Source organism: Schistocerca piceifrons, chromosome 10, assembly GCF_021461385.2.
Source record: "Schistocerca piceifrons isolate TAMUIC-IGC-003096 chromosome 10, iqSchPice1.1, whole genome shotgun sequence".
Classification (NCBI taxonomy): Eukaryota; Metazoa; Arthropoda; class Insecta; order Orthoptera; family Acrididae; genus Schistocerca; species Schistocerca piceifrons.
In genome coordinates this window covers 54,317,999-54,390,087 of record NC_060147.1, presented here as the reverse complement: position 1 = coordinate 54,390,087, position 72,089 = coordinate 54,317,999, and positions in this window count along the sequence as shown.

Below are 72,089 nucleotides of genomic sequence, written 5' to 3'. Positions count from 1 at the left end.
CTTCTATTCTTCTATATTATCATGATCAGAGTAATGGTGTAGTACTTCTAGACGCTTTCTTGGTTCGCAATACATTGTTAAACAACTTGCTAAGTTCAGTATATATCTGTTTTTAAATCCGGAAAATAAAATTCTCTCTACAAAAATATTCTTTTGAAGTACTTGAAAAATATTAGTTGTTGTGACTCATGTTAAGTTACAAAAGTATCAACATTCTAGCGAACCAGTCAGTAAAGTGAAGAGAAACAAGAAAATTTGGCGATTCAGTTAAGTGGGATATTTATATGGACTGCAGTGTATTTCTATAAATTCTTTCGACTTTCACGATAAATGTTCCATGTATTGCGTTCTTCTATCGATCATTGTTTTCGTGTTTTTTTTTATATTAAAACCAGGGAGTGCACTTTGGACACTATACAAGAAAACCAGGCGCACATATGATGACGGCTATCGGGGTACGTCATTGCACAACATTTATCAACTAATAAAAACCCGTACTTCATTGATACCAACACCATCTTTGTACCAAAACCAGAAACTACTCCTTAGCTCGCGCTCTTAGCCCGGAATTCCTTGAGCCACAACATAACAGACCCGATCACTTGCGCAGAATGTGAGCGATTTCTACTGTGTTACGTATCCTGCAGTAATTTTTTGGATGTCGGTTAGTTAGTCACTCAGTTAGTTACACGTGCCATAGATCATTTGAATGATATTTTTATCGAAACGATGTCGACAGAGTCTGTTCACAGAATACGAATGCATGATTGTGTTAACGTCAATAAACAAATTATGGTAGTTATCAGTCTTACTTCTGCAACTACACTTAAGTGCAAGTTTTTTTAAAACCTATCAGTATAAATTAAAAATTCGTCCATGGAATAGAAGCAGTTGTCAAAGAGAAATGGTTTTACGGTAGATTTAAATCTTGGTTTGGTGCGTGTCAAACATTTTATGGTATTGGTCAAGCCATCAAAAACTTCCGTTGCCACTGACAACTTAACAGTGAGTATTAGGGGTCTTCCTTTTTCCTCTATGGTTGTAGGTATACGTAACACTACTCTTATTTATGTTTTTTAGAGGAAATTGTTTCATTAGCGGATAGTCGTACTGTGATGGTGCAGTTAAAATGCCCAACTTCTTGAATAGGTACCTACAAGACGACCGCGCGTCAATGCAATATATTATTCTTACTTCTCCCTTTTGTGCAATCAGTACTTTCTTCGTAAGTGGTGAGTTACCCCAGAAAATTACTGCGTAAGACATTGCTGACTGTAAATATGCAAAATATTTCAGGACATTGATTCGTTTGTCTCCATGACTAGCAATTATACGAAAAGCAGAAGCAGCTGAACTTAGTTGTTTGCGAGGCTCAGTAAAACGCTTCTTTCAGTTTAAGTTTTCATCGATATGTTCACCCAAATATTAAGAGCATTCTGCGCTATTTACTGACTAGTGTTCATATAGTACATCAGTTGTTGGCACGACTTTATTTATAATGTAGAATTAAATATAGCGTATTTTCTCAAAATTTATGGATTTTCCATTTTCAGAGAACCATTGAATAATACTTTTTAAAACAATTATTCTTCTTTAGGGCCAGCAGTATAATGTATCTCAGATAATGACATGATTATTACAAAGATGAACCTGAATAGCTGCTTATAATAACTAATCTTAATTCACGACAGACTGTTTCGGCTTTATTGCCATTTTCAAATACGACTAGTTTCAGCTGACATCCATATTACGTCGTTAGCGAACTGTCTTGTAACTGCCACTGTTTTGATAAGGTAATAAATGACATAATACCTTAATTGTTGTTTGACAGTAGTTTCACAGTTCAGCTCTTACGGCGTACTTTACAATGGTGATAAATTTCGAAACCATCTGGCGTGAATAAATATAAGTTGCTATAAGCTGCTATTCTGGTTCCTTTTTTCCATGTCATATCTGACATGTATTATCCTGCAGGACCTAAAGAAGAAAAAGTGTTGACGACATCCTTTTCAGACATCATTACCAATCTTTCCTGTGGATTTCTCTCTGACGTAATTTATTGTAACACTAGTATCATCTGTAAAAAGTACCAATTCATCTTGTTAAATGTTTAGTGGAAGGCCATTTACTTATATAGGGAAAAAGAGTGGACGAAAATTGAGACCTGTGCGACTCACAGTCACCAAACTTTCGTTCCCTTCAAACATCATTCGAATTATTCCCTACAATGTTTTCCATTCTGTTTGTTTAATATGATTCAGTCCAGTTGCGTGCAAGACTATCAGTTCCATAAGGCTTCAATTATTCTCTAACATCATCTGCATAGTCAAACGCCTTTGAAAGGTCACAAGAAAGATAGTGTCGGAAGTTCCATGCGGCTTTTCGCCGATGATGCTGTAGTATACAGAGAAGTTGCAGCAGTAGAAAATTGCAGCGAAATGCAGGAAGATCTGCAGCGGTTAGGCACTTTGTGCAGGGAGTGGCAACTGAACCTTAACACAGACAAATGTAATGTATTGCGAATACATAGAAAGAATGATCCTTTATTGTATGATTATATGATAGCGGAACAAACACTGGTAGCAGTTACTTCTGTAAAATATCTGGGGGTGTGCGTACGGAACGATTTGAAGTGGAATGATCATATAAAATTAATTGTTGGTAAGGCGGGTACCAGGTTGAGATTCATTGGGAGAGAAAATGTAGTCCATCAACAAAGGAGGTGGCTTACAAAACACTCGTTCGACCTATACTTGAGTATTGCTCATCAGTGTGGGATCCGTACCAGATCGGGTTGACGGAGGAGATAGAGAAGATCCAAAGAAGAGCGGCGCGTTTCGTCACAGGATTATTTGGTAAGCGTGATAGTCTTACGGAGATCCAGAATGAGATTTTCACTCTGCAGCGGAGTGTGCGCTGATATGAAACTTCCTGGCAGATTAAAACTGTGTGCCCGACCGAGACTCGAACTCGGGCCCGAGTCGAGTCTCGGTCGGGCACACAGTTTTAATCTGCCAGGAAGTTTCATGTTACGGAGATGTTTAGCAAACTCAAGTGGCAGACTCTGCAAGACAGGCGCTCTGCATCGTGGTGTAGCTTGCTGTCCAGGTTTCGAGAGTGTGCGTTTCTGGATGTATGGAATATATTGCTTCCCACTACTTATATCTCCCGAGGAGATCACGAATGTAAAATTAGAGAGATTCGAGCGCGCACGGAGGCTTTCCGGCAGTCGTTCTTCCCGGGAACCATACGCGACAAGAAAGGGAGGTAATGACAGTGGCACGTAAAGTGCCCTCCGCCACACACCGTTGGGTGGCTTGAGGAGTATAAATGTAGATGTAGAAACACCAGCTCGCGGTATAATGTTATTTAAGGTTTCAAATGTTTGGTGGGTGTGTAAATAGCATCCTCAGTTGATTAACACTTCTGGAATCCAAACTGCGATATGATTAGTAAACTGTTTCTACTTGAATGTGAGACTACTCTTGAGCGCATTAATTTTTCGAATATTTTGGGAAAAGATGGCATATGGACGATGATTATTTAGGTCTTTCTTTGCGCTTTTCTTATGTGTGGAGGAACAGTCGCAGCGCGCAGACGCGCCCCGGAAACATGCTGCCTTCTACTGGCCGAGCGACCGAGCCGAACAAACAGAGGCATTTCTGGGCGGCGGAGCATTCAACAAGTAGCGCCGCGGCGGCGGGCGTCACTCCGTTTTTCATTTGGGCGGCTGCGATGAGAGCGGGACGCTGCTCCAGGCGAGCCCCGCTGGACTCCAGCCAATTGGCGACCTCGGCCGTCTGGAATGGGACACAGGGTCGCCGCACATTTCCCTTTAGCAGAGATTAGGGGTCTGGAGAGAGAGAGTGTGTGTGTGTGTGGGGCGGGGGGGGGGGGGGGGTTGGAAATACTGCTGCAACCTGTGGATGCGCTTTGGCTGCGTGTGTTCCTCTTTCGAACAAAGTCGCGCAGTGTGGGACGATAGAGGAGAATTAAGGTGCAGGCTGAAGTTTATCGTTCCATCGGTGTCTCGGTCATTACCACCTGCGAATTAGCACGTATACGAGGATTCGGAAGTAATTTGGCAGTATTCTTGTTGAACTATTAACCACAAGTAAGTTGGCGAACCTACGCTTGATGCATTTGATGCAGGTTTTAGCATAACATGTGTTATTGAAGAGACTGATCTATGTTCCCCTGAAGATACTCACGCTAAGCGTCACCTTATTTAATTCGACTTTATTTCTCGTATGCTATCTTCGTGATCCTTACTCGGACTCTACGTTGGCGCCAATACACTCGTTCTGCAGCGTTAAATGCCGGTTCTCTAAATATGTGCAACAGAGCCTCGTGGAAACAACATCGCCTTCCCTCCAGGGATTCACATTTAAGTTCAAGAAACATCTCCGTAATACTTGTCTGCTGATCATACACTGCGTGGTTAAAAGCATCCGGACACAGCCAAAAACATACGTTTTTCATATTAGGGGCATTGTGCTGCCACCTACTGCCATGTACTCCATATCAGCGATCTCAGTAGTCAGAATGAGATTTTCACTCTGCAGCGGAGTGTGCGCTGATATGAAACTTCCTGGAAGATTAAAACTGTGTGCCCGACCGAGACTCGAACTCGGGGCCGAGTTCGAGTCTCGGTCGGGCATACAGTTTTAATCTTCCAGGAAGTTTCGATCTCAGTAGTCATTACACATCGTGAGAGAGCAGAATAGGGCGCTCCGCGGCACTCACGGCCTTTGAACGTGGTCAGGTGACTGTGTGTCACTTGTGTCGTACATCTGTACGCTAGATTTCCACATTCCTAAATATCCCTAGGTCAACGGTCTTGCCGCAGTGGCAACACCAGTTCCCGTCAGATCACCGAAGTTAAGCGCTGTCGGGCTGGGCTAGCACATGGATGGGTGACCATTGCTCTGCCGAGTGGGGTGCACTCAGCCCTTGTGAGGCAAACTGAGGAGCTACGTGATTGAGAAGTAGCGTCTCCGGTCTGGGAAACTGACTTACGGCCGGGAGAGCGGTGTGTTGACCACATGCCCCTCCATATCCGCATCTAGTGATGCCTGTGGTCTGAGGATGACACGGCGGCCGCTCGGTACCATTGGGCCTTCATAACCTGTTCGGGAGGAGTTTTTTGTTTTTAAATATCCGTTGGTCCACTGTTTCTGATGTAACAGTGAAGTGGAAACGTGAAGGGACACGTACAGCACAAAAGCGTTCAGGCCGACATCGTCTGTTGACTGACAGAGACCGCCGACAGTAGAAGAGGGTCGTAATGTGTAATACGCACATCTGTCTCCTAAGCATCACACAGTAATTCCAAACTGCATCAGGATCCACTGCAAGTACTATGACAGTTAGGTGAGAGGTGAGAAAACGTGGATTTAATGGTCAAGCGGCTGCTCATAAGCCACACATCACGAGTGACGAATCACGATACACAATGTGGCGATCCGATGGCAGAGTGTGGGTACGACGAATGCCCGGTGAATGTCATCTACCAGCGTGTGTAGTGCCAACGGTAAAATTCGGAGGTGTTGGTGCTATGGTGTGGTCATATTTTTCATGTAGAGGCCTTGCACCCATTTTTGTTTTGCGTGGCACTATCACAGCACAGGCCTACTTTGATGTTTTAAGCAACTTATTGCTTCCCCACTGTTGAAGAGCAATTCGGGGATGGCGACTGCATCTTTCGACACGTTCGAACACCTATTCATAATGCACGTCCTGTGGCTGTGTCGTTACACGACAATAACATCCTTGTAATGGACTGGCCTGCACAAAGTCCTGACCTGAATCCTATAGAATACCTTTGGGATGCTTTGGAACGCCGATTTCGTGGCCGGCCTCACCGACCGACATCGATACTTCTCCTCAGTGCAGCACTCCGTGAAGAATGGGCTGCCATTCCCCAAGAAACCTTCGAGCACCTGATTGAACGTATGCAAGCGAAAGTCGAAGCTGTCATCAAGGTTACGGGTGGCCCAACACCGTATTGAGTTCCAACATTAGCGATGGAGGGCGCCACGAACTTTTCAGTCATTTTCAGCCAGGTGTCCGGATACTTTTGACTACATAGTGTACGTACCGGTAACAAATCTAGCAGCCCGTCTCTGAACTCAACAATGGGTCGCACAAGCGTTCTATACGCCACTTCCTTCGTGGATGAGCTACGCTTTCCCAAAAATCTCGAGAAGTCGAATGTTTTCCTTCACTGCTACCAACCTGACGTGCTCAGTCCTTTTCATGTCGCTTTGCAAAGTTTCGCTTGGATATTTAAGAGAATGGACTGTATAAAGCAGCAGACTACTAATGATGTATTCGAACATTACGTGATGCTTTTTCCTAGTCATCCACATTAACTATTTTTTAACATCTAGTGCTAACTGCCATGAATCGAACCAACTAGAGATCTTGTCTAAGTCATCTTGTACACTCCTACAGTCACTCAATTTCGACACCTTTACACCTTGCCGTACACCACAAACATCATCAACAAACGACCGCAGATTGCTGCCCAACCTGTCTGCAGAATCATTTATGTATATATAGAAAATACTACAGGTCCTATCACACTTCTCTGAGACACTCCTGGGGATACCCTTGTCTCTGATGAACACTCGCCGCCGATGACAGCATACCACAACTTAAGAAGTCCTCACATCTGAGGACCTAAACGGATCGCTCGGACCTTCGTCAAGGACCTACAGTGAGGTATCGTGTCAAATGATTTCCGGAAATGTAGGAATATGGATTCTGCCTGTTGCCCTCCATACATGATTTGTTGGGTATCATGTGAGAAAATGGTAAGCTGAGTTTGACACGAGCGATGCTTTCTAAAGCTGTGGCGATTTGTGATCAGAAGCTTTTCCACCTCAAGAAACTTTTATGTTCGAATACCGAATGTGTTCAAGAATTCTTAACAATCCCATGTTAAGGATATTAGTCCGTAATTTTGGGATCCGTTCTTTTACCCTTGTTATATAAAGGAGTCACCTGCGCTTCTTTACTGGGATTCCATCTGGACCTGGTGACGTCACTGTTTTCAACTCTTTCAGTAGCTCTCTACGCCACAGATGCCGATTTCGATGCCCTCAATGGGAGCAAATTTGCCGAGCTGGCCGATTGTTGACATTGTTCCTCACTTCCATTCAGCTAATGTGCCTATGGAGTATCACCTCAGTTGTGTGACTGGATTCATAACTACCTGCTAGAAACGTCACAGTTTGTACTAATCGATGGAAAAGTTATATCTGGTGCTCCTCAAGGAAGTGTTTAGTTCCTCTCCTGTACAACCCTCTTAGATTGTTCGCACATGATGGTGTCATTTTCCCACAAGTAACGTCTTCAGAAGATCAAAACCATTTGTAAAATGATTTGGAGACGATATCTGTATGGTGTGAAAAGTGGCAGTTGACTCTAAACTAATGGTAAGTGTGAGGTCATTCATCTAAGATGTTAAAGGAATCCGTCAAATTTCGGTTACTTGATACATCCAACAAATCTAAAGGCGCCGAAGTGGTGTCAGACAAAGTCTTGCAGCAGGCTGGTAAACAGACCCGAACAGGGTCTCCTGGCATAGTCGATATGACGTCATTTCATTTATGGTAGAATATAGAGCTATGAAACGATGTGCTTATGAGGCAAGTTTGATGAACTTCTTTGGATTTTACCCAATAAGTTTATTTAATAATATCACTGAGGGGACAAAAGTCATTAGATACTTATCGTGTCGGACCTCCTTTATGCCTTGTAGGGACTCAACAATTACCCTGCAGAAATATTGAGCCACGCTGCATCTATAACTGCCCATAATAGAACGAAAGCTTAGCGGGTGCAGGATTTTGTGCACGAACTGATCAATGTTGTTCGATCGGATTCACGTCGGGAGGTCTGGATCGCCCAATGATTCTCTCCAATTGTCCAGAATGTTCTTCAAACCAATCGCGAACAATTGTGGCTCGATACAAAATTTAAAAAAATAAATACAGTAAAAATGGTTCCGATGGCTCTGAGCGCTATGGAACTCAACTGCTGTGGTCATAAGTCCCCTACAACTTAGAACTACTTAAACCTAACTAACCTAAGGACATCACACACATCCATGCCCGAGGCAGGATTCGAACTTGCGACCGTAGCGGTCGTGCGGTTCCAGCGCCTGTAACCGCTCGGCCACTCCGGCCGGCTAAGCAAAACATACAAATTGAGTAGTCCATGCGCAAGATATGCAACATCAAGGACAGTGTGAGCTCAGGAGTGCCGTGGTCCCGTGCTTAGCTTGAGCAGCTGTGGAACGAGAGGTCCTTGGTTCAAGTCTTCCCTCGAGCGAACATTTTAATTTTTTATTTTCGGATAGTTATTATCTGTTCGTCTTTTGGGAGTGATTATCACATCCACAAGAAAACCTAAATCGGGCAAGGTAGAAGAATCTTTTTACCCATTCGCCAAGTGTACAAATTAGGTCGGTCGACAACATATTCCTGTCATGTGACGCACATGCAGTCACCAGTGTCGTATAGAATACATCAGGTGTGTTTTCTGTGGAGGAATCGGTTGACCTATGACCTTGCGATAAAATGTTTTCGTTTCCCATTGGAGAGGCACGTCCTTTCGTCTACAAATCGCACGGTTTTGCGGTGCGGTCGCAAAACACAGACATTAAACTTATTAGAGTGAACAGAGACGTCAATTAACGAACGGACAGATCATAACTTTGCGAAAATAAAGAATGTAAAATTTTCACTAGAGCGAAGACTTGAACCAAGGATCTCTCATTCCGCAGCTGCTCACGCTAACCACGGGACCACGGCGCTCCTGAGTTCACACTATCCTTGATGTTGCCTATCGTGCACATGGACTACTCAGTTTGTATATTTTGCTTATTTTTTTCATAGTTCCATACAACTTCTTCCTGTTTTCTCGATTGATGTGTGTTCAGTTTTTCAAGGCCTATCCACTGTGCCAACTTATAACTAAATCTGAGGGGGCTGCGATGGGGAAGTTCCCTTGTTAGAGGAATAAAGTGCGTTATGTGGACATGGGTCCGAAAACGCTTTATTTCCATGTTAGAGATCATTTTCTACTTGTCTTCGTGAACTTATTAATCACAGGAAACGTACAGAAAGTGAACGTACCAACATCATACGAAATGTTTTCTCACTTGAAATGTTGTGTATACCCTGTTGGTTACAGTATGAAACACATTCCTAAATGAAATGTTCAATGGGCCCTCCGTTAGCAAGAACACATGCATCAACCCGCCGTCGCAGTGAATCCCTGATGCGCTGATGCATCCCTGGAGAATCACATCGTCAACAAAGATTTTGTGTCGACGCTTAGGTCGGCATTGTTGAGGACTGTTTGTTAGGGCCTCCTGTTCTTCCACCCAGGCTCAGCAGAGAAACTTACAGTGCTTTCTTAGACAATACTCTACCGGTTTTGCTAGAACACGTGCATTTACGAATGTGCCGAAACGTATGCTTCGTGCACGGTGGAGTTGCTCCGCGTCTCAGTGATGATGTTCGTAGACTTCTATATAATACGTTTCGTGGCAGATAGATGGGTAGAAGAGGTCCAATTATGTGGCCTCCACGCTCTCCGGACGTAAATCCAGTGGACCTTTATTTGTGAGGACATTTGGGAGGTCTTGTTTACGGAAGCCGGGTACGAGATGAACAGAGTCTTCGTGCCCGTAATGTGAAAGTCTGTGAAACTATGCGCTCTTGGGATGCGGCAGTGCATCAGTGGGCTCATGCATTTATCCTTTTTGATCATTTCATTTAGGAAATAGTTTCATACTGTACTGATACTTTCTATTTCTAGTGCGTTTCCGGTGATTAATGTGATTAAGAAAAGAAGTACAAATTGCGCCCTCACATGGAAATGAAGCGTTTCCGAACGTATAACTATGTAACATACTTTCTTCCTTTACGTGTGGAAAATGTTTTCTGAAAGTTTAGCCGTATCTTTTTGTTACAGCCTTTAGGCCTGACAACTGCCTAAATTTCTCGGTTGTATATGACTCTTAATAACACAGTGCAAAATAAAGAAAGATTAAAATTGCATAGTGTTGGACTCTTCATCGAATACTTGGTTCGCACATAACGAGCGTTATGCTACATTCAAAGTGCAGAAACTAATTTTAATAGCTCATACTTAAAAAATGGTTCAAATGGCTCTGAGCACTATTGGACTAAACAACTGTGGTCATCAGTCCCCTAGAACGTAGAACTACTTAAGCCTAACTAACCTAAGGACATCACACACATCCATGCCCGAGGCAGGATTCGAACCTGCGACCGTAGCAGTCACGCGGTTCCGGACTGAGTGCCTAGAACCGCTAGACCACCGCGGCCGGCAGCTCATACTTAACACACAGGACTATACAGCTTGTCCAAAGCTGAAACTCATCTCCTTTTAATATTCAGACGCATCCGTCACGAGCTGTTAAAGATGTTACATACACGAATGTTTTATTAAGGTGAAGGCAGTCGCCAAAGTGAGATTCATTCAATCAGTTCTAAGTTCTAGAGCATTTTTCGTTAGCACGGGACTAACACAGAGGCTTATTGAAAGTCCATCCTATGCAGTTTCTGCAAATGCAGCAAGAAGAGAGGAAAGTGATTCTGGTTTTTACATAACGTCTGCGACGCACTGTACCATGACTTCCAAAATATGGATATCCATGTAGAAAAAGAAGCAAAAGTACCTGCAGTAACAGAGTAATGCAACACCTTTGATGAAGACATATAAAGGATGAACCACAGAAGACTTTCTAAACGATCAGTATACAGGTTGTCTCTCCTAAGGGTCGTCATGCGAATTTTCTCTGCTGTTTCTGCAGATACTTACATTTTCTGTTTTGCGTTTGGTCAGCCCAGACAAATATTGCTCATCAAGTAACGCCCAGTATCGGTGGACGCGACGGTATGTTTACCGTTGCAAACAGAATGATTTTTAAGGCAGAATTTTACGTGTCCATTCCATAGAGTGGTCCCAGGTTAGTCTAGTGCGATACCCGTTTTATTGGTATGTATCAACAGGGACAGTAAAAGACGAAGAATAATCAGTATACGAGCAGCGGCAGCATGCGCTAGCCTGCGTTGGCTGTTACCGCCAAGAACGCTGCGCTGTTAAGTCGCTACTGGATCGCTGTTTACTCTGCGTGAATTACTGACCTGTTAATACATATCGCTAAAACGAATATCAGGCAGTTGGAGCACTCTGTAGAATAGGCACATAAAATCCCGATTTAACATTAATTTTGTATGTAATCGGAAACAAACAGACGCTTTCTCTTGACGGTGGGAGTCCCATGCGAGAGATGACTAACAGTAATTGGGCTGAGTCCAGCTACACAATGAATAAACGAAATTTCAAACATCCAGAGATAACAACGCTTGGGAGAGACACTTGATGTCAATAACATAAGAAATAGAAGATTACTTGGAAAATTCCAGAAAAATCGGCATCTACTTTTTAAAAGAAGTATGTGAAGAAAGATGAGCAACAGGAAAAGAAGGGAGAGGAAAAGCATATGAAGACGTGAACGTGAAAGTGGAGCAGGTAAGGAATAGCAAGATACAGTGTGAGAAGAGGACGAGGAGGAGATGGAGGGGAGAAGAATATTGAGAAGAACGTGGTGGAAGAAAAAACAGAGAGAAATATGTGGAGGAAGAAGAAAGGACAAGAAGGATGTAAAAGGAACATGACCAGAGGAATGTAGAGGAAGGAAAAATAATTTCAGGACGGAGGAAAATAATGCGGAGGAGGATGGTAAGGAGAAGGAGGATGATAAGGAGGAGAAGAGGGGGAGGAGAAGGACGAGAAAAAAAGAGGAGAACGTGGAGAGGAATGTGGGGGAAGGGTAGCAGCAGGGAGGAAGAGGTGGATGAAAATTTCCTAAATCGTTCAAATGAGTCTAAGCACTATGGGACTCAACATCTGAGGTCATCAGCCCCTAGACGTAGATCTAATAAACCCTACCTAACCTAAGGAATCACACACATCCATGCCCGAGGCAGGATTCGGACCTGCGACCGTAGTAGCCGCGTGGTTCCGGACTGAAGCGCGTAGTACCGCTCGATCACACCTGCCGGCGAAAATTGCCTAAACACTTGTTCATTCATTATGCTCGCAAACACTTCAGTCACATCCTTCTAAAGACGTCCGCACAAATTACTACCCAGAAAATAAGGTGAACTGCTGTTTGATACAGAACGCTGAAATGCCACAAACATCACCTAAAGAACGGAAAGGTTGAGCTGAGTATGTGCAAGCATCCTCTGCAGCACGACCTCTTGCGGCTGGTGTTCCATATCTCCAGGCGCACCGGACGGGCTCAGGCCATACCTTGCTGTTCGACGTTAATTTGACGTCTGACGAACAGCGTTTGCGTCGACTCCGCCGTTGCCAACACGCATTTGCCCTCCGAAGGCCAAACTAATCAGCTAATGGTCGCAATGGAGCTGGCACTGGAACACCGTCACGTTTGTGCCCCTGGGTGCCGCAATGCGGGGAATCCCCAAAGCACCTGATATCAAGGACGCGAGGGAACGAGCCCATTTCTTTCCGCTTTTTTTCTGAATGAAATTGCGGTCAAGTGGCGGCGAAGAATGACAGCGCGCTGGGCCGTCAGACTGACAAAAGCGAGGTACTCAGAGATATGAAAAATAGCAGCGTAGGGCTTTATGATCGATTCCAGCACAGCGAACTCCCTGGAGAGACCTGGAAGGGGCGACGTGCTTCACCTTTTCTTTCTTTCTTTCGTGTGGTGGAGAGGTCATCAGTTGCCTGACTGACTGATGCAGCCCGCCCCTATTTCTGCTCCTGTGCCAACCTCCTCACCACCCAACATCCTCATTACTAGTTAGACACATTCCAGTCTCTGTCTAATCCTACAGCTTTTGCCTTCTACTGTTTCCTCAAGCACTATGGGAACTATTCCTTGATGTTTAAAGACATGTCCTATCGTCCTGACCCTACTTCTTCTCCATGTTTTCCACGTCCCCCTCTCCTCTCTAAGTCTGTGGGGAACCACCTCATTCCTTACCTTATCAGTCCGTCCAATTTTCGACATCTAGCTTTGGCTCTACAAGTCAAACGTTTGACTCTCTTATCTTCCAGTTTTACCACAGTACATCATTCATTCTCATACGATGCTGTGCTCCATACTTAAACCCTAAAAAATTTCTTCCTCAGACTATGTCTAATGTTTGGTACTGTGGCGGCGCGGTTCTTTCCGTCCCTTTTACGACGGACCTGCACCTACCTGTGAACAATGTCTCAGCAAATCATCAGTAGGAAAGTCGAGTGAAACCTACTGTACTTTGACGTGAACCAGGCGGCGATTAGTCATTAATCTACGTTTCGGGAGAAACACGAAATTAAATGTTGGAAATTTTGTTCTCAATTAATATATTCTAAAACTTAGGTGAACAAGTATCACTGCCAAGCCCGTGCTAGTCTTAACACACTCACTCACAATCCCTTTCGCTCACGTTAGCAAGTTTGTGGTGTTGCATTTCCCGAAAACGTAATAGCTATAAAAATAATAATTGTTTTTTGATTGAGAACGCTCGCCAAATATTAAATCCGTCGGTACCAAATGCAGTCACAGTTTCTAGCCACCGACCTGCTGAATACGCCACGCGGAATATATGTCTTTTCTTGTCACAAAATTTACTTAAAAATTCTAAAATTTCTACACTCACATAGGAATAATTATGCCGTCGCTTTCTAACACTACTGATGTATGAAACACTGCTAGATCCGGCAACTTATTATTTCCAGCGGAACTACTACTGCACACGTCCGATCTATTTCATGGCTAGGCTTCGATTCCTCTCTAGAATACTCTAAGTCTTCTCTACCTGCAGAGAAAGGCGCACGAAGAAGCCAGTAGCAAAACAACATTCTCCCGCGTCAGTCCGCGCTTTTCATCAATAACCAATCGCAAAATAGTAAACCTAACGACTGCGCTTTTTACCGACTTAATTATCTAATATGCTGAAGTTTTTCTTATGCATAAAGTTATTTACTATTGTTATTTATACCTGAATTAACTTTCCCTTTACCATAAACTAACTTTACAAATCTATTCTACAAAAATCCCCTTTGTTCATATCCATACTTCTTCGAAATGTTCCCACACTAAATCCTACTACGTAACTCGTTAAACAATTATCTTCATATTAACATTAATCTACACTCACGCATCATTCATACTGCTAAAATACATTTATAATATTTTACATACACAAAAAGAAATAATAACAATTTATGAAAATACTAGAACAGTTTATGAAAAACATTCTATTACTTTAGTGCACTCTACTGGGCACAATCGAAACTAAATCAGTCCCCTATCCAAACTTTCCTCTATCGGCTGATACATAAACTACGTGCGCATCCAGTCTCGCCGTCACCTTCTGTCACTATCCATCTCTGAGACACATCTCCCACTTAACCGCCTCCAAGGCAGGATCGTTATACGGCGCTACGCCTCAGTAATAACCAACGTCATGTGGCCTGGAGGCCTGTTTTTCGCTGCGCTAGTCTGCTTTTTAATGTTCGTCATGTGTTACGTTGCACGAAAGGTAGCAGAATTATTTCACTCCAACTACTACGTGACCCCCAATTTTGATGCTAAATTTATAGCTAATCCCATTTTTCCTACTCGTTACTTTCCTCTTTTCTCGGTTTAAACTCGACTGATAATGTGTGCTCATTACACGGTTTGTTCCATTATTTACTTCCAATGATGACAGAAAAAGTAGTCCATCATGGGATTGATATCCTTTAACCGTGAACTTTAATCCCTCTTCTGGCTGTTTCCTTTATTTCTGTCATTGATTCCTCAATGCACAGTTTAAACCTACGTAGCCCTGTTTGCTGATGACGATACAGTGCTCCTGAAATTGCCGTTGTTACGTGACCTTTGGTGGATAGATAATGACTTGGGCGGAATTTTCATTTGCTCTTTTTTTTTTGTTTTGGTTTTGGGGCGCAAAACTGCTATGGTCATTAGCGCCCGGATTTGCTCTGATGACAGTAGTTTGTTCTAAATGTAGAAAATTTTGAGTTAATGCAGATGAATATGAGAAAAATTCCTGTAATTCTCTGAGACAGTATCGGTTTGTCACAGTCAGGTCGATTTAATATCTAGACGTAACGTTGCAAAGCGATCTGAAGTACCACGGGCGGTAGTAGGGAAGGCAAATAGTCGAGTTACGTTTATTAGAAGACTTCTAGGAAAGCGTAGTACATCTATAGAAGAGAACGCTTACGTAGCACTTCTGTGACCAATTCTTGAGTACTGATCGAGGGTTTGGGATCTCCAGCACGTCGGAGTAAAGAAAGACATCGGAGCAATTCAGAGGCGGGCTGCGAGATTTGTTATCTGTGGGTTCGATCAACACGCGATTATTTGGGGAACGCACCATAAAGGCAGATGGGAATCCCTGGAGAGAAGAAGCCGTCCTTTCGTGATACAATATTGGGAAAGTTTTCATTTGCAACAGACTGCAAAAGGATTCTTCTGCCACCGATGTACATTTCGTAAGGACAAGATAAGAGAAATTAAGGGAGGCAGTATAAACAGTCGCTCCAGTTGCGAGCGGAACAGGAAAGGAAATTACTAGTACTGCAATGTCATCTACCCTCGTTAAACGCGGATGCCGTCTCAGTAGCTTAGGTGCCTGCGATCATCAGTATGTTATCATAGGTTGAATCAGTGGGTTTTTTTTTCCACAATGAGGCAAAATTTTTTTTGAAATCCGTAAATCGTAGACAAAGTGATAGTTCGTATTTATTGTTCTCTTCTATAATTTCGTTGTCAACTTACAAGTCGTCATCTACACTCCTGGAAATGGAAAAAAGAACACATTGACACCGGTGTGTCAGACCCACCATACTTGCTCCGGACACTGCGAGAGGGCTGTACAAGCAATGATCACACGCACGGCACAGCGGACACACCAGGAACCGCGGTGTTGGCCGTCGAATGGCGCTAGCTGCGCAGCATTTGTGCACCGCCGCCGTCAGTGTCAGCCAGTTTGCCGTGGCATACGGAGCTCCATCGCAGTCTTTAACACTGATAGCATGCCGCGACAGCGTGGACGTGAACCGTATGTGCAGTTGACGGACTTTGAGCGAGGGCGTTTAGTGGGCATGCGGGAGGCCGGGTGGACGTACCGCCAAATTGCTCAACACGTGGGGCGTGAGGTCTCCACAGTACATCGATGTTGTCGCCAGTGGTCGGCGGAAGGTGCACGTGCCCGTCGACCTGGGACCGGACCGCAGCGACGCACGGATGCACGCCAAGACCATAGGATCCTACGCAGTGCTGTAGGGGACCGCACCGCCACTTCCCAGCAAATTAGGGACACTGTTGCTACTGGGGTATCGGCGAGGACCATTCGCAACCGTCTCCATGAAGCTGGGCTACGGTCCCGCACACCGTTAGGCCGTCTTCCGCTCACGCCCCAACATCGTGCAGCCCGCCTCCAGTGGTGTCGCGACAGGCGTGAATGGAGGGACGAATCGAGACGTGTCGTCTTCAGCGATGAGAGTCGCTTCTGCCTTGGTGCCAATGATGGTCGTATGCGTGTTTGGCGCCGTGCAGGTGAGCGCCACAATCAGGACTGCATACGACCGAGGCACACAGGGCCAACACCCGGCTTCATGATGTGGGGAGCGATCTCCTACACTGGCCGTACACCACTGGTGATCGTCGAGGGGACACTGAATAGTGCACGGTACATCCAAACCGTCATCGAACCCATCGTTCTACCATTCCTAGACCGGCAAGGGAACTTGCTGTTCCAACAGGACAATGCACGTCCGCATGTATCCCGTGCCACCCAACGTGCTCTAGAAGGTGTAAGTCAACTACCCTGGCCAGCAAGATCTCCGGATCTGTCCCCCATTGAGCATGTTTGGGACTGGATGAAGCGTCGTCTCACGCGGTCTGCACGTCCAGCACGAACGCTGGTCCAACTGAGGCGCCAGGTGGAAATGGCATGGCAAGCCGTTCCACAGGACTACATCCAGCATCTCTACGATCGTCTCCATGGGAGAATAGCAGCCTGCATTGCTGCGAAAGGTGGATATACACTGTACTAGTGCCGACATTGTGCATGCTCTGTTGCCTGTGTCTATGTGCCTGTGGTTCTGTCAGTGTGATCATGTGATGTATCTGACCCCAGGAATGTGTCAATAAAGTTTCCCCTTTCTGGGACAATGAATTCACGGTGTTCTTATTTCAATTTCCAGGAGTGTATGATGCTATGATGTATGCAGTTCGCATCATTATAGCGTAGTGTTTTCTCCTCTGCAGTTGATGATAGACTAGTAAATACCTTGTGTGTTACGTACAAAAAGTTTGTTGGTATATAGCTGTTGTTGTTGCTCTGTTTTGTCAGTCTCCTTCCATATGAAACGGCACAGTACAACACACTTCCAGTTTCGGGGACACGGTTTCTCCAAACACACATGCTGTTAATAAATTTTCGAATATCTCTGTATTATTTTTCCCGTATACTTAATCATTTTATCTTATCACGCACATGCTGTTCGTAAATTTGCGGGTTACCTCTATATTGATTTTCATGTATATTTAATCATTTCATCTTAAATAGTGCGTTGTACAGGATGTTTAACGAAAGTGGCGTTTTCAAAACGAAAAAAGGAGTTCTGTAAAAATACATCGATGGCCATTACAAATGAAACACCAGGAAAGGCAGCCAGTAATAAAAAAAAATCTGAAGAAGAGAAATTTGTTAACATCGAGTATAGATTTAAGTGTCAGGAAGTCGTTTCTGAAAGTATTTGTATGGAGTGTAGCCATGTATGGAAGTGAAACATGGACGATAACCAGTTTGGACAAGAAGAGAATAGAAGCTTTCGAAATGTGGTGCTACAGAAGAATGCTGAAGATAAGGTGGGTAGATCACATAACTAATGAGGAGGTATTGAATAGGATTGGGGAGAAGATAAGTTTGTGGCACAACTTGACTAGAAGAAGGGATCGGTTGGTAGGACATGTTTTGAGGCATCAAGGGATCACAAATTTAGCATTGGAGGGCAGCGTGGAGGGTAAAAATCGTAGAGGGAGACCAAGAGATGAATACACTAAGCAGATTCAGAAGGATGTAGGTTGCAGTAGGTACTGGGAGATGAAGAAGCTTGTACAGGATAGAGTAGCATGGAGAGCTGCATCAAACCAGTATCAGAACTGAAGACCACAACAACAACAACAACAACAACAACAATAAAATTTTACTTATAGTGCATATGAAGTGTAGAACGAAAAATACATGATTAAATTTGTAGGTACAGGCAGCTAAAACACTGCTCTCTAGAACCTAAGGAAGAACAAGATAAAGTAATAAAATGTTATCTACTCGGTGGAAATCAATAAGAGTGCGGGACCATGTTGCCACAGGTCTGTAAGTCGTGCACAAAAAGTTGCACTTCAAAATGACTATAGCGCCAAATGGGGCTGACCCCACAACACAAGGCAGCTAGGATCAGCTGAGCAGTGTAAGGCGCTGCAGTCATGGACTGTGCGGCTGGTCCCGGCGGAGGTTCAAGTCCTCCTTCGGGCATGGGTGTGTGTGTGTTGTCATTAGGATAATTTAGGGACTGATGAACTTAGCAGTTAAGTCCCATAAGATGTCACACACATTTGAACATTTGAACAAGGCAGCTGAATGAACAGGAAAAGACCATCAATTGGTGAGCAATTACGGTACACTGTGAGGTTGTTGTTCATTATTATGTAGCCCGGGCAAATATTTGTACAGAGTGACAATTAATAAACTATATGAAATAAAATCCTCATAACTTCTGAACGGTTTGCGTTAGGACGTTCAAACTAGGGGGGGGGGGGGGGGGGGCATAATGGGAATTAGTATGGTTTGGTTTAGGGACGAAGCCCACTTTCATTTGGATGGGTTCGTCAATAAGCAATATTGGCGCATTTGGGGACGGAGATTACGCATTTCGCGATCGAGAAGTCTCTTCACCGTCAGTGTGGTGTGCAAGTCCAATCACGGAATAATCTGTGCGATATTCCATGACGGCACGGTGACTAACGAACGGTACGTGAAGGTTTCGGAAGATGATTTCGTCCGCATTATCCAAAGTGACCCTGATTTTGACAAGATATGGTTCATGCGAGACGGAGCAGGAGAGTGTTCGATGTTCTGGAGGAGCGCTTCTAGAAACATGCCCTATAAATGGCAAGCAGCTCATCTATCACGCCGGTGTTTTTATGTATTCTAAGGGCAGTCGTAGCCAACGGATAACCTCATAACGTAGGAAAGAGCTGTAAGTTTCTGCTGCGCACCAAATTGCATCGCTCTGAGGTACCCAGAGGCCACTGGCATGGCCCTCGATCGACCGCCATATTCTCCGGATCTGAAGACACGGGAGTCCTTTTATGTGGCTATATTAAAGAGCAGGTGTACAGCAATAGCCCCAAAACCATTGCTGAGCTGAAAACAGCCATTCAGGAGGTCATCGACAGCGTCAATGTTCCGACACTTCAGCTGGTCCTACAGCATTTCGCTATTCGTCTGCGCCACACCATCGGCAATGACGGCAGCCATATCGAAGATGCCATAACCTAAATCCTAATATCTGTTGTGACGTTTAAATGTTGAATAAAGTGTGTTCACGCCTTAGTTTGTAACTAATTTACGTCTTGTTTCATATAGTTCAATAAGTGTCGCCCTGTATGATCTTATACGGGGAAGGACCATCGCAGAGGTCGAAGGAGGTCAAAGGAGGTCAAAGGAATCTGATTTTGCTCACAGCATTGCTTCATGTGCATGTAGAGCGTTTGGAACCACAGACGATGCTGCCCGAAGGAGAGTGCTACAAGCGAAAAGGAACCCATCCATGATGGTTTGCATGTAAGAATGCTCGTCTGCGTTGCGGACAGCGAGAGATCCACTGTGTACTGATGCGAGTGTTTCGACACCCTTTAGTGTAAAAGGTATGCTTCATTCGGTCTGATTTTATCATCATATACTTCTAAATGCTCTACTACCTGTCACATCACCTGTTGATTGATTGATTTGATTGATTTTAACAGGAGAGCTAAAACAGCTTAGGTCTGACCCGCCACTACCCACACCGAAACTAGGTTTATTGTGCTGTATCGCTTCCTGTGTATCTAGTAAGGCCAACCAGTGCCCTTAAATAGTGCAAGGTGTCCCGCTACCATTTTTATGTTGGACACAATTTCTTCAGGTCTAGTTGTCCCGAAGATTCTGTATCTTTTACTCTCCAATGCCATGCATTCAAAGATTAGGCGTGATGCAGTTTTTTCACCCTCATCACAGATTCTACATTTAGGGTCCTCTTCCATTATACCCACTGTGTGTAGGTGCTTTTTGAAGTTCCCGTGGCCGGTCATCAGTCCAGTAATGAGTTTGATCTCTTTCCTGTTCAATCCCAGGATTACAGAGCTTCTTTTAAAACATGTTTTTGTTTATGGACCTCGCTCCAATATCCTACATGCTGTTTCCTAACCCAGTTCCGTAGTTCTAATTTGACCATAGGTTCCGGTCCAATAAATGGAGTTTTTGCCCCCATCCTAGCGAATCTATCGGCTTGTTCATTGCCACAGATCCCTGAGTGGCTAGGGACCGACACTAGGTACACCCTATTTCTTCCCCCTAGCTCCACCAGAACCCTGTGTGACGAAGGAGCTGCCAATGACTTCAGGGCTGTCTTGCTGTTTGAATAGATGTAGATGCTACGTTCATTGTAGCACCTACTCATATTCTCCTCCACACATGCCCTGATTGCAGTAATTTCGGCTTGGAATACAGTTTCCCTAGAGAGATGTTGCTCTCCAGTCTTGGCTGAACTCTGTAAAACCCTGCCCCAACGCCTTGATCTGTTTTCGACCCATCGGTCAACCAAACTATGTCCCCCGTATGGTGTCGAACTGTTTTCTTCCACTGCTCCCTACTTCGAATTATTACGTTGTACGGCTTGTCCAAGCAGGCATTTCCCCAGCCATACCTACATGATACGTGTTACAAACGGGACACAATAGGAAGGACCAGGCCCCTTTGCTTTTTTCTTTTATCACTCGTCTATTACTTCAGAGAAATACACATTTTAAGACAAAATTTAACTACATGAAATATTGCTCTCAGTAAAGGTTAACATAAGCAGTGACAAAACTTAGTTCTCTTAAGGGTTTCTCCTGGCAACAAATTTTAAGGAGGCAATGTAAGGTTTATATCAGTTCAGCTCAAACACGTAGCTAGTGATTGAATCACGACACAGACACTTTAACAATTTCGGCAACAAATAAATAACGTGCATTTGTACTCACAGTAAGCAACTAATCAACAGCCTTGCCATTGAATAAGTAGTAGGCCATTTGGAACGAATTAGCAACACCCAGCAACTAGGGGGGTTAATACCAACAGTCTTTAAATGTCTTGCTCCCCATTAAATAAACAAACTTACAGTAATTAAATGAATAACAGATCAAACATACTACGCTCCACTCAAACTCTTCACTGGAAGCCAAGCCAAAATGAAGTCACACTAAAGCTCATCTCTGTGTTCCCAGACACACATGAGGCAAACTTACACAAGACAAGATTTTGAAGGGAGCACATCAGTAAAACCGGTAGTGGAGCTAACTCGTGCCACTGAAAATTAAGGTACTAGGCCGGGACACAAGGTTGTATACAATGAGGTTGCCTTAGTGCTATACTGCGCTCCAAAATATTAATTCAAATGCCCAATTCAAAATTAAGTACACATAAACCAGCATTAATTAACGAGGAGTGACACCAGGTCGCTCTAAAGCATGACAAAACTTAATTGAAAAGACGAATGCCGGAGGCGGCAGTAACACCAAACACCTTCTCAGAGTTTTAATTAGGAGTCACTTCCCGCTATACAGGTAAACATTTAACCAAGCACAAGGAAGGAACGCCAAAGACAAAATTCAAATAAAACCCTCAAAAGAGTATAAAGGACAGGGAACCCCAACTATTTAAATTTAAAAGAATTAGCTCCCACCAAAGGCAGTGTAAACGCTAAGGCCACAGTTAAAAGGCCACCAAAATTGGTTATAAAAAGTCTTATACATTTGCTGATTTTCTTTAAAAGAAACACAAGGCTGCTGAACTTCTGCTGGACGTCCCGTATGGCTCGTGTAAGATACACCAGGCAGCAACCCAAGCTAGGCGGCCGCAAGGCACGGCGAGCAAAATCAGGAGAACAGACAGGCAGGCAGCCAACACATATCCTCCATGCTGAACCGGCAGACCGCGTACTACCAACTCCACGTATACGTGGTTGCTTCCCACCTCGTACCTCGCGGTGTCTCAGCGAATGCGGAAAACAACAAGGCAAGCAAAGACGAGAAACATCGAAGGATCGATAATGGACATCCAGGACACTGGCACTTGTAATGGTACTTGAATTACGTAACCATTACGGCAGCTCACCTGAACATCTCGATACCAGCAATATTCTACTGTGTTTCTGTAAAGTAGTTAACATACACTCCTGGAAATGGAAAAAAGAACACATTGACACCGGTGTGTCAGACCGGACACTGCGAGAGGGCTGTACAAGCAATGATCACACGCACGGCACAGCGGACACACCAGGAACCGCGGTGTTGGCCGTCGAATGGCGCTAGCTGCGCAGCATTTGTGCACCGCCGCCGTCAGTGTCAGCCAGTTTGCCGTGGCATACGGAGCTCCATCGCAGTCTTTAACACTGGTAGCATGCCGCGACAGCGTGGACGTGAACCGTATGTGCAGTTGACGGACTTTGAGCGAGGGCGTATAGTGGGCATGCGGGAGGCCGGGTGGACGTACCGCCGAATTGCTCAACACGTGAGGCGTGAGGTCTCCACAGTACATCGATGTTGTCACCAGTGGTCGGCGGAAGGTGCACGTGCCCGTCGACCTGGGACCGGACCGCAGCGACGCACGGATGCACGCCAAGACCGTAGGATCCTACGCAGTGCCGTAGGGGACCGCACCGCCACTTCCCAGCAAATTAGGGACACTGTTGCTACTGGGGTATCGTCTCCATGAAGCTGGGCTACGGTCCCGCAAACCGTTAGGCCGTCTTCCGCTCACGCCCCAACATCGTGCAGCCCGCCTCCAGTGGTGTCGCGACAGGCGTGAATGGAGGGACGAATCGAGACGTGTCGTCTTCAGCGATGAGAGTCGCTTCTGCCTTGGTGCCAATGATGGTCGTATGCGTGTTTGGCGCCGTGCAGGTGAGCGCCACAATCAGGACTGCATACGACCGAGGCACACAGAGCCAACACCCGGCATCATGGTGCGGGGAGCGATCTCCTACACTGGCCGTACACCACTGGTGATCGTCGAGGGGACACTGAATAGTGCACGGTACATCCAAACCGTCATCGAACCCATCGTTCTACCATTCCTAGACCGGCAAGGGAACTTGCTGTTCCAACAGGACAATGCACGTCCGCATGTATCCCGTGCCACCCAACGTGCTCTAGAAGGTGTAAGTCAACTACCCTGGCCAGCAAGATCTCCGGATCTGTCCCCCATTGAGCATGTTTGGGACTGGATGAAGCGTCGTCTCACGCGGTCTGCACGTCCAGCACGAACGCTGGTCCAACTGAGGCGCCAGGTGGAAATGGCATGGCAAGCCGTTCCACAGGACTACATCCAGCATCTCTACGATCGTCTCCATGGGAGAATAGCAGCCTGCATTGCTGCGAAAGGTGGATATACACTGTACTAGTACCGACATTGTGCATGCTCTGTTGCCTGTGTCTATGTGCCTGTGGTTCTGTCAGTGTGATCATGTGATGTATCTGACCCCAGGAATGTGTCAATAAAGTTTCCCCTTCCTGGGACAATGAATTCACGGTGTTTTTATTTCAATTTCCAGGAGTGTAAAATGACCTTGTGCCTGTGGGTGTTGCATTTTGCTGTTCGGCGGAAGAGGGCGAAAGAATTACTGTAGCGTACATTACCACATTTATACCGCGAGGCGAAACCCTGCCCACCGTGTTACAAATGGCCGACCGCACTTTGTGGAATTAGAGGCGCTTTATTCTCCAGGGAAAAAATGAATTGTCGTCAGCGCATAGGCGGAAAATTAGGTCGCTGTCGCTGTAGCCGGCTGGCCGAAGGGCGGAGTCGTCCTGCGACGAGCAACGAGACGTTGATTAACGACGGCGCAGCACTGCGAAGCGATGACGGTTTTGTCGCGCGGCCGCTACCGTAGGCAGGCGGCGGCTACCGTAGGCAGGCGGCAGCATTAATTAAGTCCTCGCGGCGTAGACCACCTCTTGTACGGGCGTGACAGCGTGTCGCTGTGCAGCAGAAACTTACAGCTCGTTCCCACGTTATGAGCTCATCCACTGGCCACGATTGCCCTTGGAGTACACACAAACATCGGCATGATAGATGAGCTGCTTGGCATTTGTAGGTCGTGTTTCTAGAAACCGTGTAGCACCACAGCTGGCTCCATCAGAATGGCAGACGATCGAATACTAACTGTGGATCGACGGCAGGCAATACTGGCGGACTTCCTCGATTTTCGATAACATAACGACTGTTTCGATTTCGGTAAGTTCCTGGCAAAAATGTAGGACGATATTTCCTGATAAAACACAGAAATTCATAGACTCTTATCTCACTTATCTGAGACACCGTACGACAAAAAGAACGTAATACACAAAATTCAGGATAAAATATCATCAGGTTTACCTCGAGAAGCAGTATTACGACGTACGTTATATTTCGCTACATAACAGAATTATTACTGCCCTACCTCAGTGTGATTATCATGTTTATGCATGTATGCATGCATGCGGTTGTCAACTGTGTACGTAAGTGCAAAGTAAAATATTGTACCAGTAGCTGCAAATTACACTAATGAATATCTCCAAGATTTTAACGAATGGGATAACACGCTACCTTCGTTTCGAACACACGAGTTACGTGAGAACTGTGGTGGGGAACTCTTGGCCAAAAGTTTGAGCGGAGATAAGACTCCCTTTAGATTGCGAGACAATTCTTAGAAACATATTTCACATTTCTCAGACAGTATACGAGAAAAAGACTTAAAACACAAAATTCAGAAAACAAAATCATCAGCATTACCTTCAGAATCAGTATTAGCGCTATGCTACATTTCGCCACATAATGAAGTTATTGCACTGGTACTTGTGTGGCGATCACGTTTCTGCATAGAATCGTGAACTCTGAGTAAGTGGAACACAGCATAATGTAATGGGAGCTGCAGATTATCTTAAACATCTCATAGATATTAACGAATGGGATAACAAGGAACCTTCATTCACAACACAGAAGTTACCCGAGAACTGTTGTGGGGCATTTCTGATCAAATCTTTGAGCGGTGCGAAAACAAGGCTCTCTTCAGATTACAAGAACGCGAAATGGGATATTAATTACTTGAAAGCAATCAGCGTAATTCCGCGAAAGTGATCCGATGTTAAACACATATATTACACGACCAGCTTCCGCTAGTTATGTAAATGAAGTGTCAAAAAGTCCACCGCTCCAAGGTCTACACATTTTGCGCATAAAATGTTGCATTTGTGTTAAAATTGCGGAATTATTTCCTTCATAGTTAAAAACAAAATAAATATCACATTAAAGCATAAATTGAAACTTTTCAGCTTTTTTTATCTGTGTGCACTCAGCAGTAATAGAATATTGATCGATATGTAAATATATTATACTGCATGCTTTCTAAATAAGACTTTAAAATAAAAAAAATTAAAGAAAAGGTCAAATGTTTGGTGAAATGATTTTTGTAAAAGTAGGAAAAAACAGATTAGAGAAACCTTTGACGTGCTTTTGAATGACCCTCGAAGTTATCTACAACAACTATCTCTAATCTATTTCACTTCCTATTGTTAGACAAAACATTTAGCAAAACATTTGTCTATTTTTTAAATTTTTTGACCATATTGATTTGGTATGTAAGTGCAATGGAAGATCCAACCAAACACCGGTTGCTGTTTCTGAAATAGCTGAAGTCGATTCTGCAGTGGAGCGTGACAATGGCTCCAACCTCGCGTCCACACTGCTGAGTCCTGCTTCAAAGGCAGTCAGTTTCATGACCTTCCTGCCTTTCTGCGCTCGAACAATGAGACGAGCGGTCGTGGCAGCTTTACTAGGAATGAGGTAAAACATGTAAACATACAACACCAGGGATTTCTGGATAATTAGCTCATTATACTGTATCTAGGGGTATCCTCGCGTAAGATTTCTGTACCTTTATTGCTATGCATCTTGTTAGAAAATACTGTAAGCAAACGTTCAAAGGAATGTCAGAATTGTTTTAACGTGGAACAGTGTGGCTATTGTTTGCAATTGTACCGTTTGTTGTTTAAGATGCGTCCCAGTTGGGAATCAGAGTGGAAGAGCACAAATGGAATGCTTGATATGAAACAAATCTTTGATCGTACAAGACGAGCGACAGCAAATGCTCATTCTTTTCTCTGGATTCTTAACATAATTTATCGTTGACTTTGGTCACTGTGCACAACAATAAGGGCATCACGGCTATAACAACTAGCTTGCGTGTGCACGAGTTATATTCATTGTTAGTGAGCCGCGTAAACATAAAATGGAAGGATCGAATGGCATTTATTGGCAGGAATATCCCCTTCGGGGTTGGGCCGCCGTATTGCAAGTCTTTTTAGTTTGACACCACTTCAGCAACTTGCGTGTCAGTGACGATGAAATTATGATGAACACTCAACACCCAGTCCCCTGCCGGGAATCGAACCCGGGTCCCCTTGCGTGCTAGGCGGTGACGCTACCGCTACGCTACGGAAGCGGACCCGTAAACATAAAAAAGTTGCAGGACAGAGTGAAAGGTCTTGGAATGAAAGTCAAGATCGAGATTAATAGATATATATTTGCTTTAATGATTGACGAAAATAGCAATAAAAATAACCAAACAAAGAAGTTCTGTAAAACTCAATAAAAATTACAAAATTACCCTAACCCTGTGGCCAGGTACCATTAGACTGTATGGAGAAAGCGTAAGGTGATCTACTCACCTGCGCAGCTCGCGAAATCAAATTCAGTGATACTACAAAATTACACAAATCGTAACCAAATTGAGCAATGGAAACTACGTGGGAAAGTAATCAAGTAGCGAGGTGCTCAGAATATGGATCGCACTACCTCAGTCGCATTTCTTCCCCAACAGCAAACCGTGCGCCCGTCAGCACCAAACTGCGGAAGTGGGAGCCTGTGACCCTTACGCGCCAACGAAAATTAGATCTCCCTCCACAACTCTGCACTTTCAAAATAAAATCCTATATGGAAGAGACAATTCACTGCCGTTGCCAATGTCACGGACGAGAATATCCCTTGTTTGATGAAAAAACGGTGAAAAACTACAGAAGCTTACCACTCTTGGTGTACAAATAAGAGGTTGGCACTTGGGTGGAGCAGTGTCCCTTAGATAGGTCGGCTTCCTCGCGCCGAGCACGATGGCAGGCCGACTCAATTCCATTGGGTACACCAAAATTTGGATTGAAAGCGACTGACCTCCCCACATTGGAAAGGCTGCATCTCGGCGTCTTATCCTTTGACGTTCGAGTAGGACAGTGCTCAGTTATTCTCTGAGGGTGATGGTTCAAATGGCTCTGAGCACTATGGGACTCAACATCTGAGGTCATCAGTCCCCTAGAACGTAGAACTGCGTAAACCTAACTAACCTAAGTACATCACACACATCAATGCCCGAGGCAAGATTCGAACCTGCGACCGTAGCGATCGTGCGGTTCCAGACTGAAGCGCCTAGAAGAGCTCATCCACCACGGCCGGCGGTGATGGTGGCAGCACAGCGACGAGAAGGACCCAGAAACCAAGCTGGGAGACCACCGCAGTAAGAAAAATACAAAGCTTTCCACTTAATAAATCTCTCCAGTACACTTTAAATAAAATTAACCACGAAATAGTGGCAAAAAGGAATCAGCAATGTTACAGCTGCTTCAAGTTCATTAACATCACGTGCTGTTTAGTGAGACTGATTGACTATTCGAGTTCGGCTGAATCGACACTAAGCGCACTGCAGTTCTTTCCAAAGTTCACCGAATTTATGGAGCTCCATTAAATTACTGCGAAAATCCAAGTTCACAGTGTCAGTTATGGCTGAAATGTTCACACACTGTGCAAGAGGTGTGTGACCTACATTGCCCATAAAAGTCTGAAACTAAAAAACAAAAAAAAAGTAGTCGCTGCTTAAGTTCCAGCTATACAGTAAATCTGAATTACTCACGTATTGGGCCGGCCGCTGTGGCCGAGCGATTCTAGGCGCTACAGTCTGGAACCACGCGACTGCTACGGTCGCAGGTTCCAATCCAGCCTCGGGCGTGGCTGTGTGTGATGTCCTTAGGATAGTTAGGTTTAAGTAGTTCTAAGTTCTAGAGGACTGATGACCTCAGATGTTAAGTCCCATAGTGCTTAGAGCCATTTGAACCAGTTTTGAACTCACATATTGGCCTTCAGTTGAAGACGGGTCTCATACAGCTCCCCACGCCAGTACATCCCGAGCACAGTTTACTGCAGTCAAGTCTGGCTGTCCCTCTATAGTCTTTACACGGTCTTGGCATTCGCACTAGCATTACGAAATTGACTGTTCCTTGAAGCCTCATCCTTTCAAACAGGCCTTCTTGTAATCGAGTTGTACCCTAAAGCAGTCTTCTCGATAATTCGGCTCAGTACCTCTTAATTTTTTTAACTAGCTACCCATCTAATTTTTACCTTTATTCTGCAACATCACATCAGAGAAGCTTGTATTCTCTTCTTGTCTGCATTCTTTATATTTCACATACAAATTCCTTATAATACTACACATAAATACATACTTCCACACTGGTACCAGTTACTTCTGTAAAATATCTGGGAGTATGCGTGCGGAACGATTTGAAGTGGAATGATCATATAAAATTAATTGTTGGTAAGGCGGTTACCAGGTTGAGATTCATTGGGAGAGTGCTTAGAAAATGTAGTCCATCAACAAAGGAGGTGGCTTACAAAACACTCGTTCGACCTATACTTGAGTATTGCTCATCAGTGTGGGATCCGTACCAGATCGGTCTGACGGAGGAGATAGAGAAGATCCAAAGAAGAGCGGCGCGTTTCGTCACAGGGTTATTTGGTAACCGTGATAGCGTTACGGAGATGTTTAATAAACTCAAGTGGCAGACTCTGCAAGAGAGGCGCTCTGCATCGCGGTGTAGCTTGCTCGCCAGGTTTCGAGAGGGTGCGTTTCTGGATGAGGTATCGAATATATTGCTTCCCCCTACTTATACCTCCAGAGGAGATCACGAATGTAAAATTAGAGAGATTAAAGCGCGCTCGGAGGCTTTCAGACAGTCGTTCTTCCCGCGAACCATACGCGACTGGAACAGGAAAGGGAGGTAATGACAGTGGCACGTAAAGTGCCCTCCGCCACACACCGTTGGGTGGCTTGCGGAGTATAAATGTAGATTTAGATGTAGACTTATATTTATATTAGAAGTTAATAATTTTTTTTTCCTTTCTGAAATATTGTTATCCCTATTCCCAGCTTCCGGCTGTGTAAAACAACTTGAACTGTCTGATTACTTTACAAATGAGGTAATGTATTAAATGCACAAAGTTAAGCACATAAGAAACACAGACCCTGAAGAAGCGGTGAAACTGTTTTTCGATAGAAGTCGGGAAGGGCCCTTATACTCGACGACGGGATGAATATAGTCTGGGTGCTTTGCGCGTCATGAGTGCTGCTGTGTCAACACAGTCAGGCAGCTCCTAACTGTAACACTTGTCTTACTGTGTTGACCCCCTAACGTGAGATTACAACCCTTAATGAGCAGACTGTGACTCGTTCAGTAATAACGCGGAAATACTGAAATTGTATTTTTGTTGCTCCTGGAAGCCGTTAAGCAGGCAACCTACAATTGTTAGTGGGTGGGTAGTGGCTTAGTGGTGTATCACTAAACGTCCAACCCGGTGCACGCTGCAAAGCCCTAGTTGCAGGTTGCCTATTTAGCGGCTTCCAGGAGCAGGAAAAATACGCGTTCAGTATTTCGCGTTGTTACTGAACAACTTAAAAATTTAAAATGCTGTTACAGTCTACTCATTAAGAGTTTTAATCTCAGGTTAAAGGCTTAATGCTGCAAGAGAAGTACTACAGTTAGAAACTGTGTTGACGCAGCATAACCCAAGGCGCGCAAAGCATCCGGACTATGTTCATCCGGCGGTTGAGAATGAGACAACTTGGTGACTTCCAACAAAATTTAAAAACGATTTCAAAGTTTCTCCAGAGTCTGTCTCTCTTACTTCCTTAACTTTAAATATTTAACAAGTTAAATCATTCGTAAATTAACAGACGGTTCAACTTATTTTACGCACGACAGTTCGCTTCCTTAGATTCGGCAGTTCGCTCGTAGATTTACTGTTGTGTCTAGACAAGACAGCCTAGACACAATGAGAGGAAGCCGAAAGGCACGCGCTTAAACTCACGCAGGCTGGCGTGAGGTCTGAAACAGGATACGTAATGAATGTTATAAAGAAAAGTACGTAGCTTCTGGAATACTTAACTTTAATCCACATTTGTAGAACATCGCTCTTGATGATACATGCTTCATATAATAAATATCAATTGAATACGGCGCCTTGCTAGGTCGTAGCAAATGTAGCTGAAGGCTATGCTAACTATCATCTCGGCAAATGAGAGGGTAGTTGTCAGTGAACCGTTCCTTGCAAAGTCGGCTGTACAACTGGGGCGAGTGCTAGGAAGTCTCTCTAGACCTGCCGTGTGGTGGCGCTCGGTCTGCTATCACTGACAGTGGCGACACGCGGGTCCGACGTATACTAACGGACCGCGGCCGATTTAAAGGCTACCACCTAGCAAGTGTGGTGTCTGGCGGTGACACCACATTTACAAATCTAGTTCTCTTTGTATTCTCCCTTTCTTAGTCTTTATCTCGTTGTACATAGTCCATTTATTAATGATTTGGCAAATTTACATTATTTTTAACGTAGTGACGAGATGCCTTTCCTGTCACGACAGTAGGAAGAAAGATGTACACGCCGCCTGTGTAACTTCCGTTCACTGAACACCTTCGGGCGACAGCCGTCTAGAACGCTGATGACTGCTTTAGTACGTTTAGAGAGTGTCTCAATAGCGTGTGATTTTATGCCAGATGTCGTGAAAATACGAACGCCAGTGTTGGATAATGGAGGAGAACCGAGCCGAAGTGAGGCAGCTACGCCTCGTACCTGTCCACGAGTCGGCAACAAAAAACTCTCGGTGCTCTCGTGCGTACCGCAGAACAGGATTAGACACATGACTGCCATTCAGCACGAATCAAAGAAAAAGAAAACTGCGTAAGTACCACAGCGATGCTGTCCGTTGTACCACAACAACGGTCGTCAATCCGGTTCGCGGTTTTAATCGACTTACAGCTCAGCTCCCTGTCTCAGATGCTACTGCACTGCGCTTTGAAGTATACGAGCAGATTTTTCATTCCCTCAGCATCATCTAACTTCACTTCACTACACTCAACTGTGTGCTTAACAGGGTAATTAGTCATTTCGAGCCATTGGCTCCTTACCAGAAATTGCTCTGATTAGTGTATGTTCGCACTGTACTACTTACAAAATGGTTCAAATGGCTCTGAGCACTATGGGACTCAACATCTGTGGTCATAAGTCCCCTAGAACTTGTTGTTGTTGTTGTTGTTGTTGTTGTTGTGGCCTTCAGTCCTGAGACTGGTTTGACGCAGCTCTCCATGCTACCCTATCCTGTGCAAGCTTCTTCATCTCCCAGTACCTACTGCAACCTACATCCTTCTGAATCTGCTTAGTGTATTCATCTCTTGGTCTCCCTCTACGATGTTTACCCTCCACGCTGCCCTCCAATGCTAAATTTGTGATCCCTTGATGCCTCATAACATGTCCTACCAATCGATCCCTTCCTCCAGTCAAGTTGTGCCACAAACTTCTCTTCTCCCCAATCCTATTCAATACCTCCTCATTAGTTACGTGATCTACCCACCTTATCTTCAGCATTCTTCTGTAGCACCACATTTCGAAAGCTTCTATTCTCTTCTTGTCCAAACTGGTTATCGTCCATGTTTCACTTCCATACATGGCTACACCCCATACAAATACTTTCAGAAACGACTTCCTGACACTTAAATCTATACTCGATGTTAACAAATTTCTCTTCTTCAGAAACGATTTCCTTGCCATTGCCAGTCTACATTTTATATCCTCTCTACTTCGACCATCATCAGTTATGTTACTCCCTAAATAGCAAAACTCCTTTACTACTTGAAGTGTCTCATTTCCTAATATAATCCCCTCAGCATCACCCGATTTAATTTGACTACATTCCATTATCCTCGTTTTGCTTTTGTTGATGTTCATCTTATATCCTCCTTTCAAGACACTATCCATTCCGTTCAACTGCTCTTCCAAGTCCTTTGCTGTCTCTGACAGAATTACAATGTCATCGGCGAACCTCAAAGTTTTTATTTATTCTCCATGAATTTTAATACCTACTCCGAATTTTTCTTTTGTTTCCTTTACTGCTTGCTCAATATACAGATTGAATAACATCGGGGAGAGGCTACAACCCTGTCTCACTCCTTTCCCAACCACTGCTTCCCTTTCGTGCCCCTCGACTCTTATAACTGCCATCTGGTTTCTGTACAAATTGTAAATAGCCTTTCGCTCCCTGTATTTTACCCCTGCCACCTTCAGAATTTGAAAGAGAGTATTCCAGTTAACGTTGTCAAAAGCTTTCTCTAAGTCTACAAATGCTAGAAATGTAGGTTTGCCTTTTCTTAATCTTTCTTCTAAGATAAGTCCCTAGAACTTAGAACTACTTAAACGTAACTAACCTAAGGACATCACACACATCCATGCCCGAGGCAGGATTCGAACCTGCGACCGTAGCGGTCGCGCGGTTCGGGACTGAGCGCCTAGAACCGCTAGACCACCGCGGCCGGCTACAACTTACATACAAACGATGTGGGAATAACATAATGGGGTGGAGAGATATATGGAAACCCTAAAAATGCATTACCATTGCTCATACGGTGTAAGGAAACAGCTTCCAGAGGTTTCGGTATGGATAAATACAGGTCTTGCATGATTTGCAGGGGACTCTTACGAGGTGTGGCTAGAAAAAAACCGGACTAGTACTGGTGAAACAATAAAACGAATGCAATAAGGCTGAAAGTCGCGTGGCCTGTCACGTGACTCTCGCTCCGCCTACTGCTCGAGTTTCATCTGCCTCCTGCACTCAGTCTGCCCGTGGCGTCTGTTTTAAGTAGTTGACGTTTTGTCTGTGCGTCGGAAAATGTTGAGTGTACAGAAAGAACAGCGTGTTAACATCAAATTTTGTTTCAAACTAGGAAAATCTGCAAGTGAAACGTTTGTAATGTTACAACAAGTGTACGGCGATGATTGTTTATCGCGAACACAAGTGTTTGAGTGGTTTAAACGATTTAAAGATGGCCGCGAAGACACCAGTGATGACACTCGCACTGACAGACGATTGTCAGCAAAAACTGATGCAAACATTGAAAAAATCGGTAAACTTGTTCGACAAGATCGCCGTTTAACAATCAGAGCAGTGTCTGAGTTAACAGGAGTTGACAAGGAAAGTGTTAGGCAGATTCTTCATGAAAGTTTCAACATGAACAAAGTGTGTTCAAAAATGGTTCCAAAGTGTCTCACAATTGAACAGAAGGAACGCCGAAGAATGATTTGTTCTGACATCCTGGAAAACATTGAAAGTGATCCCACCTTCTTACAAAATGTTATTACTTGCGATGAATCGTGGTTTTTTACTTACGAGCCCGAAACTAAACGCCAATCGATGCATTGGAAAACTCCTGGTTCTCCACGACAAAAAAAAGCACGAATGTCAAAATCGAAATTCAAGGCAATGATGATTGTTTTTTTTGACATCAAAGGGATTGTGCACATTGATTGGGTACCAGAGGGACAAACAGTGAATCTGCATTACTTCATTAGCGTCCTGGCTACCCTACGTGAGCGAGTACGGAGGAAACGGAACGATTTGTGGAGAAAAAAGTCATGGTTCCTTCACCAAGACAATGCCCCAGCTCACAGTGCGTTGTCAGTGAAGACGTTTTTGGCAAAACACAACATTCCCATCTTAGATCATCCACCCTACTCACCTGATTTGGCCCCCTGTGACTTTTTTCTTTTCCCTAAAGTCAAGTCAGCTTTGAAAGGAACTAGATTTGAGACTGTTGAAGCAGTAAAAGAAAAAGCGACGGCAGTAATGTATGGACTTACCGACAATGATCTGCAGCATTGCTATGAACAGTGGAAAATTCGTATGGAGCGGTGTAGAGACCGAGGAGGAGAGTACATTGAAGGAGATAACATGAAATTGTAAATAATTGTAAATAAATGTTTCTTCCAGCATCAGTCCGGTTTTTTTCTAGCCACACTTCGTATACCATTCTTCCCACAAAATAGTGGCGATTTAAGGTACGCATACCGCCAGGGCTCAATAGTTATGAGATCTGGCGACTGGTGGCCAGGGGAGGTGCAACGATTTATCCTCGTGCTCACAAGACAGGCCAGCAACACACAAGCTGATTGAACAGGCGTCCCATCCTCTTGGAACAGAGCACCAGCAGTGGGGAGCAAACACGGTACTGTGGTATGCTCCAGATCAGCAAAATGGTAACATAACGTTTGGCATTGACGTTACCTTTCAGAATAACCATGGGCCAAAGGAAAACCGAGATATTGCTCCGCAAATGATCACCGAACCTGAGACATGTTTTACTCCAGGGACGTGAACTCGACCAGATGTTAGAGGCGGTGTGAAAGAAGACAAGTGACCAAATGACTTTCCTCCATTGCACCACAATGTAAGTTTCATGCTTACGGCACTAAGTTTTCCTGTTACGGGTATTTTCATCACTGATGACGTTTGCAATTGCAGCTCGCCATGCAGCTCCCTGTTCATGGAGCTGCATACGTGATATTTTGGAGCTGAATGGTCTGCGAGGCGTGACATTCAATTTTCCAGTAACTTTTGCAACTGTCATCGTCCAGTTTTTCGTCAGAATTTTCTACGACCGTCTGTGACGATAAATCAGCACACACTTTCCTCCGTGTTTTGACTTACTGGATGATGTTTTCCAGTTTTCCCCGTACCGGGTATAAATCTTTGGCACGATGCCTCTAGGAACACCAAACAGTTCTGCTACTTCCATTACAACAGCATAGCCACTCTCCCAAACATTTACAGGGTGACAATCATTGAAATATGAAAATGAAATGGCTCTGAGCACTGAGAACTACTTAAAACTAACTAACCTAAGGACATCACACACACCCACGCCCGAGGCAGGATTCGAATCTGCGACGGTAGCGGTTCCAGACTGTAGCGCCTACAACGGCTCGGCCGGCAACACAGTTTATTCAACATGTAAACGTAACTACAGATATTAGGATTTACGTTATCGTATGTCCGATATGTGTGCCATTATTGCCGATGATGTGGCGCAGACGAATAGCCAAATTCTGCATGACCCGCTGATGAGTCGGAACATCGACGCTGTCGACGACCCCCTGAATGGCTGTTTTCAGCTTAGCGATGGTTTTGGGGTTATTGCTGTACACCTTGTCTTTAATAGAGTCGCATGTGTTCGGAGAAATGGCGGGCAAACGAGGCCCCTGCCAGTGGCCTCTGGGTACCCCAGAGACAGAATGCGGTCCGGAAGTGCTCCTCCACGACATCAGACACTCTCCTGCTTCGATGGGGGTCGAGCGCCGTATTGCACGAACCACATCTTGTCGAAATCGGGATCACTTCGGATAATGGCGATGAAATCATCTTCCAAAACCTTCGCATACCATTCGATAGTCGCCGTACCATCGAGGAATATCGCACCGATTATTCCGTGACTGGACACTGCACACCACACAGTCACCCGTTGAGAGTGAAGAGACTTCTGGATTGCGAAATGCGGCTTCTCAGTCCCCCACATGCGCAAATTTTGCTTATTGACGAACCCATCCAAATGAAAGTGCGCTTCGTCGCTAAACCGCAACGCGCGTGCAATTTGAGCCTGCTAACGCATGCCATTCAGATGTTATGACGATTTTCTTTCATGTAATTCAATAATTGTCACCCTATACGTTGTCGCTGCATTTCACACGACCCAATCCTGTTGTCTCTACGTCACTTATTAGTTTGGTTGCGGAGGCATCCACCATACTAGCACCAACAATTTTCCCACATTCGACTTCACCCAGCTGCGACGTACTTCAGTAGTAAACACACACAACACTATTCGGACCGCGACTGACACTTACAGCGTATTGAGGATATTGCACAGTTGCCGTTTGTGCTCAAACAGAACGTGGCCATCTGCAGGGTTGGCTAGCATCTCCATTTACGTTCAAGCACGGATTTTTCGCTGTGTTTGTTTATTTTTATCCAACTACAATTTATACTGTACACTCTTGCCTGCCTCTTTCTTTCTGGGCGTAGAGCAAGATATATATACGAGGGTAGGATCTTTAATAGTGGCAACTATTTATTTACAGCTCGCACAAAATAGATACGTGCTTCAAAGTTTTACTGACCTTCAAGTAGTCACCAGCATTCTGTATAACCCGTTGCCAGCGATGTGGAAGTCGTAGGATACTCTTAGCAGAGCCAGTTGTGCTGACAGTTCGAGCGGCGCGATCTATTGCCCGACAAATTTGTAGCAGTTCTGAAGCGAATGCCGTGAAGCGTTTCCTTCAGTTTAGAAATCGAGGTGAACTCACGAGGGATTAAGTCAGGGGAGTGCAGTAGGTGGTATAGCACTTAGCAGACCCATAGGTCAAACAAATCGTAACAGATTGCACTGTACGTGCTTCAGGATTGTTCTGCAAAATGATGGTCAGGTCCTGCAGAAAGCGTCATCACTTCTGTCTCAATGCTGTTCATTTGTAGAACACAACCTACGACCAGCTTAGAGACAGAAGTCATGACACTTTCTGCAGGACCTGACCATCATTTTGCAGGACAATCCTGAAGCACGTACAGTGCAAGCTGTTACTGATTTGTTTGACTGATGGGGCTACTAAGTGCTATACCACCAACTGCACTCCCCTGACTTGAGCCCTCGTGAGGTCAACTCGGTTTCTAAACTGAAGGAAACACTTCACGGCATTCGCTTCAGAATTGCTACAAATTCGTCGGGCAATAGACCGCGCTGCTCGAACTTGTTTCAAATGGCTCTCAACACTATGGGACAACTTCTGAGGTCATCAGTCCCCTAGAACTTAGAACTACTTAAACCTAACCAACCTAAGGACATCACTCAGATCCACGCCCGAGGCAGGATTCGAACCTGCGACCGTAGCAGTCGCGCGGTTCCAGACTGTAGCGCCTAGAACCGCTCGGCCTCCCCGGCCGGTTGCTCGAACTCTCAGCACAACTGGCACTGCTACGACTTCCATATCGCTGGCAGCGGGTTATACACAATGCTGGTGACTACTTTGAAGGTTAGTAAAACTTTGAAACGCGTATCTATTTTGTACGAGCTGTAAATTTGCCACTATTAAAGTTCTAAGCATTATATACGAGGGCTATCCACAAAGTACATTACGTTTTGGAATTAAAAATAAATAAAGTATTGGAAATTTTTTTTATTATATACAGATGAAAGCCACACTTAAATACTACTTTTCTACATAGTTGCCATTTAAATTAAGGCACTTATTGTAGCGATGGACGAGCTTCGAAATTCCTTCCGTCGTAAAATTCGGCCGCCTGCACCTTCAACCACGTGGTTACCTCTCCTTGAAGCTGTGCGTCGTCATCAAAACGCTGCATAGCCAGCCACTTCTTCATTGCTGGGAATAAGTGGAAGTCGCTCGGTGCCAGGTCGGGACTGTACGGCGGATGATGAAACAACTCCCACTTAAAAGATTCGAGAACTTCACGAGTGGCATTTGCCGTGTGGGCCCGGGCGTTGTCGTGAATCAGCAAGACCTTTGAGCCCAACTTTCCCCTGCGCTTGTTTTGCATTGCTCTTCTGAGGTTGTGCAGAGTTTGGCAATACCTTTGAGAGTTTATTGTAGTGCCTCTTTCCAAGAAATCCACAAAAATCACACCTTTTCTGTCCCAAAGGACAGTCATTACGTGGTTGTAGAAAAGTAGTATTTAAGTGTGGCTTTCATCTGCATATAATAAAAAAAAATTCCAATACTTTATTTTTAATTCCAAAACGTAATGTACTTTATATATATATATATATATATAGGTAGCTGGTCTTTATTGTGATAACCATCGTCAGTCCACGAATCCAGGCAATATAAGAAGCTGCTGCTTAGTACTTTAAGGTATCTGTACCGTGTACCGCGTTCTCTGTCTGCAGCTGTATACCTCTACAGTTACGATGCCATATATGCAAATTACTCTATCTTAGTCCCGAATTCTGTGGTAACACCTCACGTTCGCAGCACATCCACTGCTCCGGTATCTGGCCACTTTTGCGCAACTCTTCCACTGTCTCTACAGTACCGCAATGTCGCTGCCTCTGTCACCCTCCCGATTCAGGCCGGCCTCCCCCGCAGCTCACCCCCCTCCCCTCCCCCGGCACTCTTCTCCTACAGTTTTCGCCCCGCTCCCCTCGCCCTCCTCTAACCCCCCCCCCCCCCCCTTCCCTCTTCTCGGTTACGGACGAATCGTGCACGTTAGTGGAGCTGGCCCGATGTTCTCAGCGGTAATGTATTCCAGCGTGAGCGCCGCTTCCAGTTCCAGCGACTGTCCAGCAGCTTTGATGTGTCCTCCTCCCGCGCCGGCTACATCCCGCCGTAACGACCGGCTGGCCATCGCGTGTCCGGCTGCGCGCCTAAAGTGGACGAGTCGTTATCGGCCCCACTGTATGGCCGCACAGTGGCTCCCAGAACTGCCTCTTTCTGCAGACGACGCTCTCCCGAAAGAACCATCGGGCGCGCCTCGGTGCTCCCCATCCACTAGACTAGAACAGCATGGCTCTCCTCCCGCAGATTCACACTGTCGCTCCATTGCACACGACCAGATTCTCTCTGCTTCTGTACTCCCAGTACGTATACGAAAATAGGCGCTGCCTCAATTATGTTTTCGCCATTTGACTGGTCCTTTATTTTATTCTTTATACAGTGAAATTTTGCCTTTATTGTCATTGTCAACCCATTCATCATTCTCCTCTCCTAATCAGTAACATTGCATTCATTATTTGTGAAAACCGGAGCAACAATAACTATTTTAATGTTTAACCATGTTTAAAGAATCGATTGTTGCTGGCCGGCCGCGGTGGCTGAGCGGTTCTAGGCGCTTCAATCCGGAACTGCGCGACTGCTACGGTCGTAGTTTCGAATCCTGCCTCGGGCATGGATGTGTGTGATGCCATTAGGTTAGTTAGGTTTAAGTAGTTCTAAGTTCTAGGGGACTGATGACCTCAGATGTTAAGTCCCATAGTGCTCAGAGCCATATGAACCATTTGATTGCTGCTGATTCTCTTCTTTTCCGTGCTTTCTTAATAGAAATACATTTCAATGTAGTCTATACTACTACGCCAGGACAAGTCGTTGATCAATGTTGTTGACCAAAATCTAGGAAAGTGCTTGACTTATTTACTTCATATTTTTACGCGATACTCAAACTTTCGGATGGACATTGCGTAAAGTTTTATTAGTATATGTGGTCTGTATGTATGTAAGTCCAACGTTATTAGCAAAACTCTTGAAAAGTTCTTCACCGGTTTACTTTAAATTTTTACATAAAATAAATGTCGTGTGTCTAGGGCCTCCCGTCGGGTAGACCGTTCGCCAGGTGCAAGTCTTTCGATTTGACGCCACTTCGGCGACTTGCGCGTCGATGGGGATGCAATGATGCTGGTTAGGACAACACAACACCCAGTTCCTCAGTGGAGAAAACCTCTGACCCAGCCGGGAATCGAACCCGGGCCCTTAGGATTGACATTCTGTGACGCTGACGAATTAGCTACCGGGCGGCGGACAATTTTTACATGATACTGTACTAAATCTTCGGACGGTCATAGGCTATATATTTTTTTAAAGTGTATGGTTTATAAATATTCCGGATCACCCAGAAACACAAGTTTTAGGTACATGTTCGTTACACCAAAACAAGAAAAAAATGCCTGGTAAGTACGGGCTCACAATGCATACCTTAAGAGATATCAGCACTCGTTCACTTGGAAGAGCAAGTACTTAAATCTCTTTAGGTATGCATTCTAGAGCCCATGTTTACCAGGCCCTATTTCCTCTTCTTGGTGTAAGGACCATATTCCTAAAGCTTGTTACTGTTATTGGGACACCTTGTTAGTTTCAGTGTATTGCTTTTTGCTACCAATTCTGTTTGCAACATGTTTTGCAGACGCCATCCACTTACAAGGTAAGGGGCCCTAAAATCGTCCCTCTCAGAATTTGCAGTTTCCACAATCGGTAACAAATGTCTAGCTACGGGCAGGTGCATGATCTCTGTCCATTATACCGTTGAGAGAGTTTGTGTGGAGATCGTGTAGCTTGTGTGTATGAAGGAATTAATTTTTTTATGCCGAGTTGCGTTAGTGTAGCGCTCAAATAGCCTGCAATTCCTAGTGTCAGCACTGGTTTGTGTTCTTATCTTGGGCTCTATTTCAGTCGCGAGCTCTAGTTTCTGGCATGTAATCGCTATAATCAATGATTTAGCTTATGGTGCGGTAGCGCGAATATAATAAATCTGGCAATGTTCGTGCAGTTCCTATTTTCGTCCTGGGGACGAAAAAGTAGTACAGGCAACAACAGAAACGAAAAACAGGAAGACAAACATCCCTAGGAAACAATTAGCGACGTAAGTTCGAAATTACTGGTTGGATGTAGTAACTCTTTCTGTGAGCAATGGGGGAAAAGTCACAAACACACCTCAATGATTCACCTTACTTTGATAAGTGCTACTTGCACGACAGGGCAGTGAAATGATATTCCGGTGAGGAACAATATCCTATATTTCAGTAGACAAGGAAAAGATGACAATCACCAATACCGTGTGTTGCTTGATGTTTTCGCAATGGACTAGTTGGAGAAACGGTTCTCGGGCGGAGACGATGGATTTCCAATAATATTTCATCGGTGCAACTGTCCGACATCTTCACCAGATCTGAAGCTGGTCTCAGCAGTGCATTCGTCACACCAGAAGATGTTGGTCATTGTGCAGATGAAATAATGGTGTTAGGGATACAAGTGCAGATATGCTATCATTGGTACCATTATATGTACCGAATTCAACGTGCTAGTTTTTTCCTCTGCATTTAAATGTCTTCCCGCAAACGTGTAAAATAATTTACTGCCTGATGTTTTCTGCATGGCTGTAACTGTCCAGTAAGTGAATTACGCCCGTCAGTGAGGACAAACCATTCAGAATCCATGTGTCCACATTTCAACACCTGACCTGACCTGCTGCCCAGGCAAAAATAAGCATTAATGGGTTGGTTTTACAACTTGTACTTGTAGGTACTACCCGACCTAAAAACATGAAACGTGCAATATCTATAGTTAGTAGTCTACAAATGAAGTAAATATTGACTATGTTGTTCCAGAGACTGTCCTCAGTCATCAATAAAAATATCTGGACTTACACCCCTAACATCTTGTATCGTGGGGAATTTCGCGACATCTGACATTCACCCAAGAAACAGTTTTGAAATCAGTAGGGTTGTCCAAAAGGCAATACATGTACACACCTGCACTGGTGAGTCAGAACATTATCAGCACGTTTCAAAGAAATAACGATCGTGAATTGCTCCCTGGTGCCAAATACCTCCAGTTTTGACCAACTTCTGGAAGGACCACTGCCTGTTCTCGCAGTGAGATGTTTGCACGTCCCTCATACCCTGGATTCAACCTTCCTCGAAGTCCAAAAGCTGGAGACAAGCTTCACATTCATGTCCTCTGGGCATGCTGTATTGTGATCTCCACCTGCCGTCATGTGACCTAAATATGATACAAAATAACAAAATTTGTATTTTAGTGAAGAAAACGAACACGTGTAACGAAAAAGTTAGAGTGTATAATCTGCTTTGAAATGACACTGTACTTACTGATATAGACTACAATGAATGAAGACGCTTTATCATCTTCTGAAATAAAAATCTTAACTGGTCTGTAATATGATACACATGTGCTATTGAAATGTACACTGAAGACAGAAGAAACAGATCGTAAACATAAGGTAGAGACTCCAAACAACGACAGATATGTATAACTTGCACGTTTCTGTACAGGATATTAATAAGATATTTGTATCATGAAACGTATGTCAGAGTAAACAACAAAAATTTCTTTGTTTTTTCTCTTTTTGATTATATAAAGTTAACCAACAATGGGTAGGAACTATTTACAACTGTACTTAATATATTAGCACTAATATAAAAATAACATATACACAAAAGAGAAGTACTGTCTTTTTTTTCCATAAAATTTCAACTGGACCATTACACACAAAACAGTTTCCTTATTTGGTATCTCCCACCCCAGAATCAACGTGAGAAATTTGTAATTCCCTCTTATAAATGAGGGAAATGTCTTCTTTACTAAATTTAAAAATATTTTCCCCTGTCCACAAATTATAGAGACATAATTTTTTCTAGGTCATTTCCCAGAACTTGGTGGAGACATACCTGTGGCTGCATAAATTCCTCTTTCTCCTCGAAATTTAGCTGAAACATAATCTCCTCCACCTACATGTGCTGCATCAGTCATTACGGTAGGGTCTGGTGCGGAATCTCCACAGGGATCGACATCGTCCAGGCTGTCATAGTCTTTGAAGAGGCGACAGAACCAGAATCAGTCTCCCCGGCTTTCTTCTACTAACCACAGTTTCTTTTTTTTTTTTTTTTTTTTTTTCATGCGCAGTTTTCTGGCTCTTCTTCTTTTACCTCTCTGGTGCATTGAGTCAACAAAAGCAAGAAATACCGCACCAAAGCTGCTGCGTTATTGCCAACAGCTGCAAGAAACTTTTACTTCAGTGTGTAGAACTGCATGATCAAAAAAATTACTCTATCGGTTTTAGGCACCTACTGTACCATATTTTTAAACAGAGCTCACCACATTTAAGGATGTAAGCTCACCAGACAAAAAATAAGTCACTCCAGTTCTCATGCACAGATGAATCGTTAAGTCTTTACAGATGCCACAGCAACCGAGTCACGTGCTCAACCATATGCGCAGTGCTGCTACGTGAACATAAGGCAGCAGTGATCAGAGAGGCATTTGTGTTTCAGGACGACATAGGATGTAAACGGGGTCATTATGCGTATGTGACGACGCCAAAAAAAGGGGTAATCGTGTTTGGCCGTGCTCATGACCATACTGTGTGTTTTTTGACGTTTTGTGGTTGACTATTCAACGTGTCTACAATCAGTGGTGTAACACCTGGTCACGGAACACGGCGTCAGAAATGTGTTTGGGAACAGATCCTGATTGAGAGGGACTTGTGAATAAAAATCGCTTCCACATCCGACAGGAATTGCAGAAACTAGTGAATGAAGGTCAATCCAAACTTATTGACAAGAGAACATTACGACGGGAACTGCATGCAATGAACCTTTGAGGTCGGTCAGCCATTGCTCACACAGGCACTTAAACATGGCAACAGCCAAGTTCATCGGGCTAGAATAATATATGGCTGGCATCTTGAACACTCCCCCACCCCACTGCATCTCATGAGGCCTGCAGAATCAGATGACTTGAACCCCATAAGACATCACCATCACCGCAATTTGGTGGAATTGCGCGATGAAATCCTCAGTAAGTGGCTTAACCTGGATGTGATACACCTGCAGAACCCTGTAGACTCACTTTATATCAGAATCCAGGCGGTTATCAAGACCAGGGGCGAAGTGCACAGGATTAAGTGATGCTTGTAATGATTTCTGTAGGGGTGACTAATTTTTTTTAATGGATAGCTTACTCACTGCTTGATAATTATCTTCACATAATAAATGTGACAATAACGAATAATCCAGCAGACAGAGCACGATTTTCTGTGTATGTAAAACACATAAGTGTAGCAAATGTTTTAGAACTGCACACACGTTCATTTTTATTCCAAAAGTGTTGTTCGGCAAAATTATTTTTTTACCTCAAAAGTGGAGTTCATAGTGAAAAAACTAATTATGACAAATTATTTCTAGACGATGGCAGCATAAAAAGGAGTAGGAAAATTTGTGACAGGTATGATTTTCTTATTAATAGGCTGACTACCATTTTTTGGAAAATTTTAGTTTTGTGTGCTTTAGGACTCATTGCTCTATCAGTTCAGTAGGGCTTTGTTAACTCTGAGTCCCAGCAGTATGAAACCACATATGATTTTAAAGTTTTTCACAAAATTAACCTTTGTTGTCATAGTAAGCAACGAATACAAAAATTGGGAAACAGTGAACAATAAATTGTTTTAAGAACATGTTGTCACCTTGGAATCGTTGGAACATACAGTTTTCTACCACCCACCATTTCGTTTGATCCATTTGGAAACACATTCGCCTTTTTCCTAGACGCAGCCCCGCAACTTCAAACAACACACATCAAAAAAGTTTTGCATCACCTCGTTTCCGAGAGTTCTGGAACCTGTACAGAGAACTGGAATAGAGATGAAACTTAATATTACCTCTGCCATTTCCATTGCTCATGAAAACCACCCATTGCATGTTGTATCACCATACAGCGAGATCTTCAGAGGTGGTGGTCCAGATTGCCGTACACACCAGTACCTCTAATACCCAGTAGCACGTCCTCTTGCATTGTTGCATGCCTGTATGCGTCGTGGCGTACTATCCACAAGTTCATCAGGGGACTGTTGGTCCAAATTGTCCTACTCCTCAACGGCGATTCGGCGTAGATCTCTCAGAGTGGTTGGTGGGTCACGTCGTCCATATACAGCCCTTTTCAATCTATCCCAGGCATGTGCGATAAGGTTCATGTCTAGAGAAAATGCAGGCCACTTTAAGTCGAGCGATGTGGTTCTCCTGAAGGTAATCTTTCACAATATGTGCACAATAGGGGAGCAAATTGTTGTGCATCAAGACGAATGCCTAACCAATATGGTTGCACTATCGGTCGGAGAGTGGCATTCACATATCGTAGAGCCGTTACGGCACCTCGGCACCTTCCGTGACCGCCAGCGACGTACTTCGACCCCACAGAATGCCACCTCAAAGCAGCAAGGAACCTGCACATTGCTGCACTCGCTGGACAGTGTGTCTAAGGCGTTCAGCCTGACCGAGTTACCTCCAAACAAGTCTCCGACGATTGTCTGGTTGAAGGCATACGCGACACTCATCGGGAAAGAGAACGTGATGCCAATCCTGAGCGGTCCAGTCGGAGGTTTTTGGGCCCATTTGTACCGCGCTTCATGGTGTCGTGGTTGAAAAGATGTACCTCGCCACGGATGTTGGGAGTGAAGTTGCGCATCATGCAGCCTATTGCGCACGGTTTGAGTCATAACACGACGTCCTGTGGCTGCTCGAAATGCATTATTCAACATGGTGGCGTTGCTGCCAGGGTTCCTCTGAGCCATAATCCGTAGGTAGCGCTCATCCACTGCAGTAGCAGCCCTCGGGTGACCTGAGGAGGCACTTGATCGACAGTTCCTGTCTCTCTGTATCTCCTCCGTGTCCCAACAACATCGCTTTGTTTCACTCTGAGACGCCTGGGCACTTCCCTTGTTGAGGGCCCTTCCTGGCACAAAGTAACAATGCGGACGCGATCGAACCGCGGTATTGAGCGTCTAGGTATGGTTGAACTATAGGCGACACGAATCATGTACCTCCTTCCTGGTGGGATGACTGGAACGGATCGGCTGTCGGACCCCCTCCGTCTAATAAGAGCTGCTCTTGCATGGTTGTTTACACTTGTGGGTGGGTTTAGTGACATCTCTGAAGTGTCAAAAGGACTGTGTCTGTGATAGAATATCCACAGTCAACGCCTATCTTCAAGAGTTCTGGGAACGGGGATGAGACAAAACATTTTTGATGTGTGTACATACTGCCCAAGTGATTTCATTTCGAAACCACTCATAAAATCAGTAATACCTTCAGATATATTTACTTTCGCTGTCAGTGATCTCCTCAGTATGGCCGATATACCCCGCATGTCACAAGCCCCTACAGCCCTCTAGCACAATCTCCACACTGACTGGTACTGTACACATTATAAATGACTGCTACAATGCACTACATTTATAATAGTTCAAGATTTTAAACATGGCTGCAGCAGCAACTGTTAAAATTCTTCACAATAAAGGATGGCAGCCAAAAACAGTTGCAGGATAGAATTTTTTTATTAAAATTCTTGACCAAGGTTTCGGTACATATAAATATACCTTCATCAGAAGTAAACTTCCTGAATAGAAAGACACATTCATTAGGAAAGCCATATCAACGAAAGTGAGAAACAGAAGCTTAAATAACGGTGAAATTGCTAAAGTAATACAGGCACACAATCTTTAGTACTTACTGAAATTACATCATGCACTGGAGAATAATGAAACAATTATGCCAAAAGGCGTCGTCAGTAATTAAAATATCATCTCCATTTGTACAACATGTGTAATGGGCACAGGATCAAAGCGAACAGTTTAACAATGTTACTTCGCCTATGAACTGTTGAGACACGAGTGTGAAGGCACTAAGGTAGATTGTTTCGCCGAGAAAGGGCACTTGCATGTGCCAGACTCGCGCATATTACAATCCATAAATACATACATAAGCGCATCAAAAATTATTAAAGGTTGTGTTAATTCAAACTTTGTCTTAATAAATAAAGCGTATCACGTATAATAGTGCCTCAGTGTACGATTAGGTGCCTGTGTTTTGCAACGGCATTGGTGGTTTCATGCTAAAGACACTTGTATTTCCAAAAACAATAATAACAAAATGGTTGTGTTAGGCAGAAACCACTGGTAATCGGAAGGTTAAGCTGTGTTCCTGGCAAGACACTTTACAGTGCCGTCAGTGTATTTTGACGTTTCAGCCTCGCGACCTGCTATGCATCTTCAGGAGTCGGATCACTCGTGCCTGTTGTGCGGGCTGCAGAACGAGAAGCGATAGGCCTGCAGAGCCGGCAGGTGGGCGGGTGGGTAGAAGACGGAGAAGCCACTGAGCCGTGCCGCGCCCGGCCGGGGAAGAACCGTCGCGGAGACAAATGACTGTCGCCCTGCTGCCGACGCGGACAAATGAAGTCCGCCGCGCCCCGTTTTAAAGGGCCGAGCGGAGGAGAGCCGCGCTGGCTGGCTGCGAGGGATAGGGCTGCCGCTAGGGCCTCTGGTAGGGCTAGGGATCGATGCGTAACGCAGCCGCCGTCGCCGCTGCAGCGCCGCGCCAGGCGGGGCGGGGAAGTCCCGGATAATTGTTGGGCTGGCATTAGCGCGCCGCGCCCTTTGTTTGCGTTCGAGCCGCTGCGCACCCCTCCGCAGCATCTCTGGCTACGCGCGCGTCTGAGCCGCAGTCGTGGAAACCACTTGTTAACCGAGGCGCAGCGGCTGCGTCCGCTGGCGGATTTTCGTCTCACAAATTTTGCCGTCGTTTCATCCGTTCACTTGTCAAATGCATCCGAGATTCGCTGCCCAGCTAAATTCAATAGTTTCACCACTGGCTGACTACTATCGGCTATCGCTTATGTTCAGCTGACACTGAGACAATACAGTATGTGATACAACACATTGCAGTACAGGTAGCGTGACACGACGGTTATCGGTGTGACACTCGTGTTCCCACTGTGATGATGCGATATGCAATACGATACTCGATGCGACTCCCCATACGACAAACAACAAGAGACAACACGAATTCTGACTCAGCTGCAATCATGATCTCTTCTAAAGCGACGTAACTGTGGCTTACAATTATTTTAACTGAATAAGAAAAGGAAACACTGGCTGCACCTGTACAATGCTACAAATATCAGTTTCTCATGAGCTCTACCAGCATAAATTCAAATTCTACAGCGTGTGCCCAGACAATTTCCACTGTTGCGAGCAACAAGTAACAGTTACACTGATAAAGCAGAATGCAAAATTTCTGCTTACCACTTCTTCTACTGAGATGCTACTCATTACAATAAGAGAAGTTGGTGAAACTATGTGAATGACGTTAAAAATGCTACCATGAAAGTTCATTTTTAGTGATATCACTTAGTATGGTACTTTATTCACTGTGGAACATATACAGGGTGTAACAGAAATAAATGCAGATATTTTTATTGGAGACTGAGGTCAGTGTACTGAACAACATTACATCAGTATTTTATTTGCAGACTAATAATTACAGCTATTAAAAGTAGTATGTGAAACTTCCTGGCAGATTAAAACTGTGTGCCCGACCGAGACTCGAACTCGGGACCTTTGCCTTTCGCGGGCAAGTGCTAGTTCTGCAAGGTTCGCAGGAGAGCTTCTGTAAAGTTTGGAAGGTAGGAGACGAGGTACTGGTAGAAGTGAAGCTGTGAGTACCGGGCGTGAGTCGTGCTTCGGTAGCTCAGATGGTAGAGCACTTGCCCGCGAAAGGCAAAGGTCCCGAGTTCGAGTCTCGGTCGGGCACACAGTTTTAATCTGCCAGGAAGTTTCATATCAGCGCACACTCCGCTGCAGAGTGAAAATCTCATTCTGAAAAGTAGTATGTTTTTAGATTGGTTAGTATCTCCAGGTATATGTGACAAGAAAAAGCTGTTAATGCTTATTTTCCCCTACCAGTAAGTCGCGTGTTGAACTGTGGACACCTGGGTGCAAATTGGTTAGTCTATACTGACAGGTGTTCAAAATGGCTCTGAGCACTATGGGACTTAACTTCTGAGGTCACCAGTCCCCTAGAACTTAGAACTATTTAAATCTAACTAACCTAAGGACATCACACACACCCATGCCCGAGGCAGGATTCGAACCTGCGACCGTAGCGGTCGCACGGATGCAGACTGTAGCGCCTAGAATCGCTCGGCCACTCCGGTCGGCACTGACAGGTGTAGTCCACTTAGCAGTGCAGTTACAGCCATGCAGAAAACATCAGACTGTAGATTATGTGACATGTTTGTGGGAAGACTGTTTGACACAGAGGAGAAACAGCCAGCACACTAAAGTGTGTACATATTAGGCTACCACATACAGAAATATCTGCACTTATAACCATTACTACAGCTATGATAGTATTTCTACAGCTGTTCAGTTTCGTAAAGGGGAATACAATTCAGCTTGAGGGATAGGCTATCCAGAAGAAATGTTGCTGGATTTGAAGATGGCTCAGTCACCATCGACAGTGTATCAGTGGATGGTGGACTCTGCATAGAGGTACACAAAAGGAATGGAAGATCACATGATGGAAATAAAAATCCCCGCATGCCCTCCTCAGCTTCATACAGCTGCAAAGGTTTCAAAATATGTTCGTTCTTTTATTTTACTCCAATGTATCACAGTAAGTACGGTCGGTAGCGAAAAGAAAACAGTTTATTATAAAGCTGTGATTTTATACTGTGAGGCGTGGGAATTTTTTTTTCTTTTTTTTTACGAATTGTTTCCTCACATTCTAATGGCAAAGACTGTATAGCGAAACTCGAAACAATGGTCCTTAATTTGTTTACGCAAAAAGCGAAAATTTTAGCGTGGAACAACTATGGATAAGGCTGTAGCTTTCCTTCATCTGTGACTCGAGATTTCACAAGTTGCTTGGAGCAACCAGACCTCCTTGTTGCGCTGGGCAATCCGACAGAGATACGTGTCGGTGCTGTATCACTGACGTCCCTCTGTGAACCGCTGAAGTCGCCTCCACTGTGTCTCTACATGCTCCACCAGTGAGAGTTGCTTCTGCGACATGTAGCGCGCCGTATCATGCATCATAACAATTCACCATGCTGTGCACTCCGCAAATTTCTTGAATTATGGCATTCTCTCAGACAGCATATATTGACATCAGTGTGTCATTTATCAAACACCTAATATTCACCCGTAATCAATGTACAGGTTCCTGTACAATGAGTCAAGTTTCCTAACTCCTTGAACAAGCAACTACAAGTTCACTACAGGTGTACACCTTTTGTACAATCAGTGATGAATTACCCAGAAAATCATACGATGAAACATTGATTACTGCAAATATACAACATATGTTGTATATTTTGATTTGTTTTTGAAACTAAAAATTGTGTGAAGAGCATAAATTCGTAAGTGTCCCTTTTTTGTTCAGTAAAATGCCCATCCCCCCCCCACCCCCCCCCCCCCACACACACACACAATTTTTATTAAGATGTACGGCTAAAACATAGCATTTATCCAATTGTGACTCCAAAACACATACTACATCAGTCTTTGGTGTTACTCTACTTCTTATATACTACAGCACTTTTTTTTTCTAAGTTAAAGCAGAAGGAGGCGACCACATTTTAGTTCCTAGAAAAGTATTTTTTTCTGTGCTTCCTTTGTAACTGGATTTATAACAGCACTTATCAGCTGCAAATGGCACCAATGTAAGATGTGTGTTGACTCAAGTTTCCGAACTGTCTAATGATACGGCATATCAATCGGAAACTAATAAGGACATTTTTTCAATCACATAAGCCAATACCAGTCTATGGCTAGCTTTTTTATATACACCATCAACAATTTCCACCACGTGATGGCCACAGTCTCTTAATCATGTCCGTATTTGAATAAATGGCAGAACGGTATCAACTCTGATGTATGTTAAAAGTAGATGTTTCACAAATTCTGGGAATAGGAGTGGACCCAACACTGAAACCTATGGGACCCCAATCCTGATTTCTTGCGAATCACTAAAAACGTCTCCACCATAGCACTACTGTCCATCTGACGGTAGGCAGCGGGTACATCAAGTCAACCACTCGACAAAACCTTTCTAGTATTCACAACGACAGCATACATCCAACGGGTCACTGATTTTGAAAATATTTCACACAGTTGTAGGACACACTTGGAGATAAGAAATGCTGCTCTTTTAAGCTGCTAACTAACTAAGGCGGCAGAGCGCAAGTCTATTACTAAAGGGTTCCAATCTCGTTATTTTCATTTTTTTAATGTTTTACCAAACGCTTGTATCAGTATAATTACTCATGGCTCTTCGGAAAGGAAGAATAACGGCGATACCACAGCGGCAAGACCTGAATATTTTATATGCTTAACGATAAATTATAAACTGGGCAGAATAGAAGTATTTGAGAGCCCAATGTCTGGAAAACAAAGTGCGTGGTAGGTAAATATGGATGAGAAAAACCGAAATATAAAAAAATATCAGAAGTAATAGCAAAGCGAAGGTTACTCTTCCTTCGAGGTAAAAGGGTTGGCCAAGAATGTGGAAACGCATGCTTGAACATAACTGGAGATGCTAGCCAAGTCTGCAAGTTGCGCTGTTGTATTTGACTACGATCGGCACCTGTGGAACGTCCACAATACGCTGCAAGTGTCGGCTGTGATCAGAAGAGTGTTGTCTGTACCGTCAGAGCTAAGTGAATTAGAACGTGGACGGGTGGCTTCCGTAGCCATCGCACCGATCGAAAATTTATACTGCATACAGCGAAAATGGGAGAACAGTCACAAGCCACAACGTGGACGAAAGTGTGTATTGGAAGATCGCGATTCTACGGAGTACTGCTCGCTCTGATGTCATAATGTACCGATATTGTACTCCTTACTTAAAGCTGCCTGCTGAAACATTCGGAGCCGGCGATCATTTTCTCTGAGGGAGCTTGTAGCGTTGTCTTTCCATATAATGACAACAATGCCCCAGCGCTAGTGCTTCTGCACCGTCGTGACGTGTGGAGTATCAGAATCACCAAACCAGCTTCTTTAGAGCTAACTCTGGCTACCTTTAATACCATTTGGCTGGAAAATGAGTGTCTTAGGTGGGGTCCGGAAGTACGGATTTTTTCACAACCGTGTGGCTTCTTTTCTGACTCCGCATCCACCCCCCTTGAGAACAGGAAATTCAAGTTGATTAAAGCAAAATTAGTCAGACCGAACTAAAATTTCGTAACTCGCTTCAGTATTCCATGGAAATATATTATTAGATTGAATTAAATGTTCAAATGTGTGTGATATTTTATGAGACTTAACTGCTAAGGTCATCAGTCCCTAAGCTTACACACTACTTAACCTAAATTATCCTAAGGACAAACACACACACCCAAGCCGGAGGGAGGACTCGAACCTCCGCCGGGACCAGCCGCACAATCCCTGACTGCAGCGCCTTGGACCGCTCGGCTAATCCCGCGCGGCATTGAATTAAAAAGCGCAGCAAAGAAAACTAAAGCTTTGTTATCGTGTGTTTATGTGCTGTGTTCGTCAACATAGACATACACAAGGCCAATTACGAAACTTAGGAACACAAACAGTCTAGGGGCCCACTGGAAACGCTGTTATACTATAGCATAGTATCGCAACTGCAGAATAATGAAGCATACTATTCTAAGCAAAGTGGACTTGCTTTTATGCAGGATAATGGGCTTCATAATTGAAATAAACAATGCGCCAACAACAGTGACGTAGCCAACATAATCGGCGTCTGAGGTACGACAGTTTGCTCCCCCCCCAACCTCCCCACCCCACCATCCCCGGCCCCCGAATTTGCTGTAATAATAATACATTTTCCGAATTATCATGTTCCTCTTGGACACCGTCTGCCGTCCTTCTAGCCTTCACGTGGGGCATGATAGGCCTTCCTCTCCATCCCCACCACCACCACCACCACCACCACCACCAGTCAGCGATTGAAATGAGGATAACAACACCAAACTACTGTTCAGTGTATTACTTTGGTATGCGTAAGAAATAATGTAATACTATTTTGCAGCTATTGTGAAGTTTATCGTATACGTAACTAACTGAAACGGTATTTAAATCTTTATTGTCAGAGGAAGAATATTAAGCTGCAGAAACCGACACGTAGACGTTTCTTTAGATATGTTTTTGCTTCAAAACATCAAGGTTTTAGATATGGGATAATATTTTATACGCACATCATAGAAACAAAATCTCGAATTGTTATATCTGCATTCGTGGTGCTATTTCACCCAGAAATCTTTTATCTAATAACATACTCAAGGCAAGCCTCTAACTTTTTCTTGTTATGCTAGTCTCTCCTGATATTAAAGGCATTAAAACGTTCGTCATATAGGGGTGACACATAATTAAATTTACCTTGCTGGATTTTCATATACGTCGCTCCTCCACTTAAATACCTCACACAATATAATTATTCTAGAAATGTAACTGCACAACAATGCACCTTGCTGTACGAGTAGCGTTCAATAATAAATGCAACGTTTTTTTTATTGGACAGTTTCGATTAAAAATTGCGGAATTTGTTGTGGAACATGGTGCAATATTCCTGCTTCAGGCTCTATAGTTTCATAAAGTTCCGATAGCTGTCGCCGCTATATGTAGAATTCAAAATGGGATCTGGTACGGAGTCGCGTCCCAAGCAGCGAGGTGTCGTTGAGTTTCTTTTGTCAGTAACCTAGAACGTATAGTTATTCATCGGCGCTTGCAGAATGTCTCTGGAAGGCAGTGAACAAAAGCACGGGGGGCCGTTGGGCGAGGCGTCTGTCGTCGTCGCAACAAGGTCCCGTAAATCTCTCCGATCTCCCGTGGGCCTGCAGTGTTGGAACGTGCGGACACTCTCCTTCGAGGTGGTGACGCATCACAATCAACTGGAGGTCTATGTTGGTAGTGTTGACACGCGTCCTTCTGTTGGGATACTAGGTATGTGCCGACTGGGTCCCTCGCCACCTAACAGAAAACCAAAAGGAGCAACGAAGGATCATCTTTTTGGCCCAATGAAGGACGCACTCTGCAGGTAAGGAGTACGTGGATGATGAGGAGGTTATTGATGCAGCAAGATCTTGGCTCCGATGTCGACCAGCAGAGTGGTACGATGCTTGCCTGCTGGCCCTTCCAGGAAGATGGTGTAAAGGCGTCACACTGAATGGAGATTATGTTGAAAAATATGGTTTTGTAACCAAAAGGGTGGGGAGTGGTATGATTATTGGTATTCTCGAGTTATCGAACGTCCCTTGTGTTTCTGCCTATTTTGATAGATACAATTAGCTTATTTCGTTTTGGGGAGCTGGTAACACTTTACAGGAGTCCAGGAGAGTCATTACTGCCTGCAGCGCACAGTGATCGGGGGCAGCCGTGCCGTCGGTAAATACACTGAAGGACCAAAGAAACTGGTACACTGCCTAATATTGTGTAGGGTCCCCACGAGCACGTAGAAGTGCCGCAACACGACGTGGCATGGACTCGACTAATGTCTGAAGTACTGCTGGAGAGAACTGACGCCATGAACCCTGCAGGGCTGTCCCTAAATTCGTAAGAGTACGAGGTGGTGGAGATCTCTTCTGAACACCACGTTGCGAGGCATCCCAGATATGGTAATAATGTTCATGTCTGGGGAGTTTGGCGCCCTTCGGAAGTGTTGAAACTCAGAAGAGTGTTCCTAGAGTCAGTCTGTAACAATTCTGGAGGTGTGGAGTGTCGCATTGTCCTGCTGAAATTGCCAAAGTCCGTCGGAATGCACAATGGACATGAATGGATTCAGGTGATCAGACAGGATGCTTACGTACGTGTCACCTGTTAAGGTCTTACCTTGGCGTAACAGGGGTCTCGTATCACTTGAACTGCACACGTCCCACACCATTACAGAGCCTACACCAGCTTGAACAGTTCCCTGCTCACATGCAGGGCCCTTGGATTTGTCAGGTTGTCTCCATGCCCGTACACGACCATTCGCTCGATACAATTTGAAACCAGACTCATCCGACCAGGCAACATGTTTCCAGTCATCAACAGTCGAATATCGGTGTTGACTGGCATAGACGAGGCGTTAAGCTTTGTGTAATGCAGTCATCAAAGGTACTCGAGTGGACCTTCGGCTCCGAAAGCCCATATCGGTGATGTTTCCTTTAATGGTTCACAAGTTGACATTTGATGGTCCAGCATTGATATCTGCAGTAGTTTGCAGGAGGCTTCAACTTGTATCACGTTGAACGATTCTCTTTAGTCGTCGTCGGTCCCGTTCTTGGTAGATCTCTTTCCGACTTCAGCGATATCGGAGGTTTGACGTTTAATCGGATTCGTAATATTCACGGTACACTAGTTAAGTGGTCGTACGGGAAAATCCCCACTGTATCACTACCTCGGAGATACTGTGTCCCATCACCCGTGCGCTGACTTGTAACACCACGTTCTAACTCACATAAATCTTTATAATCTGCCATTGTAGCAGCAGTAACCGATCTAACAACTTCGTCAGACACTTGTTGTCTTGTACAGGCGTTGCCGACAGTAGCGCAGTGTTCTTCCTGTTTACATGTCTTTGTATTTGAATACGCGGCTCACCTCCAACTGCGCAACGCTACGCGCTGTTAACAGCCAACTGCCCAACACTGCAATAGAGAATGTTTCAACAATGCCAACCAGCCACAGACTGCACACAGCACAGCCAGTGATTTACCTACAGAGCGCCACGTGGCGTTACCAATATAAAAACCTGAACAGCCTACTTACAATTTATACTGGTCAGAACCATCTCCTGGTACAATATTTGTTGTCCAATTGGCACGCTTTGTCCCAACTGGACAGGTCCCCTGTCCACACAGCTCGTATTTGCCAGCAGTGGTTTCGTGCGCACGAGGATGAACCGTCGCACCTCCCCTGGCCACGACGGTCACCAGATCTCAACATTATTGAGTCTTTCTGGTCTGCTTTAGAATGAAGAGTGTGTGATCGCTATCCTCTGACTGAACTTGGCATTATTTTGTGGTCTAAGATTCCCTTGAAAACTGTGTAGGAAGCGTATTTATCCATTCCTAGAAGACTGCAACTTCTTTTGAATGCCAATGGTTTTCCTACACCGAATCAGTTACGGTAACGTTTTGTGTTTTTGATGTTTCCGTATCTTTGTCCACACAAATGAATAAGAAGCAACTCACGAAACAAAAATCCTCATATTTATTGAAAAACTAAGACATTAAGAGCATGTATTACAGAAACTTGACTCTCAGGAGACCGTCCATCCGGTGACCGTGGCTGCGTTAGTCGCTTAGAGAGAAGTCGGCTGGAGGCTGATGTATTGAATCGCGACGCAATTTGTGTGTTCCATCGTCATTACGAGGGTGCGAGGGTTACAATTAACTGTCAGTTTTGCGTCGGAAACAACAAACTTGACTCCCAGGAGAAGGCAGAAAACACCATCAAAGAATTGGAAATAACAGAAAGAATCCTTTCTAAGCACAAAAAAATTAAAAGCATGTCAAGGCAGAAGAAATACGATATCAGGAACTACATAGACAGAAGGAAGGATAGGACACGGGGTCAGGGATTTTCTCTGCCTCGTGATGACTGGGTGTTGTGTGATGTCCTTAGGTTAGTTAGGTTTAACTAGTTCTAAATTCTAGGGGACTGATGACCATAGATGTTAAGTCCCATAGTGCTCAGAGCCATTTGAACCAAGGATAAGACATGGGCAGACGATGAAGCGGTACTGTAATAAGAGGAAACAACAAAGAAAGAAGCGCTACTGACGTTGTTACGTAACCGCAGTTCTTCTGAACAAAAATAAAGAAAGTCATAACTATAGTGGTTCATTCTTGGCCAGGTATTATCAAGCTACAATCCTGGAAATTGAAATAAGAACATCGCGAATTCATTGTCCCAGGAAGGGGAAACTTTATTGACACATTCCTGGGGTCAGATACATCACATGATCACACTGAAAGAACCACAGGCACATAGACACAGGCAACAGAGCATGCACAATGTCGGCACTAGTACAGTGTATATCCACCTTTCGCAGCAATCCAGGCTGCTATTCTCCCATGGAGACGATCGTAGAGATGCTGGATGTAGTCCTGTGGAACGGCTTGCCATGCCATTTCCACCTGGCGCCTCAGTTGGACCAGCGTTCGTGCTGGACGTGCAGACCGCATGAGACGACGCTTCATCCAGTCCCAAACATGCTCAATGGGGGACAGATCCGGAGATCTTGCTGGCCAGGGTAGTTGACTTACACCTTCTAGAGCACGTTGGGTGGCACGGGATACATGCGGACGTGCATTGTCCTGTTGGAACAGTAAGTTCCCTTGCCGGTCTAGGAATGGTAGAACGATGGGTTCGATGACGATTTGGATGTAACGTGCACTATTCAGTGTCCCCTCGACGATCAGCAGTGGTGTACGGCCAGTGTAGGAGATCGCTCCCCACACCATGATGCCGGGTGTTGGCCCTGTGTGCCTCGGTCGTATGCAGTCCTGATTGTGGCGCTCACCTGCACGGCGCCAAACACGCATACGACCATCATTGGCACCAAGGCAGAAGCGACTCTCATCGCTGAAGACGACACGTCTCCATTCGCCCCTCCATTCACGCCTGTCGCGACACCACTGGAGGCGGGCTGCACGATGTTGGGGCGTGAGCGGAAGACGGCCTAACGGTGTGCGGGACCGTAGCGCAGCTTCATGGAGACGGTTGCGAATGGTCCTCGCCGATACCCCAGGAGCAACAGTGTCCCTAATTTGCTGGGAAGTGGCGGTGCGGTCCCCTACGGCACTGCGTAGGATCCTACGGTCTTGGCGTGTATCCGTGCGTCGCTGCGGTCCGGTCCCAGGTCGACGGGCACGTGCACCTTCCGCCGACCACTGGCGACAACATCGATGTACTGTGGAGACCTCACGCCCCACGTGTTGAGCAATTCGGCGGTACGTCCACCCGGCCTCCCGCATGCCCACTATACGCCCTCGCTCAAAGTTCGTCAACTGTACATACGGTTCACGTCCACGCTGTCGCGGCATGGTACCAGTGTTAAAGACTGCGATGGAGCTCCGTATGCCACGGCAAACTGGCTGACACTGACGGCGGCGGTGCACAAATGCTGCGCAGCTAGCGCCATTCGACGGCCAACACCGCGGTTCCTGGTGTGTCCGCTGTGCTGTGCATGTGATCATTGCTTGTACAGCCCTCTCGCAGTGTCCGGAGCAAGTATGGTGGGTCTGACACACCGGTGTCAATGTGTTCTTTTTTCCATTTCCAGGAGTGTATAATAAGGAATAGTGACACACTTGTGTCTGCGTTGATACGTATACTCTTATAGCTATGAGCCAAGAACTATCACCACTTTTGCATCTTCCATACCGTTAAACCCATTTTTCTTACTGTAAGCTCCATGGTTTCCACATTAATTTATCAGGTAGATGGACAAAAAAAAAAACTTCTGTATATATGCGCTCCAAAACGCGTATCTTAAGCGCCATGAGGAATTCTTCGTCTTCGCTGCTGCAGAACAAATCTCTTCTACTGAACAAGTGCTCATAGCTCTTAAGACATACAGTTTAGAGCCAATATTTACCATTTTGTCTTCATTTGGTCCATACTACCACATCCGAAAGTTGCCTTTTTCAAAATATTGGAAACCAAAGTGTCGGTGCATGTACTGCGGTGTCAGAGGTATCGGGACGATTTTCACTTATAACTTTCGGCTCGGTCCTTTCCGGACTGGTGTCCGATACCTCAGACTGATACAGTTACGCTTCGCCGTCATTCCTGAAAGTTTGCATCATCATCATCACGCAATCACACCACGGAAACTTTTCCTTTTGTAAACGAAGATACCGATACCCGCTGGTATCGTAGGATTTGCAATGTGTCATGACGTGACTATATTACACACTGCATTGGTGAAACGGGACAGTGAACATCGAAGAACAGCTCAACACAGTACATGCCAAAACAGCTCTCAGTTCTAACAAGCCAGCCAAATATTTTCACCAGACCTACCAACTGCGCAGCGTCATAATCAGAACAAAAAAAGTTATTGCGTCATGAATAAACCAGGTGAAGCGCCGCTGGCGATATGCTCCAGCCAATGGCGACTCCCAGACGCGCGAGGTCACGCAAATGAATTCCCGTACGTGCCAGCGGCGACACGGCGCAGCTCCGTCCCAAAGCCCGCGCGGTTGGCTGCCCTGCTGTTTTATTCATAGGAGAGGGGGTGGGGGGAATTCCCCCGGCGCCGGCGCGCTTGTCGGCGACAGCGCCGATACGTATGCGGGTCACCTGGATTCTGCAGCCGATCTACCATCTGGCAGCGGAACAGCGCCCTAGTGACGTCATATCTCCTGCACAACGACGGGTCTGTATCCACTGTGCTTTCTGTCCCGAGACCCCACCCTCAGCCTCCTCTGCACTCCTCAGCTCATCTCGGATCTCGTCGGTCTCCGCCGCAGTTCACTCAACTGAAAACTCGAGTCTGTTGTCGGATACAAGCCGACTCTACCAGCAGTGAAAGAACAGGGAGTACGCGAGTTAGCGAGCATAACTGAGGACTCACAGTAGTATTCTTTATTCGTATCAGAGGTACACTAAAATGAACACACATACAATACGTACACCCGGCCGCGGTGGCCGAGCGGTTCTAGGCGCTTCAGCCCGGAACTGCGCGACTGCTACGGTCGCAGGTTCGAATCCTGCCTCCGGCATGGATGTGTGTGATGTCCTTATGTTAGGTTTCAGTAGTTGTAAGTTCTAGGGGACTGATGACCTCAGATGTTAAGTCCCAGCCGACCGCGGTGGCCACGCGGTTCTAGGCGCTGCAGTCCGGAACCGCGCAACTGCTACGGTCGCAGGTTCGAATCTTGTCTCGGGCATGGATGTGTGTGATGTCATTAGGTTGGTCAGGTTTAAGTAGTTCTAAGTTCTAGGGGACTGATGACCTCAGATGTTAAGTCCCATAGTGCTCAGAGCCATTTGAACCATACAATACATACAAAGAAAACTATACAGTATTCACCCAGAATTGGGCAAATTTGATAGCATTGGGTACTGCAGACGTTAAGTCCTTCATGCTACAGCTGGTTGGGCATGAGTTACATTTGAAGAGATGCCGGGTTGTCTGAAATTCGCCGCATTTGCACAGTATTGTGTGGGCAGTTGGAAGTTCCATTCAAGGAGATTGTCCCTCGATCCTGCGACTTCGGACCCTAGTCTGTTCAAGGACTTCCAAATGACCCATTTCTCCATGCGGCAGGGATTCTTGTGGTGCCATTCAGTTTGACAGGCGTTGGCATCTTTCTTTCCACTTGGTGAGTCGGGTAGGTGCAGCTGATCCTTCTAAGGACTGTGAGGTTGTCAGGAAACACTTCCTGGACTTCAGTGTTGACTTGGCAGTTGATGTCCAAAGAGTGGATGTGAGGCCACTGTATTTCATTTATGTCTCTCGATGTTAGCGGCGACGACTCTAATGATGTCCAATGGAGCAACCCCAGAGAGACGTTGAATTTTGTCCATGGCGGTTGGTCTTCGGCAGCCTGTAACAATCCTACAGCTGTCATTTAAGGCTACATCAACCTGCTTTGCATGTACTGAATTGTACCACACTGTGCTAGCATACTCATCTGCAGAAGAGCATAAGGCAAGAGCTGTTGTTCTTCATGTTTGTGGATGTGTACCCCAGTTCGATCCCGCCCGTTTCCGATGAAGGCAGTTTCTGGAGGATACTTTCTGCTCCAGCTTCAGACAATGTTCCTTGTAGGTCAGTGTACAGTCGAGAGTGACACCCAAGTAACTAGTCACAGTAGTGACACTGCATACACAGCTCTCGGGCATCATCATTATTATTTACCAATGTGTTGACCGATCACTCAGCAGCGTTTACACGTACGTAAATATGTCTACGTATGAAATTAAGGATGTATGCGCACCGTCCAAACACATTAATGCGACCACCGCCTATTGTGCATATCAACGTGGAATAACCACCCACAGACACGTTACTATTATAATGGGGCAGAAACTCGTTGGTATTTAAAACAGCTTCCAGGCGTCTCAGACTGGATAAACAGAGACTCAATAATAGCAGATCTGGTGCCTATGGTGGCCAGGGGAGATGCCATAATTTAGGCTGGTGCTCACAAAACCAGTGTTGGACGATGCTAGCTGTGTGAAGAAGGGCCCTGTCGTCTTGCAACAAAGCATCCACACTGCAGAACAAATATTGTACCATGAGAGGTATCGTATCACTAAACATTGTCACAGAATCCTTGACAATAATCCGACCTTGCACAGTTGCCATCAGGCCATGGAATACCACGACATGGCAGCCAAATAATGATCGAACCCCCCAGTGTTTCAGTCTTAAAAGCAAAATTTGTCCAGAAGTTGGAAACAGTGTGAAACAAGAATCATCCGACCAAATGAGATTCTTCCTTTGCTAGAAGTCCAGGTTTTCATTTCGGCAGTACGTTTTTCTACTACTGGTATTCGCTTCGATAATGAGCGGGATTCTATTTATCCGTGCAATTCCCTGACTATGGAGCTCCCTTCCTATTGTTTTGGTGCTGGCATGGTTCGCGAGTGCGACAGTTACGTATACAGTGACTTTCACAGCTGTCGTCGTTTTATTTTTCGTCATAACCTTCTTCAATCACCATCTGTCACGATCAGTCAACACTCATTTTCGTCCTCGTTTTCACACAGCGCACATTATGTTTTCCGGCTATTCCAGTGTACGGTACAAGTCTTCGATGTGGCGCCTCTTGAAACAAACACTTGGGCTTCCTTGGTTACGAAAACACCCACCATTGGAGCAGCAACAACTTGTCCACATTGTAATATGTTCAGCTCAAAAATAACGCACTCGCAACTACACAGACCCCTATTCAGATAACGGCTGACAGCTGCAATGTATTGAGGACATTCCACAGGTAACGTTCGTGGCCAATACAACAGCGCACCCACTCCTGGCCTTGTGCCATCCGCATTGTCTTGTTAAAAATGCCAGTGCCGCCAGGAAACTGGATCGTCATGAACGGGTGTACATGGTCTAAAGCCAGTGTACGATACTGCTTGGCTGTCATAGTGCACTGCACGACTCCATTGGACCCATGGAATGTTCCCCGCCACCAGCTGGTCTCCATCCCACAGTACGGATATGATGGAGCTGTTCCCCTGGAAGATGACGGATTCGCGCCCTCCCATCGGCATGATGAAAAAGGTATCGGAGTTCATCAGACCACACAACGCTCTGCCACTGCGCCAATGTGCAGTGGGGATGGCAAGGTGCCCATTTCAGTCGTAGTTGCCCGTGTCGTCCTGTTAACATTGGCACATGCAAGAGTCGTCGGCTGCGGAGGCCCATCGTCCGGAGTGTTTGGTGCACGGTGTGTTTGGACACACTTGTACTGTGTCCAGCATTAAAGCCTGATGTTATTTCCGCCACAGTTCGCCGCCTGTCCTGTTTTACCAGTCTGCCCAGCGCACGACGTCCGACATCTGTAATGAGGGGTGAACACCAACCCCAAGACGTCTGGGCGCGGTTTCACCGAGGTTTCGTCACTCGCCACAGCACACCTCGAACACCAGACAAGTCGTGCAGTTTCCGAAATGTGCAGAGCCACTACAATCTGCCTTCGGTAAAACTCAAATAGATCGCCCGCCCTCCTGATTCTACGCACGGGCAGCCGCTCAATCATACGACATGCACCACGCGTGTGTCTAACAGTCATTCCTGCCACGCGTCACTGCTATCAAATCGTTCAAATGGCTCTGAGCACTAAGCGACTTAACTTCTGAGGTCATCAGTCCCCTAGAACTCAGAACTACTTAAACCTAGCTAACCTAAGGACATCACACACATCCATGCCCAAGGCGACCGTAGCGGTCGCGCGGTTCCAGACTGTAGCGCCTAGAACCGCTCGGTCACTCCGGCCAGCCTCGCTGCTATCGTCTTGAAGTGCTTATATTGATAGTAGGTGGTCATAAAGTTCTGGCTGATCAATGTATACATAATGTGTATGTGTGTAACAGACGTGTATATGTATGTGCAAAAAATTTCGAAAACTTCTGTAAATTTATTAAACAAGAATACACCATTTCGCTTACGAACTTTAGAAGTATGTATGTTTTTCGTCTGAAGTGTGAACAGTAGTACAGGAGTTTTTCCAGACATCAGTCTTCGTGTTATGGAACAAATTTGCAACTGTACACGCTTCATCACGCAATTTTCGTCTTAGAACTTCGTCAGCCCGACAAAATACAGCTTCGTTAGAGGCCGACTACCGGCCATTTTCGCCATGTTAGTATTGCACTTCAGACAGCATGATCGTGCGCTCAATGGCAGTGTTAGGCCCCCACACGCGTTAGCAACCATCAACAAGTAGGCGAGCAGGAAGCGACCGCAGCACCGCCGTTCTCAGAGTCGCCATGCTCGGGAAACAACAGGGCGAACCAAGGATGGCGGTACGCCACTGACTTAACAGCGGCGCCTTGGTATCCAAGGTGTGCAACGCTCGACATCTGCTTCGTACTCACTCCGTGACCAATCCCTAGTGTCGTGATCTTTGACTTCCAGACGGTATTCGATCCATTTGCGCTCTCCCACCTAACTGGTAAGATACGAGCGTACAAAATGTCAGACCAGCCTCGAGATTGGATTTAAGAATTCCGAGCAAACACAACGCATCATGTTACTCTCAGTGGATAGAAATGTTTAGACGTAAAAATAACTTTGGGCGTACCCCAAGGGAGTGTTATTGAGTAATTACATTTTGCAATCTATCTACACGATGGCAGTTATTGAACTATGTGAGCCGGCCGTTGTGGCCGAGCGGTTCTAGGAGCCTCAATCCAGAACCGCGCTGCTGCTACGGTCGCAGGTTCGAATCCTGGATCGGGCATGGATGTGTGTGATGTCCTTAGGTTAGTTAGGTTTAAGTAGTTCTAAGTTCTAGGGGACTGATGACCTCAGATGTTAAGTCCCATAGTGCTCACAGCCATTTTGAACTATGTGAAAGAAACGTAAATTAGTTGCAAACAACGGTGTACACACACTTTATTCACCGTGTGAACGTCACTACAGATATTCGGATTTAGGTTATGGCACGTTACATATGCTTGCCATCATTGGAGATGATGTGGCGCAGACGAATAGCGAAATTCTGCTTGACCCGCTGAAGTGTGGGAGCATCAACGCTGTCTATGACCTCCTGAATGGCTGATTTCAGCTCAGCAATGGTTTTTTGTTTATTGCTGTACACAATCCACTCCTTTTTGTCGGGCTATATTAAAATCTTTAATATGGCCCCACAAAAAGGAGTGGCTTGTGTTCAGGTCCGGAGAATATGGCGGCTGATCGAGGCCCATGTCAGGGGCCTCTGGGTACCTCAGAGGCAGAATGTGGTTCCCAAAGTGATCCTCCAAGGCATAAAACATTTTCCTGCTTCGATGGTGTTGCCTGAACCACATTTTGTCGAACTCAGGGTCACTTTGCATGTTGTTGTTGTTGTTGTCTTCAGTCCTGAGACTGGTTTTGATGCAGGTCTCCATGCCATTCTATCCTGTGCAAGCTTCTTCATCTCCTAGTACCTACTGCAACCTACATCCTTCTGAATCTGCTTACTGTATTCATCTCGTGGTCTCCCTCTACGATTTTACCCTCCACGCTGCCCTCCAATACTAAATTGGTGACCTCTTGATGCCTCAGAACATGCCCTACCAACCGATCACTTCTTCCAGTCAAGTTGTGCCACAAACTGCTCTTCTCCGCAATTCTATTCAGTACCTCCTCATTAGTTATGTGATCTACCCATCTAATCTTCAGCATTCTTCTGTAGCACATTTCGTAAGCTTCTATTCTCTTCTTGTTTGTAGTAGCTTACCCGCACTCCGATTTTTTTATTCATTATTAAACCTACGCCTGCATTACCCCTATTTGACTTTGTATTTATAACCCTGTATTCACCTGACCAGAATTCTTGTTCCTTCTGCCACCGAAGTTCACTTCAACCTATCCATTTCCCTTTTTAAATTTTCTAACCTACCTGCCCGATTAAGGGATCTGACATTCCACGCTCCGATCCGTAGAACGTCAGTTTTCTTTCTCCTGATGTCCTCTTGAGTAGTCCTCGCCCGGAGATCCGAGTGGGGGACTATTTTACCTCCGGAATATTTTACCCAAGAGGACGCCATCATCATTTAACCATACAGTAAACCTGCATGCCCTCGGGAAAAATTACGGCTGTACTTGTCCCCTTGCTTTCAGCCGTTCCCAGTACCAGCACAGCAAGGCAGTTTTGGTTAGTGTCACAAGGCCAGATCAGTCAATCATCCAGGATGTTGCCCCTGCAACTACTGAAAAGGCTGCTGCCCCTCTTCAGGAACCACACGTTTGTCTGCCCTCTCAACACTCTCAACAGATGCCCCTCCGCTGTGGTTGCACCTACGGTACGGCTATCTGTATCGCTGAGGCACGAAAGCCTCCCCACCAACGGCAAGGTCCATGGTTCATGGGGGGGGGAGCACTTTGTATAAGGGAGAGAAAATAATCTTCTAAGATCTTCACTTACCGTTCGGTTGTTACCGTGGCGTCAAGGAGTGCCGCGCCGCTTATCCCGTGACACGACATTGCACACCATACTGTCACCAGTTGAGGGTGAAGAGAATTCTCGACTGCGAAATGTGTATTCTCAGTCCCACAGATGCGCCAATTTCGCTTAGCCCGCGGCCAACCCCGCAATTTGAACGTCGTAACGCAAATCGTTGAGAAATTACGACTATTTCATTTCAAATAGCTCGATAACTGTCACCCTGTAAATGACTTAGTGGACAACGTCGTACGTTCCATTACGGTTTTCGTGGGTTATGCCGTCCTACACTTAGGAATCACGACGCTAGGAAATTGTGGCAAAACGCAGAAGATCGGCATAAGATCGGCCGTTGTTGTGTAAACTGGCAGTCGATCCTGAACATAAAACAAATATAGCGTATTGCTCGTAAATAGGTAGAAATAACCAATACTTTACTATTAAATGACTGCTGAATAATCGCTGGAAAGAGTCACACGCATTAGACGCCAAGCAAAAGGCGTGGAGAAGCGATTTAAGTGGAAAGACCTCATAAACTAATCACAGATGAGGTAGATACCAGACTGACTCATTGCAAAAATCCACCCTCGAATGATGGACCTTACAGAACCATCGTTAGGCCAGTCCTTGAATACTGTTCGTCAGCCTGCGATCCATACGAGATGGGATTGAGAGAGAAAATAGAGAAGTTCGCAAGAAAAATACTATATATCGTTAGTATGCGTTAGTAAGTGTGGAAGCGTCAAGATGATGTCCTGCCAACTGCAGTGGCAGACACTGCAAGACAGGCATCAGGGTGTGGTGTACTGTTAAAGTTCAGAGAGTGTATTTTCCTAAAAGAGTCAACCAATATATTACTTCCTCCAACGTACATTTCGCGGGTAGGCCATGAAGGTAAAATTAGAGAAATTCGAGCTCACACGAAGATTTACTAACCGTATTCTTCCCACACACCATTCGCTTCTGGAAGAGAAAAGGGGGTAATGACTGCAGTACACAAAGGCACCACGTCCAACGCAGCGTAAGCCGGCTTGTGGAGTTTTGTGTGTGAATCAATATACGTAAATAAGGGGAAATCCACAGTGCACCAGAGCTTTGCAGAAGACTCGCCGAAATAAATGGTTGTCAAAGGGAAAAAAATCCCTCACATTCCTCTTTCCTTCAGAAAAGGAAGATGACAAGTGGAGACGAGGAGTCTGTGTTGAAATGAAACGCAGTACGGTGACAGAAAAAGGAAAGCAGCGAGAGAATCAGGGACGGTGAGAAATGGGAGGCTAAAGCATCTGCGGCGACAGAGGAGGGGTAGAGCGCGGGGCGAGGGGGGTCCGCTGGCAGAGCGCGTGGCGGAGGGTACCTGCGGGGGTCACGTTGCGTTTTAATTACGCGCTCCTCCCTCCGCGGGCCGACCCTGGACACACACCAAACTCTACACTCTACACACTACACGCACAGCCGCGGCCGCACCCTCCGGCGTAATTTCCCAGCGGGGGTCGGTGGAGGAGGAAGGGGGAGGGCTGGTCTCGCGCTGGAGGCGGTAGGCGGTGTTTGCCGGACCGGACTGGGACTCCGGTCAGCTAAGGGACCACAGCCGGGGAGACTGCCCGTCTAAGAGGTGCCGGCCAAAGCAGCAGCAGCAGCCTACTCCACTGGCCAAGCGTTAAGAAACTCACTCGGAATTAAAAAAAAATGTTTTTACTACTTCTCGTCAGCTAAGAAGTTAATCTCTTTCTTTTTTTTTTGGCCCCAGTTTTCTGTACCATGATAAGTTTTGTCATAAAGTGATTTCTTTAGATACAAGAAATTTATCCAATTATATGTAATGGGATTAAAACTAATTTCGAAACTTCCTAGTACATTAAAACTGTATGCTGGACCGAGACTCGAACTCGGGACCTTTGCCTTTCTTGGGGAAGTGCTCTACCATCTGAGCTACCCAAGCACGACTCACGCCCCGTCCTCACAGCTTTTTCTTCCGCCAGTAGCTCGTCTGCTACTGAAACGTCCCTTTACAAAAATTAATGAATGTTACGTTATTTGATTTTCAAACAGCTGAGCAGAACTGAACGTACTCAGACATTACTCTCTTTACTTACTCTGATCAACACTAAACTGGCACACAATGTTGTTAGCGCAACGCAATCTGACTTTCAAAAATCCCTACAAAAGAATGGCCCTGACTGACAATACCTATACCTTTCATGAATCACTTACAAAAATCTTCGTTACTCAAACTACTGCAATACAGCGAGCGCCAATACTGCCAGCTAAATAAAAGATTCTAACTACTGAAGGCACTAACTACTGATAGCTGATAGGCATACTTAGCAAATAATAGATTTTGATAAAGAACAATGTATTTACCTTAATAGTGTTCAAAAGTGATAATATATATATATCATCCGCTGTCAAAACTCCGCCATCTCTCTCCCCACATCCACAACTGCTGGCGGCTCACCTCCAACTGCGCAACGCTACGCGCTGTTAACAGCCAACTGCCCAACACTACAACAACGAATATTCCAATAATGCCAACCAGCCACAGACTTCACACAGCACAGTCAGTGATTTTGATATAGAGCACTACGTTGCATTCCCAACATAAAAACCTAAACTGCCTACTTACACCACCCTCCTTACCCAAGCACGACTCACGACCCGTCCTCACAGCTTTACTTCTGCCAGTACCTCGTCTCCTACCTTCTGAAAACTAGTTTCACTTTTTAAAAAAGGCCACAGAAAGGCACCAAAGAGCAGGAAAACAAAAATTTATGTACACTTGTTTGGACACATTAACATCTAGCAGACATGTTAGATATGAAGGTTTTGGGGAGGATAATCGGGCGAGGGGTGAGAGGAAGGGAAGGTGGACGGCAACAAAAGAAAAAAAAGTGATACGGCATACATAAAAATACTTTGTAAAATAGTGAAACTAAGAGGTTACAAATACGAAACACACACAGTGCGCAGAATGATATTTTCACTCTGCAGTGGACTGTGCGCTGATATGAAACTTCCTGGCAGATTATAACTGTGTGTCGGACCGAGACTCGAACTCGGGAGCTTTGCCTTTCGCGGGCAAGTGCTCCTACCTTCATTCTGGAAACATCCCCCAAGTTCTGCAAGGTTCGCATGAGAGCTTCTGTAAAGTTTGGAAGGTAGGAGACGAGATACTGGCGGAGGTAAAGTTGTGAGAACGGGGGGTGGTTCGTGCTTGGGTAGCTCAGATGGTAGAGCACTTGTCCGCAACAGGCAAAGTTCCCGAGTTCGAATCTCGGTCCGGCACACAGTTTTAATCTGCGAGGAAGTTTCACACACAGTGCGGTTACAAAAGTCATGGGATACCTCCTAATATCACGCCGGATCTCCATTTCCCTCACTTGTTGCAGCAACTCGACGTCGCATTGCCTCACAAGTCGTTGGAAGTTCCCTGCAGAAATATTGAGCCATACTACCTCTACAGGCGTCCACAATTGCAAAAGTGTTGCCGGTGCAGGATTTTGTGCACGGACTGACCTCTCGACTATGTCACATAAACGATGGATGGAATTGATGTCGGGCGACCTGAGTGGCCGAATCATTCGCTTGTACTGTGCAGAATGTTCATCAAACCCACCGCGAACAATTGTCGGCTCCGAGACATGGCGCATTGTCACCCACAAAAAGTTTCATCGTTGTTTGCGAACTTCAAGTCCACGAATGGCTACAAATGGTCTCCATATATGGTGAGGTGCAACGTAGTTGGGAAGTCTCTGCAATGCTGTTCCAGTTTGGGGGGAATAGTAAGTGGGCTGAAAAGTGAATGGGAATTTTGACTGATGAGGGAGGCGTGCTAGGCTAGTAGTTGTTGTTGTGCAAAGCCACTAGCCGGCCGAAGTGGCCGTGCGGTTAAAGGCGCTGCAGTCTGGAACCGCAAGACCGCTACGGTCGCAGGTTCGAATCCTGCCTCGGGCATGGATGTTTGTGATGTCCTTCGGTTAGTTAGGTTTAACTAGTTCTAAGTTCTAGGGGACTAATGACCTCAGCAGTTGAGTCCCATAGTGCTCAGAGCCATTTGAACCATTTGCAAAGCCACTGTGGCAGGGTGGTGTAGTGGTTACTGAATCTCCCTAGTGAGCAGGAGAAATCGGTGCGAATCCTTTCGTCACTTCAGTACGCATATACAGGGTGGTCCATTGATCGTCACCGGGCCAAATATCTCACGAAATAAGCGTCAAACGAAAAAAGTACAAAGAACGAAACTTGTATAACATGGCTCTGAGCACTACGGGACTTAACTTCTGAGGCCATCAGTCCCCTAGAACTTAGAACTACTTAAACCTAACTAACCTAAGGACATCACACACATCCATGCCCGAGGCAGGATTCGAGCCTGCGTCCGTAGCCGTAGCGGTAGCGGTAGCTGTAGCTCCTAGAACCCCTAGATCACACCGGCCGGCGAAACTTTTATAGCTTGAAGGGGGAAACCATATGGCGTTATGGTTGGTCCGCTGCATGGCGCTGCCATGGTCAAACGAATAACTGCGTTTTTTAAAGTAGGAACCCCCATTTTTATTGCATATTCGTGTAGTACGTACAGAAATATAAGTTGGACCACTTTTTTCGCTTTGTGATAGATGGCGCTGTAATAGTCACAAACATATGGCTCACAATTTTAGACGAACAGTTGGTAACAGATAGGTTTTTTAAAATTAAAATGCAGAACGTAGGTACGTTTGAACATTTTATTTCGGTTGTTCCGATGTGATACATGTACCTTTGTGAACTTATCATTTCTGAGAACGCATGCTGTTACAGCGCGATTACCTTTAAATACCACATTAAAGCAATAAATGCTCAAAATGATGTCCGTCAACCTCAATGCATTTGGCAATACGTGTAACGACATTCCTCTCAACATCGAGTTGTTCGCCATCCGTAATGTTCGCACACGCATTGACAATGCGCTGACGCATGTTGTCAGGCGTTGTCGGTGGATCACGATAGCAAATATGCTTCAACTTTCTCCACAGAAAGAAATCCGGGGACATCAGATCCGATGAACGTGCGGGCCATGGTATGGTGCTTCGACGACCAATCCACCTGTCATGAAATATGCTATCCAATACCGCTTCAACCGCACGCGACCTATGTGCCGGACATCCATCATGTTGGAAGCACATCGCCATTCTGTCATGCAGTGAAACATCTTGTAGCAACATCGGTAGAACGTTACGTAGTAAATCAGCATACATTGCATCATTTAGATTGCCATCGATAAAATGAGAGCCAATTATCCTTCCTCCCATAATGCCGCACCATACATTAACCCGCCAAGGTCGTTTATGTTCCACTTCTCGCAGCCATCGTGGGTTTTCCGTTGCCCAATAGCGCATATTATGCCGCTTTACGTTACCGCTGTTGGTGAATGACGCTTCGTCGCTAAATCGAACGCGTGCAAAAATCTGTCATCGTCCCGTAATTTCTCTCGTGCCCAGTGGCAGGACTGTACACGACATTCAAAGTCGTCACGCAATTCCTGGTGCATAGAAATATCGTACGGGTGCTGTTGTGGACTGGCAAGACAGCCAATCCACAGTGACGGGTAACCGAAAGGCACGCGTTTAACTCACGCAGGCTGGCGTGAGGTCTGAAACAGCATACGTAATGAATGCTATAAAGAAAAGTACGTAGCTGCTGGAATACTTAACTTTAATCCACAATTGGTGAGCATTGGTCTTGTTAAGGCACATGCTTCATTAGATACATAGCAAAGGATAAATGGCGCCTTGCTAGGTCGTAGCAATTGACATAGCTGAAGGCTATGCTAACTATCGTCTCGGCAAATGAGAGCGTAATTCTCAGTGAACCTTTCCTAGCGAAGTCGGCTGTACAACTGGGGCAAGTGCTAGTAAGTCTCTCTAGACCTGCCGTGTGGTGGCGCTCGGTCTGCAATTACTGACAGTGGCGACACGCGGGTCCGTCGTATACTAGCGGACCGCGGCCGATTTAAAATGCTACCACCTAGCAAGTGTGGTGTCTGGCGGTGACACCACAGGTGCAATCGATGTTGACGTAGAATTCTCAACACCGACGTTTTTGAGTTTCCCGATTCTCGCGCAATTTGTCTGCTACCGAGGTGCGGATTAGCCGTGACAGCAGCTAAACAATCTACTTGGGCATCATTATTTGTTGCAGATCGCGGTTGACGTTTCACATGTGACTGAACACTTCCTGTTTCCTTAAATAATGTAACTATCCGGCGAACGGTCCGGACACTTGGATGATGTCGTCCAGGATACCGAGCAGCATACATAGCACACGCCCGTTGGGCATTTTGATCACAATAGCCATACATCAACACGATATCGACCTTTTCCGCAATTGGTAAACGGCCCATTTTAACGCGGGTAATGTATCAAGAAGCAAATACCGTCCGCACTGGGGGAATGTTACGTGATACCACGTACTTATACGTTTGTGACTATTACAGAGACATCTGTCATAAAGGGAAAAAAGTGGTCCAACTAAAACATTCATATTTCTTTACGTACTACACGAATATGTAATAAAAAATGGGGGTTCCTATGTAAAAAAAAAAGAGCTGTTGATATCCGTTGGACCTATGGCAGC